Source organism: Spea bombifrons, chromosome 12 (genome assembly GCF_027358695.1).
Source record: "Spea bombifrons isolate aSpeBom1 chromosome 12, aSpeBom1.2.pri, whole genome shotgun sequence".
NCBI lineage: Eukaryota > Metazoa > Chordata > Amphibia > Anura > Pelobatidae > Spea > Spea bombifrons.
Window position 1 is genome coordinate 31,604,390 of NC_071098.1, and position 71,559 is coordinate 31,675,948.

The 71,559-nt window shown below is 43.9% G+C and overlaps 4 protein-coding genes across 5 annotated transcripts in view; all 4 read left to right on the plus strand.

The window, feature by feature from the left end:
• Window positions 1-3,272, plus strand: part of TRNAU1AP (tRNA selenocysteine 1 associated protein 1) — a 3,504-nt gene extending 232 nt beyond the window's left edge. The window contains exons 2-7 of the mRNA XM_053451423.1: window positions 837-934; window positions 1,481-1,580; window positions 1,857-1,909; window positions 2,197-2,392; window positions 2,609-2,642; window positions 2,941-3,272. Coding sequence (XP_053307398.1) covers window positions 837-934; window positions 1,481-1,580; window positions 1,857-1,909; window positions 2,197-2,392; window positions 2,609-2,642; window positions 2,941-3,074 — 615 coding nt within the window. The 3' untranslated portion in view covers window positions 3,075-3,272. The remainder of the gene's footprint in view (window positions 1-836; window positions 935-1,480; window positions 1,581-1,856; window positions 1,910-2,196; window positions 2,393-2,608; window positions 2,643-2,940) is intronic.
• Window positions 3,273-4,629: 1,357 nt separating this feature from the next.
• On the plus strand, window positions 4,630-8,898 carry PSMC4 (proteasome 26S subunit, ATPase 4). Its single transcript, XM_053451416.1, has 11 exons — window positions 4,630-4,748; window positions 5,561-5,659; window positions 5,820-6,006; window positions 6,197-6,343; window positions 6,564-6,673; window positions 6,836-6,929; window positions 7,062-7,229; window positions 7,395-7,471; window positions 7,632-7,800; window positions 8,217-8,272; window positions 8,650-8,898. The coding sequence occupies exons 1-11, from the start codon at window positions 4,707-4,709 to the stop codon at window positions 8,761-8,763; spliced, it is 1,263 nt and encodes a 420-aa protein (XP_053307391.1). The 5' UTR covers window positions 4,630-4,706; the 3' UTR covers window positions 8,764-8,898.
• An 11,254-nt stretch (window positions 8,899-20,152) lies between these two features.
• Window positions 20,153-56,255, plus strand: GRAMD1A (GRAM domain containing 1A). Of its 2 annotated transcripts, none has more exons than XM_053451410.1 (19): window positions 20,153-20,716; window positions 45,502-45,769; window positions 46,310-46,330; window positions 46,842-46,926; window positions 47,065-47,168; window positions 47,615-47,710; window positions 48,606-48,686; window positions 50,752-50,867; window positions 51,127-51,262; window positions 51,460-51,661; window positions 52,061-52,216; window positions 52,395-52,513; window positions 52,892-53,028; window positions 53,434-53,537; window positions 54,200-54,376; window positions 54,731-54,815; window positions 55,242-55,349; window positions 55,470-55,590; window positions 55,748-56,255. In XM_053451410.1, the coding sequence occupies exons 1-19, from the start codon at window positions 20,424-20,426 to the stop codon at window positions 55,832-55,834; spliced, it is 2,496 nt and encodes an 831-aa protein (XP_053307385.1). In that variant the 5' UTR covers window positions 20,153-20,423; the 3' UTR covers window positions 55,835-56,255. The 2 variants fall into 2 exon arrangements, with proteins under 2 accessions (XP_053307385.1, XP_053307386.1); XM_053451411.1 differs by lacking the exon at window positions 20,153-20,716 and adding an exon at window positions 29,929-30,076.
• An 11,183-nt stretch (window positions 56,256-67,438) lies between these two features.
• SCN1B (sodium voltage-gated channel beta subunit 1) overlaps window positions 67,439-71,559 on the plus strand; it is an 8,208-nt gene continuing 4,087 nt past the window's right edge. The window contains exon 1 of the mRNA XM_053451422.1: window positions 67,439-67,569. Coding sequence (XP_053307397.1) covers window positions 67,530-67,569 — 40 coding nt within the window. The 5' untranslated portion in view covers window positions 67,439-67,529. The remainder of the gene's footprint in view (window positions 67,570-71,559) is intronic.

Consider the following 71,559-nt stretch of genomic DNA (forward strand, 5'->3'; position numbering starts at 1 on the left):
TAATGGCACCCAGAGCATAGAAGCAGGAACAATAATACCTGGGGTATTACAGCCGGGGCAGAGTATTAATACAGAGGGTATACAATCGGGGGCATTAATATCCGGGGTATAACAGCTGGGGGGCAGTGTAATAATACCCAGGTCAGTGATACGGACGTAGAATGGTATAAATAGCAGGGGTATAGCAGCTGGGGCAGGGTAATAATACCCAGAGTGTAGATGCCATGCTATTACTACCAGGGTATAGCAGCCGGGGCAGAGTAATAATACCCAGAGCGTAGATGCCATGCTATTACTACCAGGGTATAGCAGCCGGGGCAGAGTAATAATACCCAGAGCGTAGATGCCATGCTATTACTACCAGGGTATAGCAGCCGGGGTAGAGTAATAATACCCAGAGTGTAGATGACAGGGTATTAATGCCAGGGGTATGGCAGCCATGGCACTGTATTAATAGTAATATTAATGCCAGCAGGATGGGGTCACAATGCCCAGAGTACACGGAGGTATTAATACTGGGTGGTGTACCAGAGTAATAATGCCTGGGGTATACAAGCTGGGTGGAGAGTAACAGCACCTAATGTATAGAAGCTGAGATATTACTGCCACCTATGCTAATACTATAGTACCCGGGGGTAACACATACGTGTTCCTAGCGAAGTACCGACATGGTATAGCAGTCGGGGTGCAGGAGATACCCTATGGGATCAGACCATAGGATTTAGGCTGAAGCGGTAGTACTCTGGGTATAGCTGCTTGGGGTATCAGGATGGGGCTGGGGTACCGGGGGGCATTTATAACAGAGCATTTTTTTTATTACTCTCTTTGCCCGGCAGCTGGAGCCGTACATGACCGAGGGGTTCATCACCGAAGCCTTCGCTTCCCAGGGAGAAAATATCCTCGGCGTCAAAATAATCCGCCACCGCGTGACGGGGTGAGGATGCTGGGAGAGTGTTATGGCAGCGGCTGGGGGGGGGGGGTGAAGGGCAAATAAAGACTCTCCGCGGGGTCTTTAGTATTTTTACTATTAGCCGGGGGCCCCGCGGGTTAATTAACGATATCCGCTTTATAGTATTTATAACGAGTCATTCTAGTGCAAAGCGGTGAGGGATACGGTCGCCATGGCAACCGATGGACTATTCCAGTGGCTTTGAGGCGCTCCTGTCTATGTATCCGGTTATCCTTCTGAACGCCCCTTCCGCGGGGAGCGTATAGATTCGCGGGACTGGCGCGGTTCGGTGGGTTTAGGGCCTTGGCGGTAAACGAGGCGCTGATGCTGTGACGTGTTGTATAAGCAGTGTTTTCTCCCTCTTTCAGTATTCTGGGGATTGAAACTTGGCAGAGTGCCGGCTAATAAGCCATTGTAAGTGGTTTGCACGCTTGTCTCTATAGGATTCTTACCGTGTCTTTTGGGGTAGTTTGAGTGTTTTTCATGATGATTGTTTTTTTTTTTTTTCTTTCATTTTTTTCCCGTTCCCAGGGGTTTAACCGGTTATTGCTTTGTCGATTTTCCCGACAAGGAGTCGGCGGAGAAATGTCTGCTTAAACTCGGCGGCCGACACATTCCGGGAACTTCGTTTGTAAGTAACGTGGAAAAGAGGTTGCAACGGATTACGGATGGGGGGGGTTAAAGACTGCAGCGCGGAGACCTTCTGGTTTGGAGAATGAGAGGAGGGGGGGGTCCACAGACAGAGGGGTCACCGAGACCCAGAGTCACAACTGTCCTGGTTTAAAAATATTTAAAATCTATGATCTTAAATAAAGGACTTTTCTTTCTTTCCTTCACTCTCGTTTTTTCTTTCACTCTCATTTTTTGTTTTTCTTTGTTTCTTACGCAATTTTTGTTTTTCTTCCAGACCAAGCGGTTCCGGCTGAAACATGCGTTGTGCACCAAGCAGCCAGAAACCGGGTAATGCTTTACTTCTCACCGAATGTGACGCAGTGTTTGATTGTATTGTGTGTATCTTCACACAACGTAACAAAGTGTGCACCTCCAAGCTGCTTACAACATATATATATATATATATATATATATATATATATATATATATATATATATATATATATATATATATATATATATATATATATATATATATATATATATATATATATATATATATATATATATATATATATATATATATATATATATATGTTCTCTTATGCGCTCTTATTTTTATTCCCCCCCCAAAGGGTTTTAAAGTCTAATATCCCAAATTTGATGCCTAATAACTCCAATGACGTCAACCAGCAGCAAGTCCATGAATACATTCAGGCCTTTAATTACTACACGCAGCAGTTCCAACAGCTGATGTCCAACTGGAAGTACGATCCTAAAAGCGGCAGCTACAGTTACCAGCAGTACGGATACACGCCGAGCTCCTGGCAGGTAAGGCCTTCCCTGCGTAGACCCGGAACGTTGACGGATACGTTGTGTTCCTCTGATACGTTCGTCCTGAGGATTTGAAGGAACGGTTCTTTGAAGGTCGATCGTGTAATCGTTTAATTTCTTAGCTTGAAATCCGCGCTCGTGACCTGGAAGGGCGTTTCAGAAGCAAACAGCTTAACACTGAAAGTGACGCAAACTTCTCTTCTTTCGTTTCAGACCCCTGAAGACATGGGAGACGATGCTTTAGAAGGTACGGGTCCTCATGAGTCTTCTAATGGTTGGAGAGTTGGGTCAACTAGATGACCAAGTCTATTAGGCAGTTGATTATGGGAGCTAGCAGTTGAGTCTCGGTCGGGTTGGCCCTTGAGTTGGAAAACCTTGTTGAGTTTGGCAGAATTCTGGGTGAGCCAACTCAATGTTGCGTTGAAGCCCCTTTTCAACTCAACCACCAGCTCGACGTCCTTCAAACCTTCGTGGTTGGACTGCTAGGCTGGGACGGCGGTCCAGGACCAAGGCGGACCAATGAAAATATCCGTTTGTATCCACAGATCCCCTCTCCGCGCTGGATGTGAACGAAGCCAACCAACAGTTTATGGAACAGAGCGAAGAATTCTACGAGGCCCTCATGGACTGTCACTGGCAGCCGCTGGACACGGTCACGTCCAAGATTCCAACTGAATAACATGGCGCCGTTGGGTCTCCGGTAATAGGAGAGGCACTTTACACATGTTCATAGAAGCTTGCACATAGTCATTTTTACACATATATGCACACTCACACGCTTTCCCCCTGGATTCTATTGGATTAAACTGGAGAAAGGGAAACTCTGCCCCTCTTCCTACAAATTAATGATGTGAACGCACCTTAATTCCTGTTTGTTCTAATCCCGCTTTTACAGTTTGGTGGGATTTCTACATGCAACGTAAATGACCCCCCCCCCCCTTAAAACACAAATTCAAAGACAATAAAGCTTAAGTGGCTTTTTTTCTTTTTTTTTTTTCTTCAATTTCTTGTTCAGCTGCTTGTGGAAGTCGATGCCTTTTGCAACAAAGCATAAAATGATTTAAAATCAATGTGGATTTGACTTTAAATTTGTTAAATTGTTTAAAAACATAAACCGGCATTTAAATTATAAAAAAAAAAAAAAAAAGCATTTTCAAAAGATAAAAAAAAAGTTACCTTGTAAAAATGTTTATCAAGGATTTGGATGAATAAAATGTTGATGCAGTTTATGAAACTCATTTCCTGCTGTTTCTTTACACATTATTGGGGCTTTTAGGGCTGTAGAACCCTGTGGGAGGCAGCGGGAGAGGAAAGGAGGAATATGGGGAGGAAAGAGGGGCATTGGTAGAGGAAAGGAGGAATATGGAGGGGAAAAGTAGAATCTGGGGAGGAAAGAGGGGCATCCGGAGAGGAAAGGGGGTCGCTAGGATGATTTCTGTCCCGGAAACCTCCCCTTAGCCGTATACCGAGCTATTTCATACACGTATGTTGAATGTATGTTCACGTGTTTGGAAAGGATTCTGTTTCACGCACGGTTTGGTGCAGATGGCGGATAAACTTTCCCAACAAAGCAACAAAGCGCTTATCTTTAATAACAGACATTTTAGCACATTGACAAACTGTCACAACAACAAACAAGTAGCGCTGCGGATCTTCGCCCACCACATCCATTTTTATACAAGACTATTAACTTGTTCACTGCCAAGAAATTGTATGCTTTGAAAAGCTACACAGGTTTAATACATCGCTCTGAATGCAATTTACAGTTTGGGGCAATAATCCCTAATTTTATCGGTCTATTGACAGCAAACAGAGCTAAGTGTTCTGATTTCTCACGTCTCCCGTTCATTTTGTGGATTTAAATGGACAGTTTGGTGTCTCTGACGGTCTCACCGAATAAGACTGTATATTAAGTTGTTTTTACATGCATTCTTTAAACAGTATACAGAATATAATAGTATTAAGGAGAAGCTGCAGATCCCGGTCTTCTCGGTGACGATTCTGGCTACTGATTGGCAGCTTATATATATATAGAGAGAGAGAGAGATCTATCTATATATCCATGTATCTATATATCTATCAGTACAGTAATACACTGCCTGTAGCATTAAATTCCACGCAGCTTCTTCAGCACAGACTGACAGCTCGTTCGGGCATGCGCGTTTGGTCTCGCTCAGCTTCCCGCTATCAAAGCGTCATACTAGGACCACAGCTCCCGGCATGCCCCAGTGCGTGGCGTCACGTGAGCGCGCCGGGCCGGAAGTGAAGCAAAGTCTGTGTGGACGACGGTGACACAGGGAAACTGGGCATAATGGAAGAGCTGGGAATTATCATAGAGAAGGGCACCGGCCAGGTACCGAGGGCAACAAGGGGTGTAGGCTGACAGCGGCTAATGAATAAGTGACCCCAGCCGGGTGTAGGGGGGGCATTTAGTGCTTCATGCGATCCATGAGCCTGGATGGCCTATTGTAATCTCCTAAAAGCCTCCATGTTTATATCTATCAGAGAGGCTGAAGCCTGATAATTGTGTCAGTGATTCATTTAAAAAAGAAATTATACGTTTTTATAAACATTATAAATTATATTTTATTTATATATATTAATTATATACCAACTATACTAAAATATATATTAATTATACTAAAAATACTCATTTGTAACTAAAAGGTATCACCGCATACTCTGCAATATTCTGATTTTTTGACATTTGTAACTAGTTATACATAGGTTATTGAGGCTGAATAATCAATAGCTGCATGTGCTGCCCACATATATATGTAATATATAAATATAATATATATATATATATATATATATACACACACATATATATATATATATTTAAATATATAATTTTTTTTTATGGGATTATTCAGTATTTTAGGCAACGAGAAGCACGAATATCAGGAAAGCAGTCTCTTTATCCCTTAGAGATCTCGTTCTAATAGGGCGGCAGAAATCTGCATATTTTTATTGTATGATTAAAATCCTCCTTTGGGATATTAATCAATGGCTGTTTATGGGAATTTATATATATAGTGAAATTCTAATATGATTACTTAGTTTATGTAACCGTGATGTTAGCGTGACGAGCTACACAAAGACGAGTCCTAAGTCTCACTCATGGAGTTGCCTCACTGAATTTGGTTCTTGTTTCTTTCAAAGGAAGACGCTCCATCCCTGGTCCCATCCCGGCCGCTGACCGGACTTTCGTTTCTGGGACCAGAACCGGAGGATCTGGAAGATTTATATAGTCGCTATAAGGTATGGAGACGGCAACATCGACGAATCGATGCAAAATACGTGTGGGGGAAGAGTAAAAAGAGAGCGCCTGGTCGAAGGACGCCGGTGTTCGTAGTAAAAGCGTCTTGGGATGCTGTTATTTATCCCTTTCTGATGGTTTGTTTTCCTTTCTGTGCCGCAGAAACTGCAGCAGGAACTGGAGTTTCTGGAGGTTCAGGAAGAATATATAAAGGACGAGCAGAAGAACCTCAAGAAGGAATTCCTCCATGCGCAGGAGGAGGTGAAACGCATTCAGAGCATCCCGCTGGTCATCGGACAGTTCTTGGAGGCGGTGGATCAGAATACAGCTATCGTGGGCTCGACTACCGGTACTGCGTGTTACTACGCTGGGGGGGGTCTCTATATGCCTGCCGCACCTAGGAAGTTCTTGCCCTTTAATAATAATAGTCTTCAGAGACAGGCTGGATCCTCTTAACAGACAAACCTGTTTTCGTACTTTGAACCTACAGTATAACTCGGTTGTTAAGTCTATCCTGCCTGATTCTTCTCCCTTTTTAGGATCAAATTACTACGTCCGGATATTGAGCACCATTGATCGCGAGCTTCTGAAGCCCAACGCCTCGGTCGCTCTTCACAAGCACAGCAATGCTTTGGTCGACGTGCTTCCACCTGAGGCTGACAGCAGCATCATGATGCTGACATCAGGTAACTGCTCCGTATATCCGTTATATCGGACACAGTCTCTAAATCGTTCCTAAAGTGTTTCCCAATCAAGTCATGGTCTCCTTGTGACAAATCATTTTAGTTTTTCTTATGATGGCGCAGAACACGCAAGCACCAGGACAAGCTACTTTTTGTTTCTTCAGTTTGGAAGAAAATGGTAATGCCCCAGCCATGACTTTGTATTCATTCCTTTATTACTTAGATCAGAAGCCGGACGTGCTCTATTCAGATATCGGAGGAATGGACATTCAGAAGCAAGAAGTGAGGGAGGCTGTTGAGCTGCCGCTGACGCATTTTGAGCTCTATAAACAGGTGTGTGAATTAGGAATGACAATTCAACACCTTTTGTTGCTCATATCTCGCCCCTAGTGTGAATATCTAGTTATCTTGGTTTATATCTTGGCTGGCACATATGGAACAGAGCATAGGTTTGTGGAAATCTATCAGTAAGATGACCTCTTGCTCTCTTTGCAGATTGGTATTGACCCTCCCCGAGGGGTACTGATGTATGGACCCCCAGGATGTGGCAAAACTATGTTGGCCAAAGCCGTGGCTCATCATACCACAGGTGAGCGAGGATGTGTGAATAAAGCGATTGGTCCGGTCATTCAGCGTTCTCTAAATCATGGGAGAATGGCCAACTTTAGTTACGTAGAATGGGATTCCTGTCAGCGCCTTCATCTCACCATTTGCCTTACAGCTGCATTTATCCGCGTGGTGGGGTCCGAGTTTGTCCAGAAGTACCTCGGCGAGGGACCACGTATGGTCAGAGATGTTTTCCGGCTTGCCAAAGAGAATGCTCCCGCTATCATTTTTATTGATGAAATAGATGCTATCGCAACAAAGAGGTTTGACGCGCAAACCGGAGGTGAGTGGCCACGAACACGTCACGATAGTATCCTCCCTTTAGATTTAGAATTATCTATGCATTGGGAAGATAACGACCCCTCGTGTTTCTACAGTAATTATAGCCGCATTTTTGGTTGCACAAAGCCCTTTAATGAAATCTTTAATGATTTGTCCATCTGTGCAGCTGACCGTGAGGTGCAGAGAATTCTGCTGGAGCTTCTCAACCAGATGGACGGCTTTGATCAGAACGTGAATGTAAAGGTGAGTTTCCCCTTACGGTTCACGTCTGCCACTCAAGTCCTTTTTGTAGAGCGCCGAAGAGCAAATCGCCCGCTTTAATGTCCAGAAGCTAAGGTCTCTCCTGCTCTGGCATGAGCCTGTATAGATTATTAATACTAATATTATCATCGCTCCTGACCAGGTGATCATGGCAACCAACAGAGCAGACACTTTGGATCCAGCTCTTCTACGTCCTGGGCGTCTAGACCGTAAAATAGAGTTCCCTCTGCCTGATCGCAGACAGAAACGCCTAATCTTTTCCACCATTACGAGCAAGATGAACTTGTCTGAAGAAGTTGACCTGGAAGATTGTATCCTTTTGATTGTTTGTTCTGCGGACACTTGAGTTTCATTACAGATGAAGTAGCCGACTCTTTTAGAATAGCTTGCTTTAGTAATCAGAAGGTTTAGAAGTGTTACCGCCTTTCTGCCAGGATGGCCATTAGGTGGCTTTCGATGGGCCTGAAGACTTCTCTGGGATTCTTGTGCACGATCCTCTGTGTGGTGGCAAATCAGTACGCGTCGGAATGACATCATCATGCACGCATGATGATGTCCAATAGCTGTCATGGGTGATACCAACGTGTGTACGCAGCTGGTATGGCATGTTGGCTACAGATGCTAAGAAAGCGATGGTAGTCTGGTACTGATGTGTAGGGCTTTAAGTTAGGAAAGGATCGATCTCTGGAAACCCTTCGTTTGTTGAACGCCTTGACTCCCTTTTCAGTTGTTGCCCGTCCTGATAAGATATCTGGAGCAGACATTAACTCCATCTGTCAAGAGGTTGGTACTGTTTATTGCCTTCTGTAAAGTGAAGCTTCGTTAGAAGCCAACATAAGCTTACGCAAGATATCAGATGGCCTGATGGGAAGTACGAGCGTAAACACCTGAAAAAGTACCTTTGTGGGAACTCCGGTAATACAGAAAGCTGTTCTTTTCACCCTAGTAACCAGTGGAGCGTTTCCAGGTTGGGCCATTCCATTGGTGGCACTGCTTTCAAACTAGAAGCACCTTTTATATGTAATTGCCATAGTAATGGTGTTTCTTATCAGAAGCTCTATTTTCTTGACAAGCTGTGGCTTTGTCTTTGGAAACTAATTCTGTGCACATCTGTAAACCTTCCCGTGTTTTCGCTTCAACTCCTGCTTTTCTTCCCGTAGGGTGGAATGCTGGCTGTCAGGGAGAACCGATATATCGTTCTGGCCAAGGACTTTGAAAAAGCCTATAAAACGGTCATCAAGAAAGACGAACAGGAGCACGAGTTCTACAAGTAATCGCTGGATGGTCGTCAACGCAATGTGTTGTCCTTTTGACTGGTCGTCCCATCCCCCGCTTGTGACTGCCGCAGCGTGTGTTATCTCACCTTGTTATAGTTTTGATGGAACGTTCAATAAAAGTTTTCTCATCGACTTCTGTGTTTTCTTGTAATTCTTGTTCCAATAGAAGCAATTCTTAAGCTTCCCTCTTCGGTGCCCCCCCCCGATGCTTTCGATAAAAGTGGTTGACAGTTTAAAACACGACGTAGACGCTAAGTTCGTTAGGGACGTTGTTATTAAGCAGCGGATCTGCCTTGCCCACACGGCTCTTCAAACCGGGTACATCTGTTCTCTTTGTGATTGGAATACTGGAACAAAGAAGAAATACTGTGCAGTCGCAACAAATAACGCTGAATCGGCTGTAAAGATACAAAAAAATCTGTTCTTTCCTGAAAGAAGAAAAACTACTTGTGTCAGTTCTATTGTGAACTCGGTAAAAGCGGCGGTTCAGTCCCGGGAATCTGAATTACGAACGTATCCGCTTTTATTTCTGGAGTTCCAGCCTACGCACCGTGTAATGGCGAGAAGGAACATCCTGCTCCTACTCTCAGTTCATCGGCTTGTTCCTTGTGTCTACAGTGAATCGGCCGCTCTCAAAGAATCGCGTTAGGGTTTGTGAAGAGCGGGAGACCAAATTAAAACTCAAGGCGTCTATAATTCTTAAGGACGAGTTAATCAAACAGTGGTGTTCCTCTTGGAAGTTCATCTCATCCGTGACTTTGGTGCAAAGCCCCGTTGGGACTGTTTTAGTGTGCAATCATGCTTTATCTCTTATAAATATCCACCTACGGATGCCTAGTCACTGCAAACCACACTGGTGCGATTGAAGATCACGCTCTTCTGCCAAGCTGAACTTAAAGTCAACGAGGTCTCCGTTTACCATAGACGTGTCCTTAGGTGGAGAGTGACCACAGAGCTATCTGCATCAGCTTAGATCCTAATACGAGATGTAAACCTAGAGCCAGTTTAACAGAAGGATAATCTAAATGGATTTCGTCTAAAAGCCATGTGTCCAACAGACCAGATTAGATTAAATTACAAAAAAACACACCGTGAAAAGCCGTAGGCAGCCTTCTGCTGCTTGTCTGAAAAACCTTAAATTTCAACAAAGATATTCAACAAAGATATATATACTAAAACCCGTAGAACCCAACAAATCCGCGCATGGAATGAGATTTAAGAGTCTAGACTACACCGTTAGATATCTTCGAACCAACAGTGTTCTAGAATTTTAGTGACTACTTAAGGTTCTAGTCTTGTTTTGTTTAGCTATTTCAAGCTATGGTCAGCCCCCCCCATTACACATGGCCGACTACCTAATTTCTAACCGAATCCATAATTTACAGCTTACAAAATTCATTAGAAAAAGGGCCGCAGCCTTTTAAGGAATCTTCATTTTTTCCGCTGGTCTAATACAAAAAGTCTATGGACACAAAATACATTTTCTCAAAACCTTTTAAAATGTAATGATTTCCAGTGAATTAACTAAGCACGATCTAATTTAAAGGAAATCGATGTTACTTGCCGTATCGGAGCCCTAGAGAACATTGTTCCGCTGAACAGTCCACAGGCGGCAGATCACGGAAGAAACATCTGTTCAAGGACATATTTTAGAATCACAGGCGCTACCTCGGTGGCCCTACCAGTCCCTTGGCGCTGCCTTTGCATCTCAAAACACTTGTATTGTTTGGCTGGAATGATTCCTGGTTTTTGAGCCAAGTAGAATCTCCAGTAGAAGATTCTGAATACAACATAGAACGTTCGGACTTCGTAGAAGCGGAAAGCGGTGGAGTCGATGGGCTGGTTTCGGCGGCCATGTCTACAAGGGATAAAAGAACTCGAGAACCAACCGTAGAATTCTTAAGTATCTCAATCCCATAAACCATCGTTTAAAGTTTTAGACCAAAGCCAGATTCTTAGGGTTTAGGGGAAAGAAGGGTCTTAAAATTCTTAAAATTTTACCGTTCAGCAAAGGTCGGTGGTGGGCTTCCATCACCACCTTATGGATACATATGATAGACAATCCTACACTGCCCCATAGATAAAACCCTCGCACTTCTGCCTTCACCTGCTGGAGATCTCCTGTAAGTTTTAATAATTGTCTCCATCAACAAAAACCAGACGGGAGCACCCATTTTTGTTAACGTCGGAACGGACGACCTTTGTGACATCTCAAGTCCTCCGTTGGCGCCTGTTTGTCAGACACTGTATCTTTTTATACGAGTTGTCCATTAAATGTAGGTGTTTCCATTGTATATCCAGCCCGGCAGCTGTGGCTCCGAATTCACAGCTAATTAAAACAGTCGGGAGATAAATGGCTAATCTCTCCCTCTAATCAGATGGTTAATGGAAACTCAACACCGCTCCTATTGTGTGTGTCCGAATTCAATTAATTCATTTTTCTGCAGGAACACGATCCTTGTATGTGTAATAAAAAGCACATTGTTTGCTGGGTAAACTAAGCAGGTACCGATCGCTTGGATACATGGGTTGCCAGGAATGGGTGTACCCCCGCCAGCCTGGCACTTTGTTAACTATATAGGGCATGTGCCAACTATATAAGGAACCTTTATGCATGCCTGTGTGAAACATGTATGGATCAAAAGTGTTGCACTTATGTGTGATACTTATACTGTGTTACCATTTATTTGGTAATTGTGAGCACACATGCTAATTAACCCCCTCTAAAGACTTCTTTCCTATATCTTTTGAAAGTTTGATAAATATAGAAAGCTCACATTTCTTTTGCGAATGGCATATGTTTTATCAGGTAGCATTACAAATTATTATTTTTAAAAATATATATACATAAAAAGCAATTGTTATTTGGAAATCACAGAGAAAAAGCTAAAATGAGCAGGATATGGGTGCTAGTGGGCAGGGCTAGGATCAGGTACCACCCACGCGGTTCTCAGCAAGTGCCTTGGCTGACTGATAAGAACTCCTAGCTTGCCCCATGCTATTGACAATCATGCTGTACCCACGCGTTGAGCGATATCCTATCTGAGGACAAGCGTCAGCAGGCTGGGGAGAAAAGAATCCAGATGAGAAGCTTTATGTGACGGCTGTGACATTTATCTGCGATGATAAGGAAGAGAATGTTACTCTGCACAGCCTGGGGCAGAAATAAAGGTAATAGAATTAAAAAAATGATTGTTTTGATTTTCGTTGATCGCTTCCCATTTATTCTGGCCCTTGGGCTGCGGCAAGACATGGATTATGGGAAAAAAAAAAACATTTTTATGAAATTAAAGAATCAAAAATGAATGATATATTTTAATACATTTTTGAAACTATAAAAACTATAAGAGAATTCATGAAAAGCTAGAAAACTGTAGTAATGCATAGTATGAAAATTATAGGATTTCCAAACTAGTGTTTTCCTGTTTAACCCTTCATTTGTTTTATGTAATGTGTTGATTTATAACTTATGTTGCATACTGTAAATTAATACATAAATTAACCTTTAATAGGTTTGGTGCATAGAATACCCTACTCTTACATTCCAGATGTGTTTTCTTGCTACAGATAAGTTTGTCGGGCTTTCCTGATCACACTTTGAAATGCAGAGAATGTTAATAGTTAATAATAAAAGAAATTTGAGTGAGGGTTTGACAGCCTGTGTTTTTAGAGGGGATGGCAAACTATAATACCCACATGGGGATTGTGAGATTTGTAGTTCTTCAACATGATATAATTATATGTGTATGTGCTTGTTAGAGGGTGTGTGTGTAAGTGTGTAAGAATGAGTGTGTATGTGTGTGTGTAAGCATGAGTGTGTATGTGTGGGTTAAAGGGAATGAGTTAGTGTGTATGTGTGTGTGTTAGAGGCTGTGTGTTAGCATGAGTGTGTATGTGTAAGTGTGTATGTATCTATCAATATTAATCATAAAAAATTGTAGTGACGGACCCCCAAATGAGCCCTATTTTTAAAGTTAGAACCCTTAAGTTGGAAGTAATTGTAACAACGTAACATCTTAGATATTCCGCTCGAATAAAATCATATTATGGGGATTTCTAGGTAAATCGTTTTAGAGGCAAATGTAATAAAATGCAGGGCAACGACTCAAACAGTAATCAGTCGTTGGTCTCCTCATTAGATTCAGGAGCCATATGTCTATCCCATGCATGTTTACATACCCTCTACCACTTCTGCTGGGAGGCTGTTCCACTTATCTACCACCCTCTCAGTAAAGTAAAACATCCTTACGTTACATCTAATTACAACATGGCCCGTTATTGCCACTAGATTACATTGTGACAAACACACACACAAGGGTCTCCATCAACCCGATACTCAGAGACACGGGAAGCATGTTCTGGTACACTGACTGCATCTCTTGACCGGTCACCTTGGCGATGGAACGCAGGAACCCGATTGGATAAAAATTACAAAAGATAGATGGTGCAGGTGATTTTATAATGGGGCTGGGAGGTCGGAAGGAGGGATAATGAAAATAGGGACAAAAAAAGAGAGAAAAGCAAACAGGCAAAGGACTTAAAAGGGAGGGGACGAGATATTGAGAGTGAAACAGAAGGGGGTTAACCCCATTAACCCCTTTAACCCTATTAACCCCATGCATGGGGCAGTTGTTGCTGTAGCTGGAAAGAAAACCTACTAGGGAGAGGAGAGAAAATGAGAAAGAAAACACATGCAATTACCCCGAGACGTAAAGAGAAAACTCTACAGGCTGGGAAGCAAATGGGAAGGGGTGGGGGGGGGGGAGCTGTCAGTAGAAGTGATAAAAGGAGGAGAGGCGGGGAGTGAGAAGGAAAAGTAGGATGAGAGGAGAGAGGAGGACGTAGTGTGTGAGAGCAACTGTGCCTAGTGCGTCGGGGTCCATGCTTTAATGACACAAGTCACCAGACGCGGGGACTCCTGGCCCCCGAGGGCCACCGAGGAGGCATTATGATGATCTGGACATTTGGGAGAGGAGCTAATTACCCTACCGTTCTAAAGGAGGGGGCAAAAACACAGCAAGCGCCCCACATCCCAACCCTGTGACACAGAGCCAACGATCGCGAGCACAGGTAAGAGCGCCAATGATTAACTCTTTAACTCCACGCACAATGTATTCTTTCCAGTTCCTACAGTCACACCTCTCCGGCACCAACTGGGTTAAAACTTTCTTTAGTTCTTTTATTTGCCAAGGCCAGGGCAAAAATGATGCTGCAGCACACAACGGTGCCGAGTTTGTGCCAATGGACAGGGTTTTCTGCACTGGTTGGGACTGGGGTAGCCTAAAACTAACCTGATTGAAACTGTTATAGAGAAAGAAGACATGCACTTGTGATACCCGCCGTATTTTGGGGGGGGGGTAAAAACGAACTGAAATAGTCGCCATTTGGCTAATTTGGTGAGGAGGGGGGTTTTAGGGGCAGATTCTGTCCTATGTACTTTGAGCAGGTCACTCGAAACTCCTTTTCCCTGTGGCTAAGGATATCTCCTTGTAGACTGTAAGCTCTTGCACCCAGTGAACTATATCCCTCCAGGTGTAATTTGCATTGTTACTGTGTCTCCTTACTCTTATGTGGATACAAAAGAGTTAACGGGCCATATCCTCCATCATAGCGTTACTGAATTATCTCTTTTGCGGCAGCAGAGGACGCCATACGTCTGGGTTCTCTTAAAGGGACATTAACACATAAAGGCCTTTGAGAGGCGATGGCTACCTCTCCGGCAATTAAAGAGTTAACACATGAGTATTCGATTACCACGACATACCGTATACAGTAATTGGGGATAAACTGGTTAGGGTTATCGGATTTACCCTTCCAAACAGGATATTTATTTTAAAAAATGGCAGAATATTCTGTTTTTTTTTTAAATATTTATTATTTGTTAACCCTTTATTAACAGAATTAGAAAATTCTCCAGATAAATTTTATTTTTTTAATTTGTAATTTTTCGTTTTTTTTGACTCTTGTCCCCTAAGGGCTAGAGGAAGACTTTATTACCTTTCTAATGAATTCAATTAAAGGCATATGGTAGGAAAGAGTTAATTAAATTGTGCACATTTAAGAGATACCACGGTATCTAAAATGTATTATTAGGGATGCGTGATTGTAAAAAGTTTGTAGCAGACTATTGCCGGCTCCACATTCAAGGGTAGATAACATTCTGATTCTTTCTCCAGGTGCTTGAAATATAAAATGTTTAATAGACCCAAGATGCTCCCCCTTCAAGTAGTTTTTCTTTAGGTTTTTTTTTTTTTTTTCTTGAATTTGATGAAAAATAGAAATGTCTCAACTAATGATTGCAGAATACTCTTGGTGCAACTAAGTCCTCAGTGAAACAAATATCTGTTACCATTGAAACTTTATATAATTTATATTTATATATATATTTTATATTTATATATGTTGTTATATTTTATATATTATATATTTATATTTTATATTTATTTTATTTTTATATATATTTTATATACATATATTTATATTTTATATATTTATATCTTATATATATATATTTATATAATTTTTATATATTTTTTATATATTAGTTATTTATATTGTATACTTATTTATATATATATATATATATATATATACATATTTTTTATTTTTTTTTATTATTATTATTTTTTTTTGGATAGTCGCTAAAATATTTAGAAATATCCAGGCCTGCACTGGCGATATGGCTGATGCCTCATGAGCCAGTGGCCGTATACTTACCGGGTCAGATCTGGTTCAGTAGTATGTCATTGGGCGGCCGCTGGCCTTAAAGTGCCAAGGCCTCTTAGTCATCCCCAGTCTGGCCCTAAATGTATCCAAGTCTTTTCTAGATAAGGAATAACATACATGCCCCGTTAACCCTTCTGAGGCCAGAATGGCACGTAGAGGTCTCGCACAGAATGATTAATAGCTATATGTTTACAGCGAAGCCTCATTTTGCGCATGATAATTAAATCGGAAAACCTCGACTACTGCTGGGCATATTATAAGGAGGCTATTAATAAATCCTTAGGCTGCTCTGACATGGGTAAAACCCGTAATAAATACACTTTGCCCGCAGGGGAAATTCACTGAAGGTGTTTTAATAACATATCATGGGGGGGGGAACAAGGCATGAACAGGAACCGTCAAAGACAATGTGCGTGGCTTGGGTTTCATGTTCTGATGTCAGAAAAGGGAAATGTCTACTAAGACAAGAGTCTGAAGCAAAGGCGTAAGACAACGTGTTAAAGCCCCCTGCATGTCGCGGAAAGGGGGTCTCTCTTTTTTGTGGACTGTTAGCAGTGCCAGCAGCAAAAGGCCCATTTCTGCATTAAAAAAGCCCTCGTGGCCCTTGGACCTGGGGACCCCCCTTACACTACAAGTAGAGGAAAAAGGAAGGAGAGTGAGAAGCGAAAAGCAGAATGAGGAGAAGACAGGAAAATACAAGGGGAGAGAGAAAGACAGACAGGAAGCTGCTGGGAGGGGAGAGAAGGGCAGACAGGAAGTTACAAGGAGGGAAGTGAATGGCAAGAAGGAAGCTGCATACGGGAAGGAAAGGGCAAGAAGAAAATAAAAGAGAGGAGAAACAATGGAAAAGAGGAGAAAGAAAGACAATCATGAAGCTCTAAGAAAGAAGTCGAAGGACAGACAGGAAGTAACAGAAGGGAGAACAGGAAATGACAGACAGGAAGCTGTATGGATGATAATAGGATAAATCAGACATTATATGGAGGAGTAGGACAGAAAAACAACAAAAATATAATACAGGCAGTGAATAGATGTAAATTATATTGTACAGACATCTAATTTATAATAATAAGCCGGCCCAAAAAATCATATAATATCAATCATCTGCCTCAGATCATCATTGTAATATTCGGAGCACCGGGAGGACTCGAGGGAAGATGCTGAAGAGCGCCGGGGGCTCATGAGTAGGTGGGCGTTTGCGTTAAGACTGCAGGTAACTAAAATAAAAGGTTTAAGCGGACCTAAAGCTTTAAACACATGACATAGTGGTGGTGTAGCCTCGATCCACCCGGGGAGGACAGACACGTTTTACAAGCAACCTTGATTTTTTAAATGTTATCAACGTATCCTTGGATTGTCCAAAGACTCTTACGTTGTTCCTATAAAGTAACTCTCCGCCAGCCGGCCCTCCGACGTCATGGATAGAGAAGAGACCGGCGACATAAAAGACGGGCAAGTGTCCGCCCGATACGCTTCTGGTATTCAAAAATAAGCCTTTTTTAGATTAACAGGGCCAAAAAAGTGAAGCAGGGGTATATTTTCTTCTGCAGGACAATTAGTACTATGGAATCGTAGAATTTGCCGGCGGATCTCCCCAATTCGGCCCCTGTCTAGTCGCCCGTTTCTCCCGCTGTAAAGACTCAGACCTTAATCAGCCGTTGGTCTCGTCTTAGATTCAGGAGCCGTCTGTCTAACCCATGCATGTTTAATACCCTCACTGTATTACCCTCTACCACCTCTGCTGGGAGGCTGTTCCACTTATCTACCACCCACTCAGTAAAGTAAAACTTCCTTGTGTTACATCTAAGTTTCTGAACCTCTAGTTTTAGATGATGTCTTTTAAAAGTCTTCTGTGTCGTAGTGGAATGAGTCTGCCGTTGGACTTATTGCTTAACCGTAGACGCAAAGGGTAAAGCGCAGAGTCCCGAGGCTGAAACATCCGGCATGTGGGGACGTTTCGCTGACATTCCCGTTACAGGCAAAAGCGCATCGCGTTATAAACCCATAAATAGTAATCCGTTATTGCCAAGGTTAACCCGTACCGTGCCAAAGAGGGTTGAGCTAGACAATGCCCATCCCTCTGGCATTTACAATGAATCCATGTATACTGCAGGTCTTTCCTGCAGAGGGGGGGAAGAAATTGACTAATGGACCAATGATCCGACTCCCGAAACAGACGGGAGATTAATGAACGAAACCTTAGCCTATGAACGCCTGGGGAAAAGCTGTAATGGTTAACCCTTTGGAGTCTGGCAGCATGTGCCGCGATGAATGTTAAGGCTGTTATACGCCTGGGACTGACCATGGGAACGTTATGGTGTTTCGTGGTTTTATCAGCGACAAGGTCAGTGGGAAAACTTCCATGCTTCGGAGAGGCCGGGACACCCCGTGTCTTCAGCGAAGGGTTAACGGGAATGCGGGGAGGGTAGGTAGTGGGTGATACGGCATGGGGAGATATTGGCGTAACTGGAATTCATTTTCAGGGCAATGTCGTAGTGGAGAGTGCAGACCGCAGAGGGTGTGTGTGGAGAGGGTCCCCGCGGGGGGGGGGCATCGGGACCCCTATGTCTTCCAATGCCTCAGGGAGTCTAAGAAAAAAATATGTTTGCAGAGGGAGGGTAAGAAGTCACGAGGGTACAAACCAAACACAAGACACTTTCCATTCCGCCTTTCATTGTCTTCTTCAGGCCACGCTCGGCGCTGATGGATTTTCGCACCGGGTCACTTCAACTGTTTGTCCAGTAACAATCCACCTCTGCTTTAACCCCTGCCGCCCCGGAAAGAGGGGGATATTTTAGGGTCGATGATACGACGGAGCGGTGCGTGAAGGGAGAGGTTAATTGCTCAAAAAGAAATGCATGGGGAGTAGAGAAACAGATGGTGCATCAAATTCGGAAACACTCTCGGCAGCTGTTGCAGGGGATACGGTAGCGTCGGCGGTGTCGTACCTGTTTCACGGGCTAATTGAGGGTAGGATTGAGTTACACTTACTGGACTGAGCTTCCTTTCAGGGGATCCTGAATGCATACCCCCCAAGTGTCCCTGTTTAGTTTGGCCAGTCCCGATCCCTGATGCTCCTCTTTTCTAGAAGCTCACAATGTTTGTTGAGTATGAAGGTATCATGGGGTTCTACAGCCCTAAAAGCCCCGATGTCCTTCTTCAGCTATTTGAAATGTCGGGCTATATATTACTATCCATTAGCATTATGTACTAAAGATGTATGCAGGGTAACGCATCACTGCAGTATACATGCCACGAGCGGCCCCAGTTGAACAGGAAATCCTGTTGCTCTGTATTGAGGAACCTGATATTTTGGAGTTACTTGTGGACTGGAAACAATTTCTCAAATTTAACCCTTTGGTGCCGCTTGCTGCTGGCAAACTGAAAGATGCTAACCCGTATTCTGGTCTCCGCAGACCTCTCTGGATATAAAGATGTAAATATAAAAAGATACAATGTATGTGTTTAATTGTCTGTGTTTTTCTGTGTGTTTCTGTTTGATACATTGCTCTATTTGTTACGGGAAATACTCGTTGCTAAATATAAAAGCCGGTAACTATATATATATATATATATATTAGAAGATATTAGTCTTTCTGTGGCAGACGTGTCTGCTCTCACCATCCCATCTGGTGAGTCACAGGGGTTTCGTAAATAAACGGTCATATTTGGCAGGTTTAGAAAGTCAAGTACAGGAGGCAGATAAGAAGTGGGGCCAATATGAGGAAAGACGGGAGTGAGAGCAGTTATTTGAGCAGACACGCAGATTTTGGACGAGTATAAGGGAGATGAGAGGGTCCGATATGGGTGAAAAGAGGAGGCAGATGGGTGAATAAATGAAAAGGAGGTAAGGAGGGCATATATAGTAAAACTACGGAGGAAAAGTACATTGTACAAGGAAACTGGGGGAAATACAGGGGTATTAGGGCAGGAAGGAGAACTATGAGAGGGGGAGACACAACAGGAATAAGCAAAGTTGTAATTCAGTTTTAAGTTTAATTTGGGTCAAATAATAACCTCTGTCCGAGACTGTCCCTGCGTCTCAGGCACACGAGGAAAGTTGGCCCTTCTGTTACCCTTCTTGTTAATTAAGTTCTTCCATTATGAAAGCGGCCTGACAGTTTTATTTTACGACCCCCTTTCCCAGTTTTCCTGCCAGGTAACTGACAATTAAGCCTTTGCCCGTGAGACTTGCAAATTACCAGCAATGACATGACTTCATTAACGGCTTTGTCAAAAGAAGACATAATAATAATTCGAGTGTTTTATGATTTACCGCTTATGATGTCATTCACAGATAAAACACGGCGAGGGGGGACAGCGCGGCCGAGCAGAAAACACGGCATTGGTCTGTGGACAAAGAATCTGACCTACAAGGCTGGCTTTCAGAAATTGTATCTAAAGAAAATTAGACAAAATTCTACATTTTCTTATTTCCAAGAATGCCCGAATTCCTTAAAGACGCTTTATTGCTTTTGGAATGTGAGGATGTGACGGGAATGCAGCATTTGGTACAAAAAGTCTTGTTCAGCATGGAGAATTTTCCATATGATTTTAACCAAAGATATTATTGGCACTCTTTCTATAATTAGGTTTTCTTCGGAATACTGTTTCCTGGGTTGGTCTTACGGGATCCGTAACCAACCAATGCTTATTATGAATGGATATTATCGGAATCATCTGTGCTTAATGGCACTGCATGGCTGTTAAAATTTGGAGATCCTGCTGGCGTTAAAGGACATTGATGGCAGCTTCTGATACTGGATCTCCTGGAATCCAAAGGGACCACTCCAAAGATCTTCGGTGTTTTTGACCAAAATGGATATCTTTTAGTTTGTTATGTTCTTGAAGACCTACAGGAGAAAATTGCTGTTTCTATAAAAGAACTAATACTCAGGAAAAGATAAACAATTCTCATAGGCTTAGTAACCATGGAAACTCTCAGGCAGCTACCATCTTTGAAGCCTCCAGAGTCTTGGTCACGCTCCTCTACCCCTAGCGCCAGGCGCCGGCGCTTCAAACTGAAGAAAGGTCAAAGGTCGCCAGCGTCCGGAGGAGGAAGTGAAGTTGAGAGTTCAGGGAGAACATTAAAGCCCCCGGCTATTGAGGTGACTCCATCCAGCGAAGATGAGGCTTGGTCAAACTGCTCGACTCCCAGTGCTTCACCAAAGAGACGTCGGGGGCTTCTCAGGAAATGGCTTAAGAGAAGAGACGGGAAAAGCAGGTGAGCGTCATATAATTAATTATAATCTCTTCATAACAAATTGGTGATGCGCAAATGTATGTCCTACCACAGACTTGTATCTCCCAGGCCTAGCTATAGTTATAGCTTCATAGTTGTCATCCATCTCCAAGTTGGTCTGAATTCCCAGATATATATAGAGATAATTACCCCCTTGGGTATTCACAGTTGGGAATTCTGTTGCAATATTACTGGGGGTGTTCATTCAAACCTAGCGTGACTCCCTGGCAATTGGACCCAGGTGGAAGCTGATGGAAAGTTGATGAGTTGAGATGAAAAAACCATCAGGTCAACTTGACTATTCATTGTGGAGGACCAACCCTGGTGAGTTTCTTTTGGGTTAAGGGCTATGTTGGCCCTTCGAAATCCATATTTGGGTTTGTGAGATTAATTTAAAGTTTTACCAGTCCGTGTATGAAGTAAGTCCTCATTGACTAGGGACCTTTAGAAGCTCTCAATGGCGCTTCCATTCTATTCACAAGTCTAAGGTGCTAAGTGACCCCAATCGGTTTATCCCCATATATAATCCGGTTTGGGCAAACAAGTAATAGAAAACCCAGATGTGAGAGATTTTGCCCTCACCTTGGGCCAGCTCATTGACTACACAACCGAGTTTTGAACACTTTGTTCCCAGTGCCCGCATGTAAATGAAAGACTACAGAGTCGCAAAACTCTGCAGCTGCCCTTCATTGTGCGAAGCCCAGCCGGAATCTTTGATATATCCTTAAAATGTTGAGGGAATCGACATTCCCAGCCTGTTTTACAGATGTTTGAACGCAGTAATTAAGATATCAATTACCCTGAGACTATGTTGGCCACTTGGTGTCACTGCTTCCTACATGACCGGGAGCCGAGATTTCGATTCAACGCCTTTATGATTTGTTTCCTAATCAAATAACTTCTTATCGTCTTTTTATTATCTGTTATCTGACAATGTAAATCCAGATACGCGATTAACCAAAGCTTTTAGGGAATCTAGTCTTAAAATTAGATTACGGCTATGGCTTGAAACCTGGTTTCTCCTGGGAAAGTCGTATATTTTACAATGTTTTTGCTCTTTTTTTGTGTTGTGCTTTGTGCCCATACCTCCCTGGCTTGTGAATCCAACATGCCTTTGTCTAAACCCCGTTTCCCAGGCTCCGAAAGATCAATGGAAGGTCAGTTTATTACCCTTCTTTATACTTATGTCATACCTCCCAAAAGCTAAGGAGGCTAACGTGAGAGTGATGTGGACCGTGGGATATTCCTTCTACCATCATGCATTTTCTTGTGTTTTTAAACTTTTTTTTTTACTATAAAAGACAAGACAAGCCCACAATTACATTGGGCCAATAAAACCCCCAAACATATGGTTTAATTAAAAGTGCAGCCATTAGAAGTCATCTTCTCCGGTGTATCTGCTTCTTCAATCCCCTACGAACTGTGGGGTCTCATTTGGTGACCACATGCGTCGGACAGGACTGTAATAATCGGCCCTCTTGGGATGGGTTAGCTCCAGTTGGACGGGGGTAACATGAAAGCTAAATACGGAGATTACCAACAATACTTTCATCAGCTGTGTCGCTATCTAAAAATATCTGCTTTCTCGGCCATCATTTTATGATGTTCCTAAGAGAGCTTCCTGAGTTGGAACCCTTTGAAGAAATGAAGCAGGAAGCGATGACCCCAATGGATAAATATTTTTCTTTGTTTCCTGGAAAAAAGAAATAAAAGGAACATTATGGCTGTGAATTAAGCGACAATTTATAATTCTCAACTCTCCCAACTGGGGCAACAACCCTAAGAGCCCTGTACTGGTCCTCTCGAGTCGTTCCCAGTTGGTCAATGGCCACTCCTATAAGTGAAGAGGTTCTGTAGATTTAGCATGGAGGTTTGGGCCATTTAAGGCTTTCCAATCTTGGTGAATCTCCCGGTCTGGCCGTCTTCCCCAAGGTTAAGGGAGGGAGGTATCTTTCCACTTTGAGACCCATCTGCCCTGAACCCCATACCAATCCAAAATTAGGCCATAACTTGCACAACGGTCCCAATTGTAACCCATACCGAGAAAGAGACACTTTTAAATCCCCCGATTAACATATAAAAAGGACATTTTATGACAGAAAAATCTTGAATTTCCTGTTTGAATAATCACGTTCATAGACTGCAGGCACTCTCACTGTCCAGCTTTGTCCCTTTTATGTCCTCATTTCTCCTGTGTCAGCTCAGACTGGAAATAAGTTGTTTATCTACAAACTGGCTGCTTGCCCACCGCTCCTGGAATCTGCCTGCGGTGGCAGTCCTAGCCCGAGTCCCCTTCTCCTACCCTTTTGTAAATTCCTACCTTGAATATAGACACGGAGGGACCTGCCGAGGCTCCGTCTGCTCGTACAGGTCGAAAATTAAAATCAATGAGGAAATTCTATTATTGGTCATTTTCGGCCGTATCCTGCCTTATTGTGCTATTTACACACATTATGAGCCAAACCCTATACGTGGCATCCTATACGTGGCGCCCTGTACGTGGCGCCCTGTACGTAGCGTCTTATACATGGCGCCCTATACGTGGCATCCTATACGTGGCGCCCTATACGTGGCGTCTTATACGTGGCGCCCTATACGTGGCGTCCTATACGTGGCATCCTATACGTGGCGCCCTTTACGTGGCACCCTGTACGTGGCGTCCTATACGTGGCATCCTATACGTGGCGTCCTATACGTGGCATCCTATACGTGGCGTCCTATACGTGGCATCCTATACGTGGCGCCCTTTACGTGGCACCCTGTACGTGGCGTCCTATACGTGGCATCCTATACGTGGCATCCTATACATGGCGCCCTTTACGTGGCACCCTGTACGTGGCGCCCTGTACGTGGCATCCTATACGTGGCGCCCTGTACGTGGCGTCTTATACGTGGCGCCCTATACGTGGCGTCTTATACGTTGCGTCTTATACGTTGCGTCCTATACGTGGCATCCTATACGTGGCGTCTTATACGTTGCGTCCTATACGTGGCATCCTATACGTGGCGCCCTATACGTGGCATCCTATACGTGGCGCCCTATACGTGGTGTCTTATACGTGGCGCCCTATACGTGGCATCCTATACGTGGCGTCCTATACGTGGCATCCTATACGTGGCGCCCTTTACGTGGCACCCTGTACGTGGCGTCCTATACGTGGCATCCTATACGTGGCATCCTATACGTGGCGCCCTTTACGTGGCACCCTGTACGTGGCGTCCTATACGTGGCATCCTATACGTGGCATCCTATACGTGGCGCCCTTTACGTGACGCCCTGTACGTGGCGTCCTATACGTGGCATCCTATACGTGGCGTCCTATACGTGGCACCCTGTACGTGGCGTCCTATACGTGGCATCCTATACGTGGCGTCCTATACGTGGCATCATTTACGTGGCACCCTGTACGTGGCATCCTATACGTGGCGTCTTATACGTGGCGCTCTATACGTGGTGTCTTATACGTGGCGCCCTATACGTGGTGTCTTATACGTGGCGTCCTATACGTGGCGTCCTATACGTGGCGCCCTATACGTGGCACCCTGTACGTGGCATCCTATACGTGGCGCCCTGTACGTGGCGTCTTATACGTGGCGCCTTATACATGGCATCCTATACGTGGCGCCCTGTACGTGGCATCCTTATATATAAATATTATAATTAAACACAACCCCAGTCACTGAAAACAATGCATACACAACCTTTTTATCCCACAAACCTGTTATTGTTACACTTGTAACACACTTTACCCCTCTATGTGTGAATTCAAGGCTGGAGGGCTCGGGGCGAACACACAAAATACATTCAGAAATGTCACGTTTTGGTGATTAGCATAAGAAATATCACTGCAGAATTCCAAAGGAATGTATACATCAAAGAACAGCGACATCACATGCAAAATAACTGTTATAATACATCATTTGCATTTGGGTGATGTCATAAATCATACACAGAGCTAAGAAAGTAAGGTTGTTTTTTGTATCACTGATAATCAGAGCGGGTGACCAATCACATATTTTATCACCAAAACGGGGCATGCCGCTCGGTCTTATGGAGGATGACCTCCAAGAACGTAGTTTTGCGCCTCTGAAAGTCAGGTTGCCACATTGTGACTTTCTCACCAAAACCAGAGTTGAGTTGGTAATTGAGTTAAAATCCATCTCCAACTCGACAGAACCGACTCGTCTCCACAAGAGGCACCTTGACTTGGAACTGATTAACCTCAATTAAGCTAACGGTCTAGATCGTCGGCTCAACTGACAGGCCAGACCATAGACTTGACTGACAAACGTTCTTACAAACACGACCCCCTTCTTCCATGTCCGACTCGACTGAGAGACTTGATGGCCAGCTTGGCGGTTGTCAAGTTCATCTCGACAGTAACAGGACTGCAATGGAGATGAACGCGACGTCTATTGACGTGATATTGGAATCCAGGTGTTTCACTTCAATTGATGAGTTTGGGCTTTGCTGAGTCCTTTCAAGTTGACTTAAATCGCTTACACCAAGCAATACTCATTCTTTAATATAGACACAGATGTGCCATAGGAGTGTTCTTCTGAGGTATGTGCTGAAGTCTCTTTACTTTTACTCTAATCTTGGGGTCTCCAGGTCGCTACAGAACTGTATGATACCCCACATGGTATAAATCTCTGGGGTGCTGTAGTACCTTTTATGTATCGAGTGCACGGTTCCCCCCCAAAAAAAATAATGATCTACTTGGAAACTTTCAAGATGGCCCTAAATTTTAGGTTCATGGACAATAGCTCTATCTCTTCTTCTTACCCCAATTTAGAAACACATGATGAAGTATGGTCAAGTCATGGTTCCCACGAGGGCCAGAATTAGAGCTTTATCGCCTTTTGTACGAGTTTAATCCACATTTAAGAAGATTGAATTTCATTTTATTTACTTCCTCAATACTAATTTGGATTCATGACCTCATGCGTTAAATAAGAGCAGACATTCCCACCACCTCTCCAAAAATGATGTAATCCTGATACGGAAGTGAAGACTGATTCTGCAACTCAACTTTAGAGAAGAGAAGGGTTTCATCTGGCCTGAATGTTTCTGTTGCCCATCGTTACTCTTTTCTTTGATCTGGCCACGTCAGAATGGAACCAAACGTTGTAAGGAAAAGATGAACTGACCTTCAGAAGTCCCAGAGGGTGACTCGGGACGGGTTATAGACCACGTTCCTCCTGCCTTTGTGTCACGGCTGCCTCTCCGTAACTCAAAGGATTGAGAGTGGGCAGATTGTGTTACAGTTAGATCATCCTTATGAAACCTTGCCTCACTAGTGACTAGGAGATAACGTACACGTGTTAAGTGATAAGTGACCACAATCTCAAAGTTTCAGTTCTCCGGCTTCTCAAGTTTCTTTATTTTTTTATTTTTTTATTTTGTGCGTGTTTTTTTTAGTTGTTGTTGTATTTCTATTGTTTTCTCCTTCTTAACATTGACATTTTTTGTTCCTGCCCTTAGTGAGTAAGATGTACTAGAGTGGAGGAACATTTCAGATTGTGATGTTCTTCTATAGAATGTATAATATACAGAGCTCGCTTTACTACGCCTTGATAAATCGGAGAAGAAACATCTTGCTCCTCTACAAATTCTAATTTTCAGACTGAGAAACTGATGAAGAGGTTCCTTATGACAACATCCGAGCATTGAGACCTATATGTTACTGATTACTAGAAGAAGACCTTCTAAGCCACAGAGAGCTCTAAAGCTCTGTGAGAGCCCATTAGCGTTTACAGTAGAAACTTTACCTCTGACAGTCTGACCATGTGTCCCTGTCCTTAGATAAACTTTATTATTAATTCATCGAGATCATTTTCTCTACGGCCAGGGGAGACCGTCCACCATTTTTTATGTTTTGGGAATTAAGTATTTTGTCTCTACAACCAGACTCGGACCGACCATCTGGCCACTGGCCGACAGTGCCATGCGCTCACCCGACCTACCGCTCCACCGGCTGATTGGTTACTATGGTGTGCGACCACCAACATCAGGTGGTTGCTGGCCTTTGTGCCAGGGCCACCTCGTCATCGCCAGTCCGGCCCTGTCTACAACACATAGACATTTTGGATGTGGTTGGCATTATGGTCACCAAGGTATAAGACCTTGGCGGGTTTTTCTTTCTAGATTTTGGGGATAAAAAGACCAGTACAGGGGTCGGTGAATCCAAATTGATCTCAATCAGCTTGGGCCAACCCAGGCCTTTGCCCCACATTGTTTGCCCCACTTTGCCATGTTCTAACTCCTCTTTGTGGTCCATGAGTTTTATCCCGTTGTTCTGAAGGAATCCAGGGATCCTCGCGTCGCTTGACTGCGGAGAACAGGCGCTCAGAGCAGAAGCAACAGGTCGTTGGAGGGATCTGGCACGTTCACAAGGGGAATGAAGCAATCTGCTTAGGGCAGCCTGCGGGGTATCTGCGGAAAGTATTTGCCTCCATATACGGCAGCGAGCGTCTCTCTCTGCCATGCTGGGTTCTGATACCGGTCGGGGTCTTTCAGGTCAGAACGCAGATTGTACGGCTGCGACGAGATTCTCGATCCGTTTATACAGAATGTAGGAGCCGAGCAGAACGTTTTAGGAGGCGAGAAGGGATTCATTCATTCGCTTAAGACGGCAAAGCTAGGCCGCGGTATTAAAATGTTGGGAAAATGTGTTACTGCCCCCAATAAAATGCCCCGAGGCACAGATCCTGGATGGCCCTGTCCTTACACACCTGTCTGTGCTTTACTGCTCAGCGCAGTAAAAGGTGCAGAGAATTCTGGAACGGATGAAAAGTGATTTCATCCCAATATCAGCCAATGGAAGGTCCGTGCTGATCGGTATTGGTTGCCATGGTGATAAGGCCATTTACGCCTGATCCTCCCCGTTATATAACCCTCAGTGGTGCCCGTTTTGCACACTTCTGCTCGAATTGCCCAATTTTTACATTTCTAAATGTAAAATATAAAAGATGTTTTTAGAAATCGTTTAGAGACGCGGGACGCGGCTAGGGGGTCTGGGAGATGGGGCGAGCCAGAACTCCGCTCCTGGATTAGCGGCGCCGTACCCAGAGTCTCCGGGCTGAAACCCTGAGATGAGGTGAAAGGGTTAAACGTCTGCACTTTCCAGAAGCCTGACATATAACCTGGCTGAGGGTAATCGGAGAGCACATTCACAGTCTACGTATTGGAGCGGGGTCGCCGAGAAAAATACGGGACTGAAATATACCCCAAAAGGCAACATTTATCAGCAAAAAAATAACCCTTAAAATTATTCAAATTATTATGTGGGGTATTAATATACTTATTAAAGGGACTTAATAAAGGACAGGAGGGACGTTTATTCCAAAGGAGGAGAGAAGTTACAAGAGATGGAATGGAAGGAAGTTTTACTTTACTGGGAGAGTGGTAGATACGTGGAACAGCCTCCCAGCAGAGGTGGTAGAGGGTAACACAGTGAGGGTATTAAACATGCATGGGATAGACATACGGCTCTTTTATCTAAGACGAGACCGACGACTGATTAAGGTCTGAGTCTTCACAGCAGATAAATACCTGGCAGAGGGCTGTTTGCTTACGCCGGCTCAGGCTACAGGATATTAAATCTGAAATTCTTCAGTGTTTCCTCCCCGTGAAATGTTGACATTTTGTTGGCACCGGAGCGTAACTTACAGTAACTCACTGCAATAAAAAAGTGTTACAGGAAGACAGGGCAGCAGACCCTCGGAAACCAACAGCGATCCTCGCCGGTCCGCGCGTGCAAGACAGCGCCACGTAGTCCGTGCTACGGCTGGTTTTATAGTTATTTTACAGGAAATTCATCGTTATTCCAAAAAAACCCTCAAAACTACCTCTATCGCGAGGCCAAAGTCACGTTTCTCCTGGTTTAATTACCCCCATACCCATCTCCAGGTCACGGGCAAACCCAGAGCCCGGTGTCGGAAGGGAATCAGGGTGGCTGCGGTCATCTCAATAATCTGCAATTTATTTCCCTGTCATCGTCTTGTACAGCGCTGCGGAATATGATGGCGCTATATAAACGTTTAATTCAAAATGATTCATTTATCCTTTTCTTTAAAAATAATTTTAATTTGTTGCCGCTTCACGAATAATAATAATAATAATAATAATAAAATAATTATTATTATTAATTAAATCCATTCTAAGCAGCCCTCTGGTTAATAAACTGCAATTCCCATGATCCTTTTTTCAGTGGGCATTTCTCATGTGTTTTTGTGACTGTATCTTTGGTGCAAATATTCTATTTTTGATACATTTGATTTGCGTTTCGGAATGGAAATACGTTTTGTTTCATTGTATCTAATTTCCAGTTAACCGTTTGCATTCCGAAGCCCTCCTTCTAGGCTTAGTCCCAAAGCGGCCTCTCCACACCATCTAATTCGTGTTCCTCTTATGGAATAATCCCTGCGAAGCGTCTATGAGTTTGCGGACCCCTGCAGCAGACTAGATCCCCCCCCCCCCCGGGGTAGTTGTGACACATACAGATCTTTTGCATGGTGCATTTCTCTCTCTCTCTCATTTCCCATTTTGTAGAGAGAGAGAGAGGGAGAGAGAGGGGGGAAAGAGGGAGGAGAGGGAGGAGATGAGTTTCAGGGAGGAGGTGGTGGCTACAGGCCTGGAGTCAAATTTCTGACTCCTAGATGCTGAGGGAGAGAGACAGAAAGGAAAAGAAAAAGAGACAGACCGAAATCCACAAAGGCAAACATACCGGACGGTTTGGAGAGACGCGAGAGGGGGGGGCGGCCGCACAGAGAGGCTCGGAACAAAGAGAGACACACAACAGGATGGACAATGAGCCGGCCAGAGAGACTCCGGCACACTTAGACCAGGGCAGATGTGGACAGACAAAGCAGTAGACAGCCAGGAACGCCCTGCCGGGACAGATGCATGCGCACGAGAGAGCCGGGAGCAAGGGAAAAGACAGATGCGTGCACAGCCCACGAGAGACGGCTAGGCCTAGCGAGACAGTCAGAATGAGGGGGAGCTGCGTTGGTGCTTGAGAGTGACAGGAAAGGAGGGGAGGACTCAGGCGCACACACAAACACGCACACTCACACACGCGACACACAGACAGAGGCACACTGCAACACACACACTCATACACTAGCATAAAGAGAACATTGACAGCCACACACACGTACACACACACAGACACACACACACACAGACACGGCGGATCCGCACGGTGCACCAACATTCCGGGACGACGTCGAAGACAAAGACCATGTCACCGGCTGCAGCTTCCACGCAATCGTGAAAACCCAATTCAGCAAAGGGACACGTGGACCCCCCCCCCCGTAACCCCTCCGCACTATGATTGAGTGAGTACGAGCCCTTACCCCCTTACCGCCGGGCACACGGTGGGCCCCTCGCCGGGCACGAAGGGTCTGCCATCTCCGCCAAGCTGCCCAGATGTTCCAGAGCGGGTGGTTTACCCGTCTCTGCCACACGTGCTTTCTGTTTGAATATTTAATGGCAAAATGTATTTGGTATCAAGTGACATGGCCTCTTTTTTTTTTTAAATATTAGAATTTATTCTTGAAACGTTGCGTTATGTTAGACTGGAAAGTTTGCTGTCTTCTTGCCGTCGGCTGTAAAATGTTCTAATTTTCTGTGTTTTTCCCCCGGAGCATTTTGGAGACATTTCAAGGTTTTTTATGCATTTGACAACCACAGCATTAAAAAATGAGACTAGAATTAGAAATAGCAATTCCCCCCCCCATAAAACCCCCAAAATGGAAGATTTGTGTAATAACGACGACTGTGTAGGCAGGAAGACACCGACGCATGTTTCATGACGGTCGGTGGAAGGATATGATGGTAAAAAAGCTTTCCTGCAGTGAAAGACGCATAGTGAGATCCTCTGCCACCATCCGCGACCGTCTGCCTGATTTCATGACCCTCGCAGAAACCGGCAAGAAAAGACTTGCTTTCCGAATTGAGCAGGTCTTGATTTTTTTTCTTCTGCTTGCCGTGACGCAGCGTCTGCTTTCGTAGCAGTCATGTACTTACATGCATTTGCTGCGTTCCAACCTTTAATCGCGTTGCCGGTAGCTTAATCCCGGCGGGGAAGCGGCAGCATATACCGCAGTGCTGTACAACGGGCAGATGCCACGTCCCCCCCATGGAGCGGGGATCAGGGGGAGCCTTGGTCTAGAACCCCATGGTCTTGGTTTCATCTGTTTGGATTTTGGGGTGCGTTTACGTGAATTTATGTCTCCGATGGGGTCGCGTTTGCTTTTTTGTCGTTATAGGTTTTTCGGGGTTAATAATAGCGCGTTTCCAGTTGTTTGGAGCAGATTCGCCGTATGTGGCCCCTGTTGATCCAGCGATGTTTGCGTTCATGCATATTTAATATATGGCTTGTGCATGCACTTTGTGTTTCATCATTCAACACCCATGGATGTTTTTGTATACGTTCTCGTTGCCTACAGCTGCAGTCGCCATGGCGATTGGTGTACGGCCCCCTTCCGACCATATTCAGATCTTTGCACCAAATTCGTTTTGCGCCCCCCCCCCACTGCAGACCACTCGAGAAACCCAACATGGCCTCTTAGTGCTTGACGCATTTCGCGGAATTGCCCCCCCATGAAGGGTCATCGGGGTAATGATTGGTAGAACTTCTAGACGAGGACATCGTTAATAAGTACGGCTCAGCTGGACTTTCTGGTGGAATAACCTGCACTTTGTTTAATATCCTCGTTTAATGCTCGGCTGAACCTGCAGATTAACGGAAATAAAACGTTCCGTGGTAAGCCGGGATGTAAGCTCCTTCTCCTGACCTCCTGTGAGGGACCAACGATCCGGGGGTCGGCCGGTTCCAAAGCCTCCAGTGGGTTTCTGGTACAAAGCAAAACTTTGGCACGAAATACCAGAAGCTCAACGAGGTGTAAAGTCTCACGTTAATAAGTAACTTCAAAGGTTCCTTTACGTTCTCCGGTCCGTTGGTCTTGGAGGAGATCCTGGTGGAAAGGTACTAGTCGTAGCAGATCCAGATTAATAACTTTGCCTCGCTCCCAATCTAGAACGATACTAAATGTCACATTGTTCTAGAAGTAAGCAGGTAGCACACGTGAAGTACAATGTATCCCTTCTTCTCCGCTTCATTAACAACGAATGGGGCATGTGCCAGACCCAAATCCATCAGATGCCCCACGATAAACAACAAGCCTCATATTCTTAAACCTTAACCCAAGAGTGGCCGAAAGCACCGTCCGCTTCCTTCCTGTTCCCTTCAGCTTCCACAATGGCTTTCTTTAAAGGTATAGAAACATTTCCACGACGACGACATCCAGGCTTCACTTACCGTCCGCACGCTTTTCTTTTCTTACCGCGAGCTTTAAAAAAATTCTGCCACGTAATGCCACAACATTGTACAGCGCTATGGAATAGGATGGCGTTTTATAAATCAATTAATAATAATAACAACCAAAGAAATGAATTCCCTAAAGATATATATATATATATTATATTATATATATATAATAGTAATAATATATAAATATATATAATAAAATTATATTATATATAGATAATAATAATAATATATATATATAAAAAATAAAATAATAGTAATTATATATATATATATATATAAAACTAATAATAAAATAATAGTAATAATATATAGATATATAAAACTAATAATAAAATAATAGTAATAATATATAGATATATAAAACTAATAATAAAATAATAGTAATAATATATATATATATATATATATATATATAAAACTAATAATAAAATAATAGTAAATATATATATATATATATATATATATATATATATATATATATACATACAATAATAATAATACTTGATTATATAATAGAAGTGAAAAATACAATCAGAACGCATATTATTGTGTGGTATATTTTGAGTAGCTTTACCTTTCCATAAAAGCAGATTAACTATCACTTTACTATGCATTTAACTAGCTGTAGTAAGCATAGGATAAACAGGCACCCCCTGATGGTACCGGTTATACTGGAGCTTCAACGGGAAGTGCAGGCATGTGTAATATTAAGAATATGATGTCATAGACAGCTCCACCAATCTGAAGACCATGCAAGGATTTGAAAAGTGAAACACGAGCCCTGATTTATTTTCCTTCCCCTCTATAAAAGTGAATAGGATGGTTGTCTGTAGACCTTCTTCTGGAAGAAGAAGATGTTTTATTACTAATAAAAACGTAATTAATTTGTAATAATAATACCAATACAGTGCAAGCCTAATCAAGATCTTATTAACCCCTTAATGACAAAATGCATTGTTTTCAATGTGTTTAGGGGTTAACAGTAAGAAGATATTGACACTAATTGAGCGGAGCGGTGTAGGCGTACCCCTTTTTCTATTCCAGATGAGGGGTTGTGATTGTAAAGGCAGATGGGTTCCTTTTAATTGGATTAATAATTCTATGAATAAGTCTGTTGACGGAAGGGTGCATTCGGAGAGGCGATGACAAGCGTCCTGCTGCATGTCTTGTAAAAGCTTGGGGCGTAGATAATTTGTATGGCGGATAATTACCTCGTGTGATATCGTATCAAGATTAAGTATAATCAATGGTGAATAGTCATATTTTATAACTGGACAATCTACTCCAACCCTAATCTAGGTTTTTGACCTCCTAACCCCATTGTAGTGGCCTTCATCATGTAGGGTGACCAACTGTTAGAAGAAGGGTTTGTTATGTGCGTATTTATGTATTATAAACTAATCCCGGGCTTAAAGTGACATCATCAGTCATGCCCTGACATCATAGAGCATCAAGCCAGGAAACAGCACAGCACCCTCTTGTGGAAGAACGTTGTTAGGCCAGCCCTAGCTTCACATGTCTTCCAGGTAGATCTCTGTGTGGTTATTGAAGCTCCAAGGCTGATCTGCAGGCCTACTACTTGTAGATCATTTGCATGGCGTGGGTGTTTGCCATGTTCCTTGTATATTAACTCTATAATTAGCTTTTTTGCCAGCTTTGAGTTCTGCCACCGCTCCCACCCTGGGGTTCTGCCTCTACCCCCACCCTGGGGTGACTAATACAGGATGTAGCCCTCTAATCGCATGGAGTCCAGGATCTGCCCGCACTGCAGACGCAGCGCCAGGTCCAAGTCAGTCCAGGAAGGGGTGTTGCAGATTGTAGATTTCTAAAAGTAGGAAACCTGATAAATGGTGTTACTAAAGAGGAAAAACGATTGCATAAAACAAATAGCCCTGGGTTTTTTTTTTCTTCTTCCCATTGCCTGTTTTTCGGTATGATGAAATTATTCAGAGATTAGCAAATAACCGATACAACGTATCTTTACAGAGTAAGTGTTGGGGTGGGGGGGGGTAGGTGAGCTCTAATCTAGGAGACCTGAGAACTTTAAACCACATCCTGGAACAGGTCGGGTTCACAATGAGACCGGCTAAGGAATGAGAGAGAGAGGCGTCACGGATCAGTAACAGGTGACCCCTGAGCTTGCAAATTCCCAAACACTTGGCCGTTCGGCATGTCTTTTTCTAGTTCTGGGAATAAATTGGCAAAAAGTTTCACCCGTCCGGTTTAATCCCGAGGTCCTGTAGCATCATTTATCCACATGTGATGTAAAGATGGACTGCCATGGCTGTACTTCCCATACAGAGTCCTATTTCCCAACCCCCCTAATAATCTCCATAATGATACTTTAACTTGGTTGACATTTTGTAAACTACCCCCCCCATAAACTATTGATGGAAGAGAAGTATAGACAGGCGTATGCCTGGGTCCTAGACCTGAAAACCTCTATGGCTTCCTCTGCCTGAGCCGGGAGTGACATTAACCACACACCAGCAGATGACGTGACTCTATAATGGCCAACATCTCCGTCCTGCAGCCCCCAGGCTCCTCTACGTGATAATAAACAAACAAACAAATACCGGAAAATGGTATTTCTGCCCCAACCGATCCCTGCCCTCCTTCAGATCGGTAACACTCTACCCAAAATGCCCCTGAAAACTCATTTGTTATCTGGGATGGGAGAAAGTACGATTCCTGCCAGTTGACGCACTCCACCGGTTTCCTGTTCAGATACTAAGTTTATCTGTCACTCCGCCGTCTCAAAATAGAGTCCTTATTCAATCTGCTTGGGAGTCTGCCGTGTTCTGGATAACATCCCTCTCGCTTTCTGAAAGGCCGTGATAGGCCTCGAGAATAAATGCCCCAACCGCGCCGGACTAGCTTACTGCTGCCTCTACGTATACGCAGGAGACCTGCCAATTTATCATCTCTACAGGGGGGAGAGGTTTCTGTTTGCTCGCTGGTACCTCTAAACAAACTAAAACATGATTAAATTAGTGGGTTAACCACAAATGGCCAACCGCAAATGGGCAGAAGAAGTATCTAACATGTCATAAGCCGCCCCCCCCCCCCGTGGGTATAATAATACATATACACAATGTTTTGGAACATCTACTGTTTTAATCGAGTTCTTCAAAGATTACATCATAATAGATACATAGTATCGTTGCGCAGATAAGATCCCTTCGGCCTATCTATCCATTGATTGTATTCTCATACGATAATATTTTGCATCTGCCCACGAACATTTTCATAAAGCAACAGAAAATCCCGTGACAGACGCATCTTGCCAAAAATGTTCCACTCCTGCCAGGTGTCCATGTAACCGTGATGTTAGCGTGCAAGAGGAAGCCTCTACACGTCATGGATTCCATGTTGCCCAAACCTCGTTACACACCGGACAGGAGTAAGAGAGCTTGCGTATGTCCCTTGGTCTAGAACATATTGGTTTCTTCTCCAGAAGACCTTGCTGTCCTCCCTTGAACCTCATACATTGTTACATGGAAACATAGAATTTGACAGCAGATTAGAACATTATGGCCCCGTTGGTCTGCCCATTTGTTGTATGTGTCTTCATAATGGGACAGCCTATACGTATTGCTAACCCAATAGCTTTATCTTTTGATCAGCAGAAGTTAAAGAAAGCAGGTTTGTGTTCTCATTCGTACTGCTAACATTACTTGGTGGGGCAGTTTCCATTTTGTAATAGCTTTCGAGAAAGCCGGCCTTCTTGGTGTTGAACGGTCAACCTGTGGTTTTGCGCCCTAGCAGAGGTAGCCACATACCACTTAATCATTTCAACTTTTAAGCAGAGGTTCTGAAATCCATGGTGCAATAAAATAGAATCTACGTACTTTTCTGGTAGGGCAGGGGCTGTGCATAAACTCTTGATGGCCAAAATACAGCCTGTGGTCCTCCACTTGGACATCATTAGTGTCAAGGTTAGTAATCACGCTTTATGCTTTATTGTTCATTAAACATATGTATGAACTGGCGCTTCCTACAATTAGTTTTGTAGCAACATCTTAAGTGTTATCTCAACATCTCAAGGGCTGGGAACAATGCCAACGCTCTGACATATAACAATGAGATGCAGCGTTTGGAGGTTGAGTCCATAGTTTGATTCTGTGATGTTTCTCCCGTTTCCACCATCAACGTGTTCTTTCCTTGATGATCTAAAAGGGATACAACTAGAAACTGGTTATAAAAACTTGCTTTTCAACCTCTATCCCCTTCAAATACCCAATTCTGTGAATGACAATGTTACCAGACACACAGAAAACACTCCATGAGATAAGGGTTCGTTCATGACGTACCTGGTTTTCACAAGGCCGTGATGTGACTTTGGTTGATCTCTTCTAGAGTTTTCAACTGAAAATAGGTTGGCCGTATGTTTACGCTCCCTCATTTTGGTCCACAGACTGTTAAAAGTATATAATTTAGTGTTACATTTCAGAGAATTGCTTTTCAGTGTTCTAGGCTATGTTTCGTTGACCTGTCCATCTTTATTCCAGTTGGGTAAGTCCATATGGTCCTCCCCTTGTGGTTGAAGCTGCTTTGGGTTTTAGGATCTTTTAGATATCTTTATGATAACCCTTTATATTTATTTACGAGTCTTTCAAACAATTAAAATGATGATACGTTAAGATCTCACAAACGGCCGTTTTACTCGAAGAAGAGTCACGGCTCCACTTTAAGAATAAGAAGAATGTTTATCCCAGCAGCTAAAAGGAGCAGTTGGAGGTAGCGTAATAATTCAGGTGCAGTCTTCGTGGCTGACACATACATCTTTTATGTGTCATCTGTGCGGAAGTGATATCTGAAACCAGCGACATTAATATCGCCGTGCGGTTAGAGAGGACTCGAAACAAGCCCAGCTCCGAGGGTACAAGGCTATGAGAGGCTGATTTTACCGTATCGTAAAACCAGATGTCAATGATCAGCTGGCATTGTTTTGGGGGGTTTGAGGGAGATATGCATCGTTTCACAGACTGGAGATGGTTTTTACATGCTCTAAACCGCCTCCCACCCATAGATAAGTGGAATGGCCTCCCAGCAGAGGTGGTAGAGGGTAATACAGTGAGGGTATTAGACATGCATGGGATAGACTTACGGCTCCTGAATCTAAGACGAGACCAACGACTATATGAAGGCAGATGATTCTGGTTCTATGGAAACCAATAACCTCCGTTGCCCCCCCCAAATAACAGATACGATGTAATTCAGGGACAGTCATTGCCTTCTTCACCATCTCGACATCTCATGGATCTTTAGGGCAAAGATTAAGCAATAAGTCACTGTGCCCTCCCAGAAGGCTCTGAGTTCCCATCAACTTAAGACGAGTTCTCAATGTATTTGTTTAATTAAATCTGAGGTTCTTAAAACAAACACAGAGTGAGGAGTGCCAGAAATCTCCTGTTTCCTGCCGTTACCGGCTGCGTGTCCTTATTTTAAATACATCTGTAGTCCAGACGAGAGAAGACGCGACAGGGTTTTTTTTTTTAACGAAATCCTACGACATTTAGAAAAATATGAGTGCTTTTACTGTTATGGGAGAATGGCTGTTTATGGATATATATTTAATTATAAAAATATCTTTTTGGATCCATCTATGGTTTATGGTCGTATCTACATGGAACCAAGGGAGGAAAAAACCTTGAAACCTTGAAGGTCTGTCTTGTCCTTCTTTTGGAGGTACGTTAATATCTAAAAAGCTGACGGTCATGGACTTTCTCTAGTCTTCGTTACCTCCATGGTGGTTTTTCCATGGAGAGGCAAAGGCCAGGTCACCGTGCCCCACTGCCTACACCTTCTCCGAGAACAATGAATTCACCGCCGAGGTGACCAAATACCCCTGAAAATCCCCAAAAAAGAAAAGTGATTAATAGAAGATGGAGTCCTTCCTTAGTCGAAAGTTGGTCCACACGACGTTGAGTCACAATGACTTTTGGAGCAGTAATTCCCATTGTGGTTCCCAATTGATTGATGGGTTTAAGGCGCTTCCAATCTTTCTGGGCAAATACGCATTCTTATCTCGACATGCGACAGGGAGAAAACTATTGTTAACGATCTTCTGGATGGGTAATCAGATTAGGCTGATAAGAGCTGTTTAATGGCAGGGAGCCGATGAAATGTTCTGTAGATATGAGGACGGGTCAAAGCAATAGAAACATTTCAAAAGAAGACGTTTACAGAAGACATTGAAGGGAAGGCGGCTGTGTTATTAACGTAGAAGTCTAGAACCTGCCTGCAGATTGGCCCCATCCGGCCCCCGTCTAGTCATTTTTCCTGCTGCAAAGACTCAAACCTTAATCAGTCGTTGGTCTCGTCTTAGATTCAGGAGCCATATGTCTATCCCATGCATGTTTACATCCCCTTGCTGTATTACCCTCTACCGCCTCTGCTGGGAGGCTTTTCCACTTATCTACCACCCTCTCAGTAAAGTAAAACTTCCTTCCTGTACTTTGTTAAATCCCTTTATGTATTTAAATGTTCCTCTTTCTCTTCTAAGCTCCTCCAACCTCCAGAATACCAAGCAGTCGGCTCTCGGTAACACGACAAGCATTGGCCTTCTAATACTGAGTCAGGAGCCCTAGGCGATGACCTAGTTTGCTTTATGCATAATAGCCATGGTGACTATATATGTTTGTATCTATAATTACCAAATGAGGTCATCTTCAGCAGCACCTTTTTGTATCTTTTTTAGGCTGTTTCTGTATTAATATAAAATAACTCTCATTTTATTATCGTTCACCCATGAAACGCATCGTATTGGTAATAAATCAAATCGCAGCATTGTTACCCTACGGATATATCATCGATATATCAGCCCATTTTTTTTGTTTTTTTTTATTGGCAGCCCTTATATCTGCAAATGTGAGGACCCCCCCAAAATATAAACCAGGGTGTCTAGTTTTGCAGTATTGTATCGGTTGCGTTTATTGGTGTTGCTGCTTGTTAAGGGTTAATCAGCTTTTGCACACGCGTGTGGTGTGTACGGGGTGTCTCCTGCAGACAGGGAGAGGTGAGGGCTGATCACCTGCTAATTAGTGAGTAGAAATATCAGCGGATGAGAGGAAGCCCTCAGAGGGCAAAACGGGAAAGGTTCGTTTTCCCTGGGGCTAGTATAAAAAGGGTTAAAAGCAAGACTGGGTCCTCCGAGGCTTAGGGGCAAATCCTGAAAGACCCCAAGTATGGAAAAAGTCCAGGATGCTGTTCATGTGCAACAGAATTATTATAAAGAAGAGACAGCGTCCGAGGATCCAGTCGTTGGGTTTGCCCGGGTCATCTGGCGACGCGAGATAACGCCTATAGATCAAGCCCATCTGTTTGGGGGGTCTGAGCGGTTTGCCCCTTATCATCGAGCAGCTTACATCACCATCCCAAATGCTAGGAGAAAATGACTCAATTCTATTATCCGCCCGTTTTGTTTTCCGGCAGAATCTCTATTTTCAGATCCGGTCTCGTTGTTCTGAAATCCTTATCTCTGCGCTCAGACTGGTTCTGGAAGCCGATACCAAAATCTCTCTCTCGTTATATATTTTGTCCTCCATTTTTTTTTTTTTAACACCGGCAAAACCAGCCGTCGACAATCGTAATCACCCTCTGGAGATTTTGTGCTACTGTATGAAGTCACACTTGGAAGCATTGGAGATATAATGGTCCTCCTTCCCCTTCCTCCTTCTCCTTCCCCTTCCTAATGGTCAGTGGACCACCTAATGGCCAGTTGACCACCTAATGGTCAGTGGACCATTGAGGGGTAGAAGCAGAGAACTGAGACCCAACTCCATAGAAAAGTTCCCCTAAATAACTAAAATTTGAAAATGTAACATCATTAATGTAGAGCGCATGACCATCGGAGGACCTCCACGTACACACACTTATTCCCGCTAAACGATTTCCGTCTTACGTTAACAAAACAAGATAACGATTTTCAAAAAAAGTCGCATTCATTTTTTGGGTAAAATCTTTAAAACTGAAATGATTTCGCTTATCTTTCATCAAGAAAGTCATTTTTCTGTGCGTGGCAGGAAGTTAGGCGCATTGTCTATTCCGGATTCCGCAACATTCTAATTCGGAATTCTGGATTCCGTTGTCAAAAGTCGACGCGGCGACCGGCTTTGTGATGGCTTTCCATGTCTAATGTTTCTCGAGTGGCGCGCAGGCGTAGGCTGTAAAGAGAAATACATTAGGACGCTAACGCGGTGTGAGAAGCCGAGCGCTTGGCTCGTGGGTGTTAGCGTACATGAACGTATATAAATAGTAAAGCGTGTGGGAGTGGAGTGTTGTATACTTTCATAACTCTTAATGGTTTAACTCGTTGCGTGCGCGAGGAATCTTGGCTCGATTCATATTGACGCGTGGCACACGGGAAGGTTTCTGTGTGACAGGTGGGGGACTCGAACTCATTGTTGCCTCAGCTGTCCGCACGAAGACACAATGAGCCGTGTGGGGGTGAGATGTTCTGTCTGGTATCTGGACTCCACGTACAAGCGACAAAGTAACACTCGTTTAGTCTTGACTTTGTTCTGGATCCCACCGATGTTTCCACCGGGATGTCCTGTCTTGATGGTACCAATGTGGTCACACAGGCCGAGGTCTTTGACACCTTTTTGTAGCCTTAATATTTGAGAAGGACAAGCAGAAGAGTCGAAGTCAGACCTCACAAAGGCCCTTGTTTTAGATGTAGGAGAAGGAGACCTCTGGTGAGAACTTTGGAACAAGGTCCTGCTTGAGGTCTTGAAAGCTAGAGTTATTGTGAATGTCTGAAGGCTTGGTCTTTACCTTGGACCAATGCGGCGACCCCTATCTCAAGGTTAAAAACCAGGTGTTTTGAGATGCCCCTTCCAAGTGACAGCAGAGGAAGGCATCCTTTGTGCAGAGAGACCTCGTGTAGAGCTGAGCAGGTAGCAGGACGATGCGATAAACCGACAGCAAGTGAAGGTTTCAGTGAAATCCACCAGAGGCAGCGTCAGCCGGGGTATTACAAGCCAGATGACATCTGTCTCACTGTCCTCTCCTCCATCTGTCAGATCACCGAGAGAGCAGCGAGACGGGGGTTTAGGCAGCTGGTCTCCAACACCTGCTGCAGTCACATATACAGGGAGGACGGGGGTTAATTCCCCAAAATGTGACCCAAAGAAAACTAAAGAAACAGAGAGAGCGAGAGAGAGCACAGGAGACAGCCATTCCTTGTAAGTTTCCAGCATGCGCATGAGAATACAGATCTGTCTGTTATCAGGGAGACTTTGGGGCATTCATTGGGCTTTTCACTCCATATGGGGCAGTTATGCTAAATACCCCATAGTGATGATAAAGTCGCCAATAAAATAGGCGAAATCAGCAGATATCAGTCATATATAGAAAATGTACAATTTTGAAGCCAAACGTTGAGGTTTTTGGTGAAATTTGCCGCCCGCTTTCGTGTATTTTCCCGGAATCTGGATACAATGTATCCCTTTGTTTAGATGACATGTCACGATGCATCATGTATGATGTCATATATCGAATGTATCAACAGAAGCTTGTGGTCTATTGGTTAATATTTGCTTCCGTCTGACATGTTTCCCGAATAGCAACAGTGCAGCTCTTTTACAGAAATTGCCCCAGAGGAGGGCAAAATAAAATGCATCGTTTTCCACTAAAACGGAAGTTGTTCAATATTTGAAAATACGTATTTTCCTCTCTAGATGTAACTAATAATGTTGGATTTAATGAAAAAAAATATTAATAATGAAAAAAAAGTATCTAAACTTACAAAATTAAGTTTAAATTACAAAAAAAATTTCTTACTTTTGCTGGGTATGAAATTTACAAAGAAATAATAAAAAGTAGCTTTTCTACTTCTTTTTTTTCTTATTTCTCCCCCCCCCCCTGTTTTTCTCTAGTTTCTGTTTTGCGTTTGAATACACATTGTGTTTCCTAAATAAGCAAACCTCGCTCCGAACGTCTTCCTTTGTCTCTTATGGCGCGCCGTTAAATTGGATTGGTGCTATTAACCCTTTCTGTGCCGGCGGGGGGGGGCGGCTCCTGAACCGGTTCTAGAAAGGGTTAAAGCCGTCGCGGCGGCGGCGAGCTCGGGTATTGGGTGGAAGAATTGGGTTGCTGTTTTCCGGCTCGGCGGGTGATGTTGGCAGGATGTGCTTTTTCCGAGCCTGCGCGACACGTTTGCAATCAACAGAACATCCAGTGAAAGTCGGGCATCTGCTGGTTTCCATACTAAGCAGGGAGCCCGGCTTGGGTGCGCGTTGTTTTCGGAGCTGGCGTGACGCCTCGGGTTTAAACACACCGTCCCGGAACGACTCGTAGGGGGGGGTTCTGTTTAAGTGGTGATCATGGGGGCTAAGCGAAAAAAATGGCAATAAATTCAATGCTGTGTTAATAATAATAATAATAATAAAGGACGGGGGGGAGTTTATTTCAAAGGACGAGAAAAGTTACAACAAGAGAGCGGAATCCAACACTAGAGGGTCAGAGGCTGAGATGGAACGGAAGGAAGTTTTACTTTACTGAGAGGGCGGTAGATAAGCGGAACAGCCTCCCAGCAGAGGTGGTAGAGGCTAATACAGTGAGGGGATTAAACATGCATGGGAGAGGAGGACTGATTAAGGAAACACGGCTGACTAGACGGGCCAAATGGTGTTGAATTGCTGGCAAATTATATAATAATAATAATAATAATAATAATAATAATAATGTATTATTATTTTTATTATTATTATTGTTGTTGTTGTTGTTATTATTATTATTATTAATATTATGTTTTAAAATGTATATTCTACAAAGAGCTGATTGGTTATATCCAAGAAAATAATAATATAAAAATAATGATAAATATTGATAGATAATATATTTTGTTTTGTGAATCGGGTTGCCGCGGTTACGCAGAGGGTAACGATTTGTAACGATGCGACACATCGAATAACTTCACAGATAGGAAGCGCCGGTGTTACAAGTGCGAAATGTTACACACCAGCCCGGCGGGGAAACGCGAGACTCTTCTGTGACCGAGAAACCTCCGCGTCCTTTACAAATGCAAACGAGGTGCTAATTAGCAGCAGGGCCCGTTAAGAAATGCAGATGAAGCTGCTGGGTAAATGAAGCTCGTCCGGATCCCGAGTCACTTCAGCCTGAGGCTTCTCGGAGAGACGCTGGGTCCCGGGGAAACTGCCCCTTCTTTGAAATGACCGGGGGTATCTGGGCTCTGTGAGGTAGGTCTTCTGCCCTCCGGCCTTTCGTTACAGGAAAGTCCTTCTCGTAGAGCTAGACGGGTTTTACCAGATCCTTGTTCCCATCGTAGCCGCGATGTCAAAAAAGGATATCCTCTGATCTTCTTAATTCCCAGAATTTGATTTTCTGAGCATAAATAACCCGAACTGGACAGTTGAAGACCACAAAGGCGTTTATCTGTCGCGTACCATCCCATGATGTCTCTTTGGACCAGACAGTCTCATAGATTTTGTTTTGGGGAAGTCCAAAGCTAGAGGCCCAGTAGTGTGTTGTCCCAAATCATTTAGCCAACATTTCGGAAACGATGCTCAGTGTATGTTATCCTGTCTTATCCAATACATAAAGCCAAACTAGGACGTATTAAGGAACATAGAAAGGATACGGTCAGGGTGTAACTGTTTCTATGGACTTGCCCTGGTGGCAGTATTTGGAACTGCAGGTAAAACACGTGGAAAAGACCTTGGCGGTGGCCAAATAGACATACAATCTGAGCAGCCCCAGGGGGTAATTGCCCTCTTGCCAACCATCTCATGAGCTGAGACATTGCATGTGGCATTTAAAGAGTTGGAGGAAGGGTTGGAGGAAGAGTTATGAGCCTCCTCTCCTCCTCGTCCCTCTCTTGTCTGTTGATTAATGTGGTCGGTGTGTCTGTCCCATAGCGTGTCTCTCCTGAAGTTCGAAGGGTCAGATTAATAAGCGATGTGGTGATGATTTGCAAGCCACGTCTGATTGTCTTCTTTTCTGGGTGCCACGTGATTATGATCTATACAGCGCTGTTCCATATTACTCTATTGTAATACGAATGACTCAAGTATGACGTTGTAGGGGTTAAGAACAGTCACTCTGCCTCCTGCCAACCTTGGCTGGTCACCGGTGGGAAGCTGTGGGCCACATATCTGCCCTGTGGGGTCGCATCTGTCATAATGGAATAAACACTGTTTATCCGCATGATCGCGCGTTCTAACCCCCTATCGGTATAGGAATTGTTATTAGGAATGAGCTGCCCCGAAAGCAAACTAACGTTCATCTTCATTCTGTAGCTCGCTGTGTGATATTTTGTATCAAGCGGGATGTGCGTTTTATGTCTTGGCCCATAACACACGCACACGCATACTCGTACATGTTACGATGTTACAACCTGCTCGGGAAAGCTCCGATTTAAGTCGCGATTCTCTGATGCATCCTCCAAGCCGACTAAGTCAGCATTTAGTGGATAAGTTCCTAATTTCTCAGTGACAGAGTAGTCAACCCTGTCCACAAGGACTACAATATGATGAGATCATCAAGAGTCCTCTAATTAACATGCAAACAAACAATTAGCATTCTGCACCAATCAGCAATGTCGGAATGAATCAACCGTCAAAATGATACATTTTTGCACAGCATAAAAGAGAAAAATCATGAGCGCAAAGGCTTTTTCGGGGACTCCATTTTCCAGAGTTATTTCACCAGAGACCATTGATTTCTCGGCCCCTCCAACCCCCACTAGCTGTTCCTTTTTCTAATTAAGTTTTTTTTTTTTTTTGTTATTAAACTAATGGGTTCTATGCAGAGTTTATAGCGCCCCCTGGTGTTCTGACGCGGAATGTTCTCGAGACCTGCAGTAACACTGCACCATAAACACACAAACCTCTGCAAAACTCGAATGCAGTATACGCAACCCCCTAAACAGACGTTACCCTTTCAAAGCCTTCAAAAAACATTTGGCCGGGTTTAAAAACATGCTCCACATTTACTAATTTTCCTTCTTTCTACTTGTTTTTAGAATATTTGGCCAGAATGTTTGTGTTCTGCCACGCTTCCCATTACGTGTTTAGTGGTCATTTTGTTACAAATGGGTCCTCTTGGGAATTGGGTTTGTCAAGCTTAATGGGCTTGAAATACTTGATCCTCAGGGAATGTTTGGGGTTGTCTTTATTAAATTGCTACATTATCAGTCTATGTCACAATAACTGCCGTTCTCCGTCATATGATGAGCTGCGTGTCAGTCTAAGAGCTGTCTCGTCTACCCCAATACCTGCTAAAATCTGCTCTCATGGTCCCACGGTTCATCATCGATGATGGCTCCTGCAGGGATGACATATCTTATGTTCTCAATGGTCTCATTTACTCATAACCACTGTCTCTCCGTTTGTACCTCTGTCTCTCTGAAGTCATCAACACCTAAAACCTCCTAATTTTGATGTGTCTCCTCTTTCACAGCACCGGCAGTATTACCCCCCGCAGCACCCCCAGTAACTCCCCTGCAGTGCGGAGGCGTCTGGCTAGCGGAGAGGTAGACAACATGGTGGAAAAGTGTATAGAGAATAGTGCGGAGCGGCCACCGAACACTCACACTCCGACTTCACCGCCTCCTGGTGCGTTGCCTATAAACCAGTGCAATGCCCAACTTCCCACGCAAACCAACTCGCAGCCCGGGACACCCCTTCCGCCTCAATTCAGCGGCCGAGGATTTATACGTAACAGCAAGGTGAGAACGGTTCTCTCTCGGCTGCCTGATGGCCACAGACTGAACATACTATTCGAGATAAGGCAACCTTTGAACTTGCAAAAGTAGCTGACTTTGTGATTGTTCAAGATTATCTTTCACGATAACAGTTTAATGTGAAAACCTTATGTAGCGGCTCGCTCATGGTGGCCACCAAATGGCTTTGGCCTTTAACTGGTCAGGACGTATCTATAGGGAATCCCTCATCCAACAAATGGCATAATAGCACGTATAGATTAAAAAAACGTCATCAATATACCTTGCTCACCAACGTACTGGCAAGAGGTTAGGTGACATTTTCTTTCATTGGTGTTCATAATTCCCGGTCATCAATAGATGCAATTGAATCAAAATTATAAAGAGGCGAGGGCATCTTCCCACATCTCCCCACACCTCGCTCGATGCTGGTCACACAATTGTAAGGGTCCTCCAATTAAGACTCCAATAATCCTCATGTTCAATGTGATTGAGCGTCATTGACTCCTCTAGAGTTGGGTAACATTGTTTTTGATTTCTTTGCAGAAGATGCAGAGCTGGTACAGTGTAAGTATCTGTTAATTTGTCGGGACACGTTCCTTTTCATCTTTTCTTCTCGTTTTGTTCTCCTTCATCTACTTCCCCTCTTCCTTTCATTTATCCCATCTCTCCTTCCTTGTACAGCCTTTTTCACCTGTTTCTATCCCTTGTCTGCTTATGACTTTACCAAGGTTCTAGGCAAGGAATGGTTGATGTCTAATAGCATGAGTAGATATCATGGTCTAAGCTTCCAGCTGCTGGTTTTATTAATGATATATGACATCGAAGAAGACATGTTGGGTCATGTGTCATTAAAATGTTGCCTCTCAAGGCTGACAAGTCATAGGACCACGTTTAGTAACCCACTGACATAAGGTTAGACGATGCCACAGATCAGACTGGTACGAGGCCACCTAGAACTTGGATCCATCAAGCCAGCTCCTTTTCCATTCTTCTTCCTTCCAACATCTTTTTAACTGTTCTTCTCCTGTTTTCAGTATGCAGTCTCTCCCCCATTAACTTCCCGTCTCTCTCATAGATGTTAAGCCCAACTTATAAGCAACGGAACGAGGATTTCCGCAAAATCTTCAAGAAACTCCCAGATTCCGAGCGCCTGATTGTGGGTACGCGAGCGTGTTATTATTCACACTCTCATCACATCTAGATAGATCACTCCTAACCATAGAACTATAGACATTTGGCTTTGTGTTCTCACCTCTCAATCGGTTGCTCTTTGTGCCCTCTGCTCTCTGCCCCATCAGATTATTCCTGCGCGCTGCAGAAAGATATCTTACTTCAGGGAAGACTCTACTTATCAGAAAACTGGATCTGTTTCTATAGCAACATCTTCCGCTGGGAAACTACAGTAAGTGCAATGTTACAATGTCACACCATGCCCTTCTCTAACATAGAGGGGTCGCTATCCTTTTAATCTCTTTTTTTATATAAAACGTTAAATGGTTTTAGTCTAGTTTTGGTCTACCGTCTAGATGCAGTTTACTTAACACAATCTTTGGTATCCATATTGTAGCTTCTCGTTTGAAACTCTTACAATTGTATCAGTTATCTCTAGAATGTATCTCTAGAATGAATCAGTTGAACTGTCCAATGAGTAGCTATGGAAGATCTTTCTAGAAAAAGCAGAGAGAGACAGTAAGGAATCTGTGGGGGTTGTCGTTGGGTGGTGGGTGTCGAGTGTAATGGACCTTTCCAGTTGGGGGATCATCTTGATTTAAGTGATAATGGTGGGGAACAGGACAGGACTGGTGATAGACATACGTTGATGTATTGAGGCTTCTATTATGCTTTCAGATTACCATCCAGCTGAAAGATATCCGATGTATAAAGAAAGAAAAAACGGCAAAGCTTATCCCCAACGCCATCCAAGTGTGCACTGAAAATGAGAAGGTAAGAGATTTTACGGGGGGCCAGAGTAACCCCCAACTGTCTCTTTACCGGATTCACCCATAAGAAGGAGACTGGATTGGGTGGTGAGTGCGTCAGTCAAAAAATTGCCCAAACTCCCAGTGTCTCCCCCAAAGGGTTAATAAATCCCAGTGCTGCTTTGCTTATGATACTGGTCCGTGTCCGTGGCATGTGTTAGCACAGGGGATGTGATTTGTCTCTCCTTCTCCTAATGCGTTAGCTGGATGAGGCGCATGGTCAAATAAATGATTTGGTACTCAGTGTCCTGACCATGCGCGAGCCCGACAAGCGTCCTTATCTTCCAGCGTGTCGGGCACTCCTGGCACGAGGTGGTACGCGTGATCGCTTGACCCGGTGCCATCCCGTCAGCATGACAGAATTGGCTATACTTATCACGGATTTGTTTGAACTTTACACTGTGTGTAAATATCGACACAATGTTATCAGCGATATAAAGAGTTCAGTTTCTCATTAACCCCTTATCTGCCTAGTTATACACACACACCGCCGGGGTTTTATTTAGTCTCTCGGAAGCTCTCGGTCGCGTAGCTCTCCAGACTCCCACGAACGCGTGATGTATGTATTTGGATGCCGCTGTTAGTGGGTGACGAGTGGGTCCTCTCAATAACTGGGGGGGGGGTTATGTCGGTCTGTTGTGTGTTTAGTTTCTGATCACAGGTTCTGTCTTAGTATCTTCTGTGGATACATGTGATGGCTCTAAAGGTACCGCCAGGGTTCCGCGGGTATATTCCGCAGGTAACGCGAGGGGCTGAGTAGTGTCTGTGGGTCCTTTATGGTCTACGTCTGGTTTGTGTAGGCACTTCAACCATCCCTTTTCTAGTTCTGAAAGTATTTTCCTCTTTTTTCACTCCTTTAGCACTTTTTCACGTCTTTCGGGGCCAGAGACCGCTCGTTCCTGCTGATTTTTCGCCTTTGGCAAAACGCCCTTCTAGACAAGGTAAGGATTTCCTGACCCAGATCAATTCAAATCTCAGAGGATCCGTTACTAGACTTTCCAGGACACAAATCTTTTCGGGATGTTCTTTTAGGTGTCTCCAGGCTTGGACGAGAGGGGCTACCTGTCCCACCTCTCTTGGTCCTCCAAAAACTTTTCTCCTATGTTTCCTGTCAATCGTTTAATCCAAAATACTTTGTATTTCCCCCAAAATGACCCTTCGTCTCAGTGAATTTCAATGGGTATTGCTGTGATCTGAGGGTCCAAAAAGCTTTTGGGAAGGACCAAGCTGGCTTCTACTCATCGGCCACTGAAGCCCGTCCATAGCCATGATGTAATGGTGGAAGATACTCCTTTCATAAATAACATAAATGCCAGTTAATTATATTTCACTTTGTTTTTCCATTTTTATGACACCTTTTTTTGTGACATATTTCACCAAAAATTTGAGGATCCTGTTAAAATTTGTTCTTAAACCTAATAATGACTATTTTAGCCCTAATATTCATGTGGCTGACATTAAAACCCCATGAAGCCGTCTGAGCACCATGGGAGTCCGCGGCTGTTTGAGTATCGGGGGGAATGTTTATCTCTCTGATTCTGTCTTCCTTCGTTATCCACTGATGGGGTTAATTGTTAACGCCAAGAAAATGGCAATCGTGTTTAAACAATCTGGAGCCCCCGAGGCGTTCTGTTAAATAATTAAATTATATTCTTTGACAATGTGGATCTGATTACCGTAAACACACTTTATTACTAATTGTATTAACACGCACCACGCGTCCTGGATACTTTGTAGCGACTGCTTCTTATTGTCACCAGAAACAAAAGATTCTGAGAAGAACACAGAGGTTTATTCACTAAACCCAAGTTCGGAAACATTTTTTGACCGATAAAAACCATCCAGCCCATTTAATCGCCCGTTTCTCCTGCTGTGAAGACTCAAACCTTAATCAGTCATTGGTCTCGTCTTAGATTCAGGAGCCGTATGTCTATCCCATGCATGTTTAATACCCTCACTGTATTACCCTCTACCCCTTCTGCTTGGAGGCTGTTCCACTTATCCACCACCCTTTAGCTTATGTTACATTAAGAAGCAGCTCTTGGAAGCTCTTAAACTCCAACAGGGGTTGAAAGTAGAAACACGTATCATGCCGGTGCAGTTTGGTGACTCTTGTCCTGTAGACATCAACCCCCTATCTATATGATTATGCTTTTAATTCTTATCTCTCTACTTATAATAACTGACGACCTCTAAAACTGTATAGAGGTCGTTATCGTGACACTCATGACTCTTGACTGCCGATATCTATTTACCGCCATAGGATATGTCTATTAATTGGACTCTATAATCTAGATTTCCCCCTTGATTTGTGGAAAAGGAGGAGTCCTCCGTGCGAGAATGTAAGATAAAGGTGCGCCAACAGCCGTGGGAAGGAGCGAAGTTCATATCTATCTGATAACCTGTAGAATCGTATACCGTGCCATAAATATGAGATGATGATGATGTCAAGTGTTGCAACACAATCTATTTATCTCCAGAATGTACAGGTTTCTTATTCAAGGGCGATATTGGACCCCATTTATTGGTACTGGTTATGGGCTACCAATCATATATTATTTCTAATTAGTTACACATTTTAAGGTTACAAAACAGGGCAGAAACTCTTTTTTTTATGCAGCACCTACACAACGTGGAGTAGCATGGGGTTAATACGTTTCGGAGACCCTCCCGAAAACTGTTTATGTTTTAGCGCCACCTGGTGGATAACGCGGCATTTACCCCTTTTCCTTATTGAAGGCTTTTCTTGATAATATAATCCAAAACAAAAAGAGGACAATTCAAGAAAACTCCCATTCCTGGTCTGTTCATTATCCGTTATAATAATCCGTCCATAATAACAGGGACTGTCCGGTTGAAAGATACCGTTTTATGATCGCTCCAAGGTTTGTGTTCGGGAGAAGATGGTGGAAATCCGCACGCTGGTGGCAATTATATATATATAAGAACATTTTTAGATCAAAAAGCTCTAGAGTTCTATATTCACTCGGATTCTTTCACCCACAGACGCTGTCCCCCCGGGAGCTGTGGCATATTGTACATCAATGCTACGGGACGGAGCTTGGATTGACCAGCGAGGATGACGATTATGTGTCTCCCAGGGAACTACTGAACGGCTTGGGGTGAGTACTGGAAAGAGAAATCATGTCACGGATGAAGAGGGTTCCATGATCGACAGGTTCAACCTCAATCTGTAAAATCTTCTGCCATAAAGCAATATCCAAGTGCTGTGCGGGGCTGGGGGCGTGGCTGGCAGCCAACACATGATAACCTGAAATGGTGACCTCCATAATATGTATCTGTACTTCCATGTAAAAGTGGGTTTTATTGGCGCTCCTGATTGTTTATATGTGGGTAATACGTGTTGTCCGAACCCCCTAGTGTGAGTGAGGAGTATCCTGAGTGCACTGACTTGAGTGATACATCATCCAGAGGAGAAACCAAACTCGGTACCAGCCCTCTACTACAAGCAACCGACTCGTTCACTTCTCTTGCCAGCAGCGACGGAATGTTAACCGTAAGCCCCGCCATTTTTTTATGTCTTCCCTACCAAGATTTACTTTAAATTCTATAGATTTGTTGGAAAATTAGAATGTGAGACATTAGACCTCCTGGCTCTTTATACCCCTTGCGTTGTCTACACGCTGTCATTTGTTTTGTGGCATTCTGTGGTATAGCTGGTATACTGAATAAGCCAATTATGGTGTATTTTAGATGGCGGAAGACCCTACCGGGCAGTCTGATGCGTTGTCAGACTCTCAGCTGGATGGCTCCTCCAGTCAGACGGTGACTCCTCTCTCGGAGATGGCCACCACAGGCTTGCTGGACTCGCTGCCATCGCTGGACCTCCTGGGCAACGAGGATCTACCCACCGACCCCAGTAACAGCTCAACGCCCAGCTCTACGCAGGATGAAGGTCAGTGAGTCTGTGTCACCCACCACCAAACCCAGCCGGCAGACCAGCAGCTATACACCACCTCCGTCTACCCAAGCTTAGCGTGTATAATACAGTCCCAGGACTGTCCCCAAAGGTCCACGTGTGAAACGTTTTGTTTGCGTGTTCCACGCTCCATAGGCTCCATACAAGGCAAGGGGAAAACTTGATCTTTTAGTAAAATTCACCCTATGTCCATACATCAACCCAACCATGTCACCCTAGGCCTAGGGCTGGCCCTGAATGGTGTCCTTTGTGCTTGTTTAGTAGCAATAACTGCGAGCTCATATTACAGGACTAAAATAAATGTGACCTGGCATTTATCCGGTGCCTGGACCGATTCTAAGCTTTATTTCTTACACCATCTATCTTCTCTTTCAGATGCTGGCAACTTCTGTAAAGATGCCCTCTCTGCAGACCTTCCTGGTAGACTTCATATCAATGCTGTGTATCACATCGGTGCGGAACGCTTGCAGCACGCGTTAACTTCTGATACTCGCTTCATGAGTGACTTCATGGAGCTGCGAAAGTTCACAGGTCAGAGCTCTCCTGGTTGAGTATTTTCAGAATGACCTTCCTTTATCTCCTGTGACTAAAAGTAATGGACCTAATAAAGGGCAGAATGTAAGACACCCAGTTGGCCAAACCATGGCTGTCTTGGTGATCTCTGCTACCCCCTCCCCAACCGTTTGTCTCTTTATAATTCAATATGCAGATGTCATGGTGAACCCCTGGGTGAGGGACAGCAGCGGCAAGCAGACCCGTGTTATTAATTACACAATACCCATCAACAACCCGCTGGGACCAAAATCAGCACCGGCAGTGGAAACCCAGGTGAGACCCATCAGCCCTCAACTGGACTATCTTTTATCACTTCTACACATCAACGCCTAGTTTATCGAGCTAAACTGTTCCATTTGGAGTCTTCATTACTAGTCCTTATTTCCAGTGGAATGATTGTACCTACATTCTATAGTAAATATAAAAAGCTGAAGGAGCTGAAGGTCCCAGCTGGCTCCAAACCGGTTAAACGCTGAGCATTGTCAGACACTGTGATGCCATTAGGAGCCTCATCCAGATACATATTTCATGAGTACTAAATATACTTTTACATGCCATTGCCGTTGGGGATAGAGCAGTGGGCCTCATCACGGGTTCTACCACGTCCTTCCATGACATCGTTTGTTCACCAAATCCCATTTATTTTTGCAGACTGTGTACAACTTGAAGGGGTCCATGTGTGTCATGGACACCCAGGTTATAACTCAGGGCATCCCATACCAGGATTATTTCTATACAGCTCATCGGTACTGCATCTCCAGCGTGGGCAAGAACAAGGCTCGTCTCAGGTACCCAGTGACACTGCCCACCCCGCAGCCACGCGTCTCCAGAGGCATTTCGTTATCTGCCCACTAATTACACCAACGTATGAAACATCACTCAGTATCCGCGCCCACTCATTCTTCCACACACAGTTATTCATCATTCCGTTATTCCCCAAGCCCGTGTACCCACTCACGGCTTCACATGGAAGACCGAAATCAGAACTTTCTTCTTTATCAGCATCTCCATTATGTTCTGTAAAACCCCAGCTTTCTAATTAAGGAAAAATTAAGAAAAATCTGAATGTGTTAAGTAAACAATGTTTCCCGAAGACCATTAGTGACACTTCTGTCTCACTCCAGACACTCTATTATTAGAATTTCTGTTGTGTTGATTGCCACTCATTTTCCTCGCATCCCCCCCCCCCGCAGGGTGTCTTCAGAGATCTGTTACAGGAAGCAGCCGTGGAGTCTGGTACGAGCCATCATCGAGAAGAACTCCTGGAGCGGAATGGAGGAGCATTTCAGCCAGCTTGGTATTTCCCTTTAAATCATTTGGTAAACCAAGTATTTAGTAGCCTCCAAAGGGCTTCGCCGTAAAACAAATAGGTGACATTTGGGTGGAATGGGTTTTGTCCAAACTGTAATTACCTAAAAAAAGTGAGTGAAAGAATGTCATTTTGGAATAAGAAACTAGATACATTTATCTCAATACTCATTTTTTTTTATTAATTTATTCCAAAGCCTGAGTTTTGGAGGAAGACCATATTTTTTTTAAATTGTGTTTTTGACTTTTGGACAACAAATAGATGGTCTTTATCTTTACCGATCGGCACAAAAGAACTGATTGGCCAATTCAAATGAAGCAAATATAAAAAAAGAATGTTAGTTGGCATATTGATACTTTTTCTGACTCGTTCATTATTGCTCGTAGTGTTGGGACCAAAGTAAAGGATTTCGAATAAATTTTCATTACCCAACATCTTCCTTCTTTGCGAAGGTTCCAGAAAAATATATTTTAATTATATTTGTAATAGATCAGCCTGATCATCTCCAGCTACTAACAAACTACAAATCCCAATATCCATTGGGTGGATGAAGACCATGGGAGAATATGTGCCCCTTCTTGTTCTTTAATACATCTGCCCGTGTCTCTGATACTTTTTCATTGACTCTAATTGCCTCTTTTCCTCCTCAGCCGAGGCGGTGGTGAAGTTTGAGCAGGGCTGCATGGAGGAGCTCGGAGGCAGAGAGAAACCATCCCTACGGCGCAGGAAACGCACCTTAAGCTGGAAGAATCACCACAACGACCCGCTCAGCTCCGTCCCCCCACCACTGGAGGCTGAGAGAGTGTCCCGGACCTCCCGAGCTTCAGGTACAACAATCAGTCAAGTTTTTGTCCTTCTCACTGATGAACAGGGATAGAGATGAAGAACCTAATGGATTTCATCCTTCCAGCAGAAGTGGTAGAGGGCAACCCAATGGAGGAGTTAGAGGATAAGACAAGACCAAGGAAAAATGGGCAGATTAGATGGGATTTATCTGTTTCGCTTTTTACTGAAGGGAACTCTCCAAACAGAGACATAAAGCTCCTGCTCCTTCCCTGTAGACCACCAAAAAGACAGGCATGGGGGACAGGGCTACCGGCACAAGTGGGGAACCCATTCTCTGCTCAGGTTTATCCCAACGCACCTAAACATCACTCACCGGCTCTTCTCTTGTTTTCCAGGCAGTATCTCATCCCAGCTATCCCACCTCTCCGACAGAGGGGCTACCCACAATATCCCCACCGCTCTATTCATCATCAGTATTGTGTGAGTAATTTATCCCACTCCCTGCTACCCACGTGCCCCATAACTGTGAGACACGCTAGCGTACTGTGATAGATCTGTCCCATTAGCACATAAGCAGCCGCAGAGACCTGAAGGCCTGGAACGTCTCTCTGTAATATTATGCATTTCAGCATTTCCCTCTTCTAGATAAAGGCTGTTGAGTTAACCCTTCGGGGGCTTGTTGTGCTGCCAGAGCCCATTCTCACCCACGTAACTCCTTCTAGTTTGGGATCCATGTGACAACTAATTAACCCCACATGAAACCCCACATGAAATTTGTCATTCTTCGCTCTAATAGAGAGAAACGGAATATAACCATATTAAGACATCAGACGTCCAAAATGCCAGAATTAAATTGTGATCCGGCAGCTCATGTGCTCTTTAACCCGTAACTTTGTTTCTCTGCAGCCTTCTGGTCCTTGTGGTTCTGAACATGATGCTTTTCTACCGTCTCTGGTCTTTGGAACACACGGCACGCACATTCCAAACATGGCAGAGCTACGCGGTATCTCAAGGGTAATATTTTTTTCCCAGGGTCTTCCTTTAATATTCCTCTGGGGGGACGCAGACACGGGTATCCAAACCCTTAGTGGTTTTTGTTGTACTGAATTGGAATTCACCCTTTTATTTCCCTAGGAAATTCCCCCAGACCTCTGCAGACTGGGCTGAGATACTGGAACTCCAGAAGCGCTTTCACAGCGCCGAAGTCCAGAAATGGAAGCAGACTCTTCGAGTGTCAGTACAGCTTCTGGATGAGGTAAGCACCAACCTTAAAAGTTTAAAGAACATCTAGCCAGGGAGCCAAGCCATAAACCGAGATCATTCTGTAAGCTGGAGGTACAACTGATGGTTCCTGTGAGATACAAGCGGTGCCACACTGTAAATAACTCGCTTTTTCTCTACCTGTCCTCCAGATGAGGATGTCTTTGCAAAGACTGCAGCAAGGAGTTCTGGTGAGCGATCCCACCTCAGAGCCTCTGAAGGAAGATGCCCTCTCATAACAAAGACTGCCACAAAAGCCAATCCATCGGGACATTCCTTAGAAGAAAATGCAGACACACTCCATGCGTAGACACCTCACAGTGTTTTGGGTCAGGAAGTGGACGCCCTCCTTGGTGAGAGCACTGCTGTCTGAGAACTCTCCAGTTTCATAAGCTGGGAACTAACATCCCACCGGGATATATATCCATGGGATACGTGTCCTATTGATACTCGAGTGCTGCTTACTGAATGCTACAGACTTGGAGAGAAAGCTCCAAAGCGCAAGAGACCTCCCAAGAAGATGTCGGAACAGGTATCCCCCACGTACGTGGACTAGAGTGCCGGAAACAGAAACCCACCACATGGGGGATTCTAGCCTCACAGTTTCCTTAAAACTGGTCCTTTTTGGTAGCAAAGGAGTTGGTTGAGATTTCATTGATTTTATTTCCCTCTTACACATACTGGTATATGGAGTTGTGAATTCTCCACACCATCAAAACGTGGACCGCTAAGACCGTTGGAGCGACATCTAATGTCACCCATCTTCAATAAGAAGGCAAATGTTGATCTATATACAGCTAAGGGTCGTAGTATGGGGTTTACCTTGGCCTTATCCGTAATCGGGGGTTTCTAAATGTGCCCAGTGGACAATTGTATTAAGATCTGGGATTACAAAGAGTAGGGTTCTCCTGGTTCTACATGTGTTATGGAACCATGTGAGTCGATATAGGGAGCACCGTGGCCATCAGAATATTCTGTTTTAGGCTTATAACTTAACCACATCTAGAGCAACCATATTGGTCTTACTAGAACTGACCAAGATGAACCATCACCGATCCTGAACACTTTCCGGCCAGTTGTCTGCAGTGCCACCAGTCAGCCCACGGTCCTCGTTGCCGACAGATGGGCAAACCCAACTTGGTTTTATTTATAGAGAGCACTTAGCTTTTATTAAATTATTGTTGTTGTAGAGATTATTATTTTTCTCATCAATGGTTAAAGGTTCCTCCATCAAGTACAAAGCGTAGCAGTTAGAAGAAAATTTCCTTTCACGATTGAGTTTTAGCTATTTATTTATTTTTGTATTGTGAGCCGATCACTCCTTTTTTTAAAGGAAAAGCTAGCTTTTATTTGGCTTTAGAGTGCTCCTTGTTTTTGTATTGTGAAAGGGCCCAGATGTTGCTTATATTGCCCTCGCTTTGTATCAGGAGAGGACCTCCTTGTAACTTGTAGGCATTGGTGTAACTAGAAGGATCTCAGGGGCTGGCTCCCTTATCTAAAGAGGTCCTGCTGACTGAACCCCTGTAGGCGATGGCCAAGTGGGTAGAAGACATGTTTTTTGCTCTCGTCCAAGCACGTGGAGACCAGAGGTAAAATATTACCCAACACCATGAGCTTCTGTGCATGTTGACCAGGATAAAGAGGCCTGTTTAGCAAAAGGTCTCCCTACTCCCCTATTGGGTCAACAGGCATAGAAGATCCATGATCCCTCCGTGGGCCAAAATGAAATTGTGAGGCGATCTTGTAGATCGTTTGAACATATGCCCCAGGCCACTGCTCCTTGCAGGTTCCCTATGGACCATCGTTGCGCTAATTTATTATCCCTTCAGATATCGGTTCTGTTAATTTATTAAGATCCACAGAGTATTTGTATATTGACCCTGTGACTGCCGCCTAAGGTGTGGGTGGTCTTCATGGGTGTGCCCATAGGCCATCACCAAACTGCCAGCCATCATTGCAAGCCATCATTTTTTGTTAATAGACCCGCAGTATCACAGGGCTCCGCAGATCGCCGAAGTGTGCCAATGGGCTGGCCCCACTGGCCTTTTTAATTTAAGTGTGCTTATTATATACCTCACGGAACTGTGAAAACCACATGACAAAATGGCCGTTCTTGTGCCACAAGTTCACATTGGTGAGGGTTGCCTATCCCTTCTGCCCGGTGTCGGACTATGAGAATCACTGGCCCTTTTCTCCATTAAGGATTTTGTAGTGTGTGTGCAATTGTGCTATTGTCAAGAATCGACGGGGGGCAGATTTCCCAGAAGCCACACTAGACAGAATAATGAAGAAATTAGATCAATTAAACTTAATCCCATCCCACCTATAACCTCTCTTCATTTATTTCCCCCATCAATGGAGTGGTAGGGGTATTTTCGCATTGTGGCTTGTGGGACATAAATCCTGTCCCGTTTTTCTCTTTTTATTGAATATTGAAACACAAACAAATCCTACAATTTAAGGGCGACGCAGAGAACTCAGTCTGACCCCTCAGTAAATAGTTTTCAGACGTCAGGTTTGGAGAACTTGTAGGTATTGACGTCACACCATATCACTGACGCTCAGAAAACACGCACTTGTATTCGCGTCAAACGGATGTCGAGTACGCGGTGCTTTCTAGCTCCTTTTGGCATTGTGATTGTAAAAGGGAAAATGTTGCTAACATAAAGGTTTCTTCTTTATGAAAGATCAGATTTTATATATATATATTTATTGCAGAATAATTGTTATCTCAACCTTGCTCGTAAGAGCACTTCCTGAACAGGAAGTGGTAGAGTGCGAATAGAAAATGGCTCCCCCCTGTCTCCCGGGAATCCGCAATGAATCTTCAATTACTTTAAGACCTTTTATAGAGAGAAATCAAACTAACCAAGGACTGTGTTCATCCACACACTGTATTAAAATATTTTGCACAAACCAATGTACTGTCACTTTAAAAGGTGATCATTTAAATAGGGGTGTGTCTGTATGTGGGGGCGGGGCTAAGATGTTAAAGTGATATAACTAGCTGTGGATGTATGAAATGATAATTTATTGTGTTGTATATGCTGTTGAAGCCTCGACAGCTACGTTTTAGGTCTCTCTCTGGCTCTAAATAGATTGGGCCGGAGCTCGTTTCGAGTTGTAGGACACTTGTTGAGTCCAAAAGGCATTGACAAAAGTATTGTATCCAATTTGGCATTCAACAGCCTTTCTCGAACTGTAATGCTGTATATTGGTTTGAGTTTATGAATGTCAGCCGTTAACAACCCTGTAAACTTTAAAGATAACGTTTTTGTTTACGAGTTGTTTTAAAGGGACAGTAACATCCGTTTTGGATTATTTGCATTTTTTCTTTTTAAAACGCAATGAGATTCCTCTAAAGAAAGAAATATGTTTGTCACAAGATGTTTTTAACCAGATCGTCACTGTTGGCCATTCATTAGCTGATAAGAAGCCGCTTTGGCTTGACTTGGCCAGGTTGGGCCCAAAATGTCTTCAGACTCACGTTAGGAGACATTTTCTAAATCACATTAAATATTGAAACCAGGGCTCCAAAACCACCAAAACCATTTAAATTATGATATAGAATACTTCAAAATAGCATTTTTTGGTCCATACAAGTATAAAAATCTTGTTTTTAAAGTTTACAGCTTGTATAAAGTGGTCGCCAACGTGATGCATTTGATGCGAAATGGGCTAATGTCCTCTTTTCGATTTTTGTTGTTATGAATAAGACCTCATTCCGTTTTTTTGCCTGCGCATGAATAGTTTAACAGGTACAGCTGCGACGACCCACGAGGCATTGCAAAGCTTTGAAGTGGGTGGTCTGTCAAAAAAGAGCTGAGGATACCACCTGCATCTTCAGGACTTAAATAGGTCGGAGCAGCCAGGAGAAAAAAAAAACGTCCAGGAGATTCAATTACAGAAGCTGGCTTCTCTTGATTAACAGTCGCGGACGGACTGTTCTCCTGGCTAAGGGACGCTACTGTAACTTAGGACTATAATATTACATTTTAACCCTTGGCGGGGAGAAAAAAAGAAAAAGAAACGTCGCAGTAGCTGGAGCGATAACTTGTTCCATTCGTTCACCTCCACGGCAGTGACTAATCCGTCTGATGTTCTGCTAGATGTACCTTTCGACCTCTGGAAGCGAAGGAATAAAGATAGACTTGAAGAGATTGTGTGAATGTGTGTCAACCGCTAATATTTATTAAAAATAACTTGAAATTTATGAGCTGTGTGTTTCGTGGTTTGTGTTTTCGTTGTCGACGCCTGTGGGCTGGTATCGCAAAACTGTGGGAGCTGACACAAACAGAGGACCCCAAAATCTGGTTGTACACCTCTAATCAGTCCCCAAAGACACCAAAATCTACTACTGCTAAATTGGATTTACACGTGTGCTCAATGTCAGTCTGCCCCCGTGAAAGCAGTGGCACATCATTGATAAAATCTATATCGCATGCCAAGGAGGTGATTGTATGTATCTCTAACGGCACCCAAAATGTACAGTGTGCGCTATAGAATGTAATTAATCTTGTTACATATCATATTTTAGGAGTTCTGAACACACACGTTTTATATCGACCTTTCATACAACTTATATATAGATGACACTTTCCCCTTTCCACTAAGGCCCATCATGGTTTTTCATGTCCTGCACATTTAAAAAATTAAAATTTAAATATATATATAGAATATATTATAATAATTGTTATTAATAATAATGTAGAATCAGAAATATTTAGGCAATAAGGGCAGTAATCTCATACCAACGTGAACTCCTACTCGTTATCTTCTCAAAAAACGTATTGCCACCTAAACTTGACGAGTCCCAAAAAACTATTTTTCTCTTTAGACAAAATTATATAATAACACCACCCTGAAAGGTCCTTGACACCCTCTGGACCGATAATCTAAGCCAAGTCTTTCCTAGCGATATAGACTACAGACATTCTGAATTCTAATATGTTGTGTAATTTTTTCTCCTGAAAGAGAGGTGACAACTTCCATCCTCTCCATCCTTCCATCCTAAAATACAATTATTTTTATATATGTGTTTTAATCTCGGACATGATTGGTGGCCCATGACAAGGCTAGACATGTGTCTTCAGGGTGTGATCCTTCTGAAGCTGCGGTCTCCAGGAACCAATCTCCTTTCGTTTTCTTTCCTCCTGACCACAAGAGCTAATTACATTTCAGAGTAACGATCTCCATTGCCCCCATGACGTGCAGTGAAGGAGTTAATGTTTTTTACATTTTCCTTAGCCCACTTTTTTTTCCGCTGAGCTAGAAAGCGCTAAGTCAGCATCTTTCAATTATTAATGAAGCGTGCGCTTTTCACTTAACCCGCTCTAGCATGCAGAGAATCTGTCCTGTCGCACCTTGTGGTTTGATACAAAGAGACACATTTACCTCTGTGAGGGTTCATGCCAGGCTGGCAAACCAGTTAGAGCCTAGAACCCTAAAGTTGAGTGACCTGGAACCTCTAGCTGTAGAAAACTAGCTTTTACCCGTTGTAAGTGATAGCAGAAAAGCCGCCGAACCGGTTTGGTGCGAGCAGATAGCGCGGACAGAGATTTAAGTAGCCTGCCATTCTTCATTTCAAGTTAAATAGCAGACGTTCCCGTTAATTTAATCTGGGTAATGATTTACCCGTACCTTTTACCTTTACAATTAAACCTTAAAGTATAGCTTCCGGGGAGGCTGGCGCGTGGTGCTCTGCAGGTGAGGCTTGTTTGGCATGATGTCGTTGATTAGCCAAACACACAACCCATGATGGGTAACCATAGATTGAATGACTGTCAATATTAATACTGCTTTTCTTTGGGAATCAGAGTAACAATGTAGAAACAAAGAGGAGCCCAAACCTAGACAGACCAAGTGCGGGAAAAAATATAATAAAATGTTATTGGTGGACTAGAAGACAAAGTAGGTAGAAGTCGTAGAACTCGTCAAAAGTCAAATAACCGGTAGATCCCCCCTGGTAGAGCCCTTATAAAATCTGAATTACACGACTCATAACCTTGGATACATTCAACGACCTCAGAAATCTACAAGAGAATAAAGAAAATAGAGCATCACCTATAGAAGGTTACAGAAGGCTGGTTTCCACCATCTCCAGCTCCATCGTAAATCCATGAATCCATGACCCTCTTCTCTTTCGTTTTCTTCTGCTTCCTTTCCCTTCTTGTTTTTCATCATCTTTCATTCACCCCCAGAGGGAATATTACTCACTGGCCTATTAAAAACACTTCCCATTAGGAGGTAAGATTGAGTTATTCGCAGCTCCGCACCTGGCTCCCAACTGCAGGTAGCCACATTAAATATATCAACGGCGCGATAATCACATTTGTCTCCCACATGCCGACGGTTACGGGACCCGCCGGCAAATTCCGTGTTTCCGTAAAATTAAACATTTAAAACTTCAGTGAGAGAACACCTGGGAATTCGACGTGGAAGCCGATTTCAAAGAGAGCCTTTGACCAGTGGAACCAGTCCAACATTACTTTGGAAAACGAGCATAAAAAGCCATTATATCCAACATTCTAACAATCACACATCTCAATGACAGGCGATGTACTCAGATGTCTTATTCCTCATTGAAGCAGGTCATTTGCATAGAAGAACATGTGATGATGTCACCTAAGGGGAGGAGCCAACACATTTTCTTCTTGAGTTATACATTTGCTTACCATTCTGCTTGTGCAATGTATAAATCCTTCTTTTCCTTCACTGTATATTTACATTATTGCACTGAGAAGGTGCCGGACTAGCCGAGCGACCAACAAAATCATTTTATTTGTCGTATGGGGTAAAAATTTCAGTTTTGAAGAATATAAAACCCTCAAACCCAAAAGTAAGTATGTACTTAGCCCAAGTATCTCCGAACTGTCCCAGGGTATCAGCCATGCCATCTCTGCTGTAGGACTATCCCATCCACAATAGTATAAAAAGTTTAAATTATAATATGAGCCCCAAAACCTACCACCGACCCAACTTCAAGACACGTTGTCCTTCTAGGACAATAATAAAATAATAAGGCTCTACCTACCCCTTTTAGAACCCTTTTAGGGTCCATACTGCTTCACCCTGAATACACCTACGGCAATTAAACCTCAGAGAAGAAGACAAGTTGTGTGACTGTTTTTGACTCCAATGCCCATCATCTTCTATCAACTGTGGCTAATGCGATTCCAGTGACCATGGGATGGAATAAAAACTCTATATTAAGAAAATAAATCCCATGTATGGAGCTGTCAGGCATCTTGATAATATGACAAGTATAATTTGCCATGTTGGGGGGTATTTGTTGAACTAGGGCTCTAAGGTGCAAGAGCTGACAAGCCAAAGGGCAAGTAATAGACCAGAGACGTTCTTGTGCCTATCACCGTCTATCGCTAGAATATCATATGAGATGCCAACGTATTCTGCAGCGCTGTACGATGAGACTCTGGATATTGGGAAGAGACACGTGTCTGGTTGACGTTTCCACCGCAGATCTATCAGCCTATAGTATGGAAAGGGAGCTTAGCACCATTGCTGCCCCCCCCTCCACCATCCATACAGACTGCCCTTCCCCCCCTCTATGAAGTATGCTAATAGGGACCATCACCGAATCGCTTCCTTCAGCTTCCTCATCAATGCAGCAGTGAGAGGGAGAGCGCGCGGTCGGAGAAAGGAAGAGACATGACACAGATAATGCAAAGAGCAGGAGAGAGAAAGTGACAGGAGGAGGAGGAAGCAGGGAGAGGACAGGCAGGGTGGAGAGGATAAAAAGAGAAAGAGAGAAATATATGCATAAACCAGGGGGATGGGGAGATCCGGGGAGCTGTAGGGAAGAGACACGCAGAGAGAGACACGCAGAGCTCGGTCTCCCTGGGAACCAGCAGGAATACACCGCATTGCGTTGCGTGGACAAATCACAGCTGGGAAATCCCTCGGCAGGAGACGGTTACCTGCCTGCTTCTCTCCCCGGCAGCCGCCCGCACCTGACGGCGCTCAGTGTCACTCGCCCAGCCTTCCGCAGAGGCCATCGTCACAGAGGACGAAGCGAAGAGGTAACGTGCAGCGCCTCGGACGCGCTCCGAGATGCCCTTTTTTATTGGGTTTTTTTTTTTTTACTCGGTCGCATCCGCTCAAGATGAGTTGGTAGGAGGAGAAAGGAGACAGGAGAGAGGAGAGAAGAGAGAGGAGAGAGGAGAGGGGGGAATGTGATACTGCAGAGACAGAGAGGGAGGGTGGATGGAAAAAGAAAGGCCAAAGTCACGCTGGACATGGACGGCACATAGGAGGGATGTGGACGCTGCCGGTAGAAAGGGGAGACTCGGGAAGCAAAGGTGATGGAGACGGGGTCATGGAAGGGAGAGGCTGGGAGATGACGGGTGCCACTGGATGGACAGACAGAAAACATGATGGTGGGGAAATGACACGCTGCGTGCGGCGGACAACAGGGATAAGGAGCATGCGGTCATTCTGTGGTTATGGTCTCACAAAACCCAGATAGTAACGGGAGTTCTAACCCAACACCCGCAGGATCTGGGATCAGAAACCCCCAGGCTAACGTGGGGCAGCAGCAGGGAAAGCAAGGTTAAGCGACGCTCGGTTTAGAGAACCTGGCTCAAGGTAATGCGATTTGTGGTCGGTAGATGCTGGAAGGTTTTAGTGAAGCCCGGTACGGGTTTGCGAAGGTCACAGCAGGTCAAAACTAAGCAGCAACCAGGGTGATGGGCATAGCAGTCCATGGATTCTGGGGGATCTTTGTAGCGGGTAACCCGACCTCTGGGGTGTGATGCTAGCAGCGAGGTTTGATCGGCAGAGAAGGTTGCAGGCTCCAGAGGAAGTGGCAAGGTCAGACATATTTTCCCATGGAGGTGACCTGGGCAAATTCTCAGAGGGTATCAGTGAAAGTGAATTAGTTAATGCCCCCCACCCCCCCCTGCTGTCTTCTGCTCGATTCAGCAAACTGCTCTGTGAATACAGGGTTAAGGCCAGCAGATGAGGTAACCGGCCGGCTTTGCGCAATGCCTGGCTCTTTAACGTGACAATACCCTCTGTGTCTGGAAAGAAAGCAAAGCCACGTTACTGAACAGTGCCGGCTCGGGACCTGAGACTCTGCAGTGTGTCCCACGGGGGCCACGAAGGACTGCATCAGTAACCCTATATATATCTATCTCATCCACTACATTACAAGGCTGAGGATAGCAGAAAGCCGTCTGTATCACAAGTGTTACTATGGGGAATTTCTCCCAAGAGCTTACACTTCGCTGTAGGACCAGCGCCGGGAAAGAGTCGGGGGCTAATGCGGAGCTTTTGGCTGTTACATGCAAGATAATTCCCTTCCATAAACTGCTTTTAATTAGTATTCAGATTAATTATGGAAAAGATGATTAAGAGCATTGTCATAATTATTACAACTTCCCTCTAGAGAAAGAAAGCGAGACATAGAGAGTGGGAGAGACGGGAAAAGCAAAGGAGGAAAGAAAATGAGAGCGGTAGGGCACTTGGGGCCATTTCATTGACCCACGTATTGTCCAAGGGGACATCCGCCCCCGATACCCCATTTAGTTACCCCATAGGAGGTCTGAAGACCCAGCTCCGTATACGATGTCTGTGGCTCGAGATACGTTGTTATAATGTCATACCCTGGGACATGGTTCTTTGATGTCTTCTGCTCCATCATACTAGATCACCAGGGGCAGGAGTAAAGGTAAAGGGCGCAGAGGGAGTAGAAAAGCTGGGCAGATTATATTTCAACTTCATTTCATGGTGATCCATTATTAGGCTACTGAAAAAAAGTAACAAGTATTACAATGACACAAAATTCCAACTTTTCATGGCTTTTTGCATCCCCCATAAAGCACGTGCATGAGGTGGTGGTTGTAGGATGAGTAATTCATCTAAAACAGAAGGTGTGTGGTGTGGAAACGAGGGAGGGCAAAGTCAATCATACAGGAGGTGGGAGAAAGTCAATGCATGAACAAGTATGACGGATACATGACAGAGATGAAAGAGATAGAGATAGCCAGACATTAACCACAACGTATTCTGTGTAAGAAGGTCCACATTAAGCCCTTTCCCGGAAGGATCTTATCATCAAAGATGGGGTGACCATTGAACAAAAGAGTAAGGTGCATGTGACCCTAGATACTTCCAGCTCAGGGAGAGATGGTGTTTTTTTTTTGGATAAGTGGCTCTGGAAAAGTGGCCAATTTATGGTCCAGATGATCTTCAAGGTGATCTTGAGGGTAACAAAGTTTCCTCTTGGAGGAAACTATGTGCTTCTGTCCAGAGAAAGTGAGGATTCCCGATATTCTATTCGATACTAGACTGGCAACATATGACATGGAAATAATGAGACACCCAACATGGGGTTAAGTTGGCTGCATATGTCTTTACAAAGAGGTGTCTACTGAGGAACATCTAATACGGGGAGGGGGCATCACAGATAAACAGAAGTCCTAACAGTCACTAGGAACAGGTACGCACGTAGTCTAATGACCATACCACATCATTTAGAGAAGTATAAATTATCCACATGATACGTACATAATTACACGCGTGTAGGATATTTATCTTACACACTATGTTTGCGGAAACTTCTAAGGGCGTAAAGTATAATTAGCCTAATTAAGCCACACAGACGTGCAAATTAGTATCTCTAATGCATGCTTCTTTTTCTCCTATGTTAAGCTATACATTTAGCAGAAGAAAGGCAGGAGAGATATTCACGGCCGCTGACGATGGTGTCTGTGAGATACACAGGACAAGAACTCTCTAAAAAGGGAAATAGAAGGAAAATGTTACTTTGTTACTAGATCTTGTAACTGTCACAAAACGGTCACAAAAGTTTGTATTTTTCACTAGTATCGCTCAAAAACTTTTAAAAATATAAGCCTGGGTGGGTTTTCATAAAAAAATATGGTTTGCAAAAGCTGTAGAGGGGCTATTGGTCAAATCTATTGGGCAAACAAGCTACGTTCTTACCGGACTGCGTTGTGGTAATAAATAAAAATGGAATTTCTCGGTCTTAACCACCCACCAGAGCCCTCTGACTAATCAAGGTCAACGGTGAATAGACTTCATTAGCAGGTATCAGCGCAGGAGGAATGTAACCAAAATACCATAGAGCTGCCTACAGTGGTGGCCTACAGGTCTGTGGATGAATGATGTTTATTGGAACAAAACCCTGTTATTCTACAATATCAAATACATCATTTATGACCCAAATCTTTGTTTTTTCATGAAATGCTCCCCCTCTTAAAGTTTGAAACGGAAGCGAGAAAACTAGAAGCTTCTTCCAACATGAGATCTGTACTTGACCTCAGAAAGTCGTAAATCATATCAGTTACGGTAAAACTCCACCGCCTTCACTTGTTACATAGTTACTGCTAAGGAATATCATGTTGTTGTCTTCTGTTTTCTCGTAGAATTTTTTTATCAACCACCTCTTCCCCCAAAATAAAGATCCCCGCGGCTTGGATTAAAGACCCTACGGCCAAGTTCTGCATTCCCGGTGAACTCAAGTCAGATAAAGCGACGGGAAGAGTGGGTGTTGGGTGCCTTCATCTATCGCAATCTAAAATTAGGCACCCTGGACGGGTCAGCTGGGGGATCGTGTAACAACTTTTAGAAGGGGAGTAAAAGACTGTGGGGGATCGGAAGCGAGAAGAAGGGAGAAGACGACAAGGGTCTCAAAAGAACTAAAGAGAGAGAACTGAAGATTTCATGGCTTGGGAGAAGTAGCAGAGAAAGAGACTCCAGAGAAGAAAGAAGAAAGAGAAAAGTCACCATGAGAGAATAATAATAACTATGTAGTCCAGAACTCACCGAATATCAATAACTCAAGTTAAGGTAACAGTGCACAGGTTGGGTGTCTAAGAAGAGCAGAGAAGAGAGAATTTTGTGACATTTTGGTCACTCAAAGACTTTTGGTGGAAGAACACGAAGCACATCATGGACTCGTGGCTACGAATTCTGCTCTGTCTCGTGGCAGGTAGGTGTCTTTCCTTTAACACCAATTTTAAACACTCATTTTCACATCGATGGGTTACCTCTGGCCCCTGGCGGTGACAGCATCGCAACATTTATAAAACGAATTTCCTTACGGATTTGATTTCCGCTATCCCCCCCCCCCCATCCCGGGAGGCACTACGAATATTTCATTTAAGCTTTGTTTTTCTTATCTGTGGTTAAACATTAAGTAACAATTTCAGGTCGATGGATTTCTGTTATTCTCCAAAGAATAGCACTTAAACCTGGCTGTCGGAAACGAAGGATAAGGCTGAAGGTTGTTTAGGTCACTTTGTTGTTTGGTCGCCGCGATACGAAGGTCTACAAAAGGATTGACATTCCGTTTGGAGAAGGCCATTTGCCCGTGCTACCGTGAATGGCACCCTATATTGTGATGGCATGGTGGTCGCCCCCAAAACACATAAGCACAGTTGGGTCTCTTATGAGCCTGGACTGTCCGAGACGCACAAAAAAAAACGTTGTTGGGTTAAACTTGTCCCGGTTTTCCATCGGTCGCTTTATTTTTTCAGAGTCTCTCGGCCGCGTTATACTCCCCAACCCCCCAGTTATGCTTTTGCAATATTCCCGGTCAGCTGTCCGCGTATTGCATGGCTCACGCCATGATAGATGTTCCAGGATCTCCAAAAGCAGGTGCAACTATTTAACGTCGGGGTGAGATCCCCCACGAGGCGCACGCTGTGTTTTTAGGGAATAGAAGAGCATCTTTAGATTCCTCACCTTACATGTAGGTGAATCGATCAAAGGTTTGCGTCTGGGGACCACCCTAGAAAGTGTGCTACATGGTAGGAATCCATCGATGATGGTCCAAAATGTGGCTCCATTTCTCATCTAGAACATGAGGTTTCACTTTAATACAAGCTCTTCGTTACACAATAGGATGGGGTGTTTATATCATTTCTAAAGTATCTCCAAGGCATGAAGACATCAAGAATTACTTTCCTGCTTTACGCAGCGATGCAGATTTTCTGGGGGGTTATTCACTAAAGGGGGTGTTTCCAGGAGAGATCCCTCTGACTACAATACACATAATGAAGGGTCAGCATTTGTCCAGCAAGAAGGACTGAGCCGGCCCTGTATAATGTCTAATTTAATAGGCCGGGAGGAGAAATCTCACTGATTTACCTATACATAATACAGGGCTGTCCAAGCGCTTCCTCCAGCAGGAGGTCAGTGGGGTTGGGGGCATTCGAAAAGCCAAGAAGCAGAAATAAAACTCCCCTGGCAGCTCTCCGCTCATGTTTCCCTATAGTGAACAGACATTAAAGTACAGTACCAAGCGCTGTCGCATTTACTGCCCCAGAATCCCCAGTGCGCATGCCAGATACTCTTCTATCCATACAATGTATTATTGCACCCTCTGCTGGGCAGGCTGGGGTATTACAAAAAAGTATGGCGTCATTTTGAAAGAGCATTGCAGGCTGAACCGGTCTCTTAAACGTTTAACCCTTAGCATTCCAAAGCTAGTATGGAGAGAGTGATCAGAGTTAAGAATAATAAGAAGAAGTTCACATAAGAGAGTGATAAGAATAAGAGTTCTGCCTCTTCTGATACTCACCTAACTTAGCTTTTGTTTCAGCGCTACAGAATATGATGGCGCTATATAAAACAATCATTAATAATAATTTAAGGGAACTAATTGCCCCTTTAAATTACATGTTGCCACCCATGCAGGATGTCAATAGGCTAAATTACCAGCAAACCTTGGGGGAAGCTTTATAAAGCCGGACTGAAGACAATGCAGGCTTCCATTCTGACCTGAGACTTAAAGGATCTGCCCCTGGGGCAATGTGGGTCTTACCAGCCTAAATAATTCAAACCCCTGTATTTACATATAGCATCGGGTAACGATAATATGATTATGGGGGTTATGCGTACCATCTCCATTCCATTGGATATAAAAGCCGGTTAATTAAATTGTTACTAGGAAGTAATTGGGTCGCAGCAATAAAAAAAATTCCCCGGCCAGCAATCATTTATTTATTTTGCAGATACAGTGTACATACATGTGCATGTATCACACACGTACACACGTGTCTTCCAAATGCGTGCAGTCGATGCTGTCATTCCCGTAAAAAAAAAAAAAAACTCCCCTTCCTGACATAGTGAGCCTGGGGGGGCTGGAAGGGGGTTGAAATTGCTGACGGCAGAAAATCTTTATGCATCTAAAAAAAAAATTAAAAAGACCCAACAGCGGCCGAAAAAAAACCCATCTCAAGGGTGATGGGAATGAAAGAGGCTAATAAAGTGAATGAATAAAAATGCATGGGGTGAGCAAGTGTATTGGTTTTTAAGCCTAATGGGGAAGCAGTACACTAAAGGGTTAAAGAGAAGGGTGGTAGAACCTTGAGCACACGCAGCAGACGGGCAGGATATAATTTTCCGCTGCGTAAAGTATTATTTCTTTTACCCGCGGAATGAAATAAGGGCCTCATTTTCTTCTATTGTCCTGTAGTTCTTTAGAACCTTTGATTGTTACAACGTTTCTTAATAGGGAACGGCAGCGGGCTTCAAAGCTCATGGCAGAAAGCAACAGCAGGGTATTAATGCATCCGGGAAACACCTCAATATCAGTGAAATAAGCCGATAATTGAGTTTACGGGGGGTGCCAGGTCTGAAACGCGAGGCGAGCCGCTACCAAAAACCTGCGTCCTTAGATTTAAAGGGCAATCGCATGTATACATTGACACGGGATAATGTGCGGATACAATGTATCGCAATGAGTTCCAGTATCGCCTTGAATAGTTTAACGGGGGGAAGCCCTGGAGCTGGTGGACTCGGTTCCCCATTGGGAAACGCAAGCATCATGAAGCCACCGGCAGATCCCAGTTGGCACCAAGGAGAAGATTAGTATTCTGAGTGTTGCTGGTGCTGGAGAGGCCATGATGACTTAGAAATCGAGAAACATCTAAACTAATTGTTTGACCGTTAAAGGAACGCTCCATGTTTTGGAGAGAGTCCTAACGCCAAGCTCCTCCATGTTCTGTCACCCTTTGGGTTTGTGGACTGGACATCTGCTTCAGCTGAATTTCCCCAAAAGCTGGGGTACATTTTGTGTGACCCCATACAGCCCTGCCCCTGAATACACAGACAGATGTAGATATACGCATGATAATTATGGCCCTCGCTGTTGCCCCGATAGTAATCCAGATGTTTCTCTTTTTAAGTTCTTTCGCATCCTGGTGTATTTAGCCGGAGCTTCTATCCCATACTTTGCTCAGGAAGTTCCAAGGTTAGGAGGTGCGCAAGAAAATATCTTCCCCCAAGCAGATAATAATGTTCAACTGTACAAAGTATGGGAATCTTCTTTGGTCAGACCTTTCCCAGTTACTGTAGAGAAAGAGGATATTGGGGGAAAATATGAAAACGTACAGTATGATGCAAAAATCATTTGTTATTCATAGTTACATATCGTAAATCATTCATAAGAAAAGGAGGCGCAGCCAAAGAGCACTATAGGAAAGTCCAGTAGATGGTGAATTATGCAGAGATGTTCACACAACACAGGAAGTCTTCTGAGCTCCCTGCTTTCTGGAATAGTCTAGAAATCTCAATCACTAGCTCTGTGGGACAGCGATCCCACCCAAAGGTTTGACTCCCATCATTTGAGTTCTCGCTCTGTTATCTGAACCTGACCTACTAGACAAACACCTCGACTCCTTACCATACTGCGTGTTGGAAACAAAAGAATGGCTCAGTCTTAATCACCAGTCAGACTCTCTGACTAATGAAAGTCTATGGAGGAATGGACTTCATTAGCATTGCCATAAAGCATCAGCGCAGTGTGGTGTTTGATGAGGTATAGTCACCGAATGGGGGTTGTTACTGTATACAGTGCTGGGGGGGTATTACTGTATACAGCGCTGGGGGTTATTCCTGTATACAGCGGTGGGGTTAGGCTCAAGTAGGAATATTTTGTATAAGGGGTATCTTCTAAAACAGGGGTCTAAGGGGT

Excerpts from the sequence above, each read along its gene's own strand:
- PSMC4 (XM_053451416.1), top strand. The coding sequence starts at position 4,707 with ATGGAAGAGCTGGGAATTATCATAGAGAAGGGCACCGGCCAG. Across the intron at positions 6,674-6,835 it reads ATTTTGAGCTCTATAAACAG|ATTGGTATTGACCCTCCCCG; the intron begins GTGTGTGAATTA and ends CTCTCTTTGCAG. Across the intron at positions 7,472-7,631 it reads ATCAGAACGTGAATGTAAAG|GTGATCATGGCAACCAACAG; the intron begins GTGAGTTTCCCC and ends GCTCCTGACCAG.
- GRAMD1A (XM_053451410.1), top strand. The coding sequence starts at position 20,424 with ATGGAAACTCTCAGGCAGCTACCATCTTTGAAGCCTCCAGAGTCTTGG. Across the intron at positions 47,711-48,605 it reads TGTGCACTGAAAATGAGAAG|CACTTTTTCACGTCTTTCGG; the intron begins GTAAGAGATTTT and ends TCACTCCTTTAG. Across the intron at positions 54,816-55,241 it reads CTATTCATCATCAGTATTGT|CCTTCTGGTCCTTGTGGTTC; the intron begins GTGAGTAATTTA and ends GTTTCTCTGCAG.